General features: G+C 34.3%; 5 protein-coding genes and 1 long non-coding RNA gene across 8 annotated transcripts; 2 read left to right on the forward strand and 4 right to left on the reverse strand.

Moving 5' to 3' along the window:
* Nucleotides 1-9,895: 9,895 nt before the first annotated feature.
* On the reverse strand, nucleotides 9,896-13,344 carry LOC144355619 (uncharacterized). Its single transcript, XM_085501425.1, has 4 exons — nucleotides 12,631-13,344; nucleotides 12,081-12,132; nucleotides 11,033-11,164; nucleotides 9,896-10,651 (listed from the first exon to the last, which is right to left on the reverse strand). Exons 2-4 carry the CDS (start codon nucleotides 12,093-12,095, stop codon nucleotides 10,199-10,201), a joined length of 600 nt encoding a protein of 199 aa, XP_085357551.1. The 5' UTR covers nucleotides 12,096-12,132; nucleotides 12,631-13,344; the 3' UTR covers nucleotides 9,896-10,198.
* LOC146740906 (uncharacterized) lies at nucleotides 13,271-22,722 on the forward strand. 2 transcript variants are annotated; one of them, XM_085501426.1, is made up of 6 exons: nucleotides 13,271-13,376; nucleotides 16,880-16,974; nucleotides 19,438-19,666; nucleotides 20,436-20,585; nucleotides 21,057-21,277; nucleotides 21,519-22,722. In XM_085501426.1, exons 3-5 carry the CDS (start codon nucleotides 19,448-19,450, stop codon nucleotides 21,066-21,068), a joined length of 381 nt encoding a protein of 126 aa, XP_085357552.1. In that variant the 5' UTR covers nucleotides 13,271-13,376; nucleotides 16,880-16,974; nucleotides 19,438-19,447; the 3' UTR covers nucleotides 21,069-21,277; nucleotides 21,519-22,722. The 2 variants fall into 2 exon arrangements, with proteins under 2 accessions (XP_085357552.1, XP_085357553.1); XM_085501427.1 differs by lacking the exons at nucleotides 13,271-13,376; nucleotides 16,880-16,974 and adding an exon at nucleotides 17,030-17,317.
* On the reverse strand, nucleotides 13,479-16,907 carry LOC146740907 (uncharacterized). Its single transcript, XM_085501424.1, has 4 exons — nucleotides 16,791-16,907; nucleotides 15,969-16,011; nucleotides 15,343-15,480; nucleotides 13,479-14,932 (listed from the first exon to the last, which is right to left on the reverse strand). The coding sequence occupies exons 2-4, from the start codon at nucleotides 15,981-15,983 to the stop codon at nucleotides 14,480-14,482; spliced, it is 606 nt and encodes a 201-aa protein (XP_085357550.1). The 5' UTR covers nucleotides 15,984-16,011; nucleotides 16,791-16,907; the 3' UTR covers nucleotides 13,479-14,479.
* Nucleotides 22,723-26,544: 3,822 nt separating the features above from the next.
* LOC144355618 (uncharacterized) lies at nucleotides 26,545-34,097 on the reverse strand. The gene is made up of 4 exons (XR_014929924.1): nucleotides 34,012-34,097; nucleotides 33,242-33,452; nucleotides 29,420-30,826; nucleotides 26,545-27,346 (listed from the first exon to the last, which is right to left on the reverse strand). It is a non-coding gene; the product is annotated as an uncharacterized LOC144355618 (long non-coding RNA).
* A 2,629-nt stretch (nucleotides 34,098-36,726) lies between these two features.
* Nucleotides 36,727-40,264, reverse strand: LOC146740908 (uncharacterized). Of its 2 annotated transcripts, XM_085501429.1 has the most exons (5): nucleotides 40,184-40,264; nucleotides 39,710-39,939; nucleotides 39,103-39,165; nucleotides 38,083-38,217; nucleotides 36,727-37,502 (listed from the first exon to the last, which is right to left on the reverse strand). In XM_085501429.1, the coding sequence occupies exons 3-5, from the start codon at nucleotides 39,115-39,117 to the stop codon at nucleotides 37,050-37,052; spliced, it is 603 nt and encodes a 200-aa protein (XP_085357555.1). In that variant the 5' UTR covers nucleotides 39,118-39,165; nucleotides 39,710-39,939; nucleotides 40,184-40,264; the 3' UTR covers nucleotides 36,727-37,049. The 2 variants fall into 2 exon arrangements, with proteins under 2 accessions (XP_085357555.1, XP_085357556.1); XM_085501430.1 differs by lacking the exon at nucleotides 40,184-40,264 and having other exon boundaries at nucleotides 39,103-39,150; nucleotides 39,710-39,768.
* On the forward strand, nucleotides 39,893-60,004 carry LOC146740909 (uncharacterized). Its single transcript, XM_085501428.1, has 9 exons — nucleotides 39,893-39,995; nucleotides 40,320-40,448; nucleotides 44,661-44,889; nucleotides 50,656-50,805; nucleotides 52,004-52,138; nucleotides 53,114-53,260; nucleotides 54,406-54,540; nucleotides 55,448-55,597; nucleotides 56,582-60,004. The coding sequence occupies exons 3-9, from the start codon at nucleotides 44,668-44,670 to the stop codon at nucleotides 57,452-57,454; spliced, it is 1,812 nt and encodes a 603-aa protein (XP_085357554.1). The 5' UTR covers nucleotides 39,893-39,995; nucleotides 40,320-40,448; nucleotides 44,661-44,667; the 3' UTR covers nucleotides 57,455-60,004.
* The last annotated feature ends 12,085 nt before the right edge of the window (nucleotides 60,005-72,089 follow it).

Here is a 72,089-nt window from a genome sequence, read left to right on the forward strand (position 1 = left end):
GACAACTGCTTTTTCTGTATTTCCCTGTACAGTCATGTGAAGAACATTCTAAACATCTTTTTATCTAATAAATAAAATGGTATTTTGTTTATCAGGTCACCGAAGTAACTTAACGTTTAAGCGGCATGCTCGCAAAGGTGACATCACTCAAGCAAAATAATTTAGCTGTAAATTATGTTTTGTATTGCTACAATATGATAAAATTATTTTGTTATTGTTAGATTACAATTTTATCAGTCTTTTTAAAGTATACTATGTGCGTCGTATTAATAAAATGACACATTATGTAATATAATAATAAGTTATTAGATAGATATAAGGGAAATTCAAAAATCTATTTTGTGCTAAATTTAAACTTTGTAAAATGATTAATGTAATAATATGAGGTTATCACGAATATACCTCAAAGTACGCACGATCACAGTACAGCGGCAGTATCGACCGACGCGCAGCGGAGTTCGATGCGACGGCGAACTGTCTGAGTGCATACTTTAAGGTATTCTCGTAATAGCCTCATTATTATATATCTTTCCCTTCTAAGGATACATCATGGGAATGCCGGGATCTAAAAAAATTAGAGCAGAGTCAGCGAACTTTTTCACGTGGAGTCCGGTCAAATACTGGTGGTGCTCATGTTTGTTTTTGTTATTCGAGGACGCTTACGCGCGTAGCCATTCCATATTTGGAATCCGTATTTCCTAATATGGTGAAAATACCTCGCGAATTACCGCAAAATTACGGCACGCTGTAACTAATGCCGTTTAAAATAAAGTTACATGTTCGGCTGATTTCAATTCTTTAGCGTTTTGAACGACTGTGGCAATATGTGGGATTATTATTATCAATTATTAACATTATCAAAGACCCCTTAACCAACTACAGATTGTCAACGGTGATAAGACCACTGGAAAGACGGGATGTGTTAGTGGTACATTTGTAATACATTGTTTGTTTTTTGAACAAGCAAAATGTGTAACTAAGTGACGTCTCGATAACCCATGTATATAAACAGTTATGTGTGGACTCTGCTCGGAGGCTAACATAGATACATCATGGTAGTGCGACAATGACACAAAAATAGTGATTATATCCAAACACGGTACTTAGCATATCACACCGGTGCAGAACACAAGGTACCTTATCTTTAACAAATAACCTGATAAAATAACTAATATTTGTGTATAGTAAGAACGCTAGACACTGAGGTAATTGACCCTTGATCACCTATATATCTGAGTCGCAACTGCTCCACTGTCCCGCTTAAGATTTCTATGCACGCTGTATTTTCTGCCCCAAAGTTCAATTCGTGTAATGTTAGCACTGCCATGAACAGATAAGTGCAATGCACGTGGCTCCTTGAAAGGTTGAGTAAAATTTGCTATATTGGTTGTACAACCCGTCTTAGAATGGCTGATGGCATGTCAGGAAGGTGGAATTGATATTTATTACAAAGATGCCAAATGATCGAACGAGAGCAGAAAGGAAAAACAACTGGTAGAAAGCCAAGCTGTATCTTCAAAGGCGACGCCATTGGAAACTCGAGGTAAAATTACACACTTCATGAATAAAGACAATACAGTAATGGCAGGTGACGGCAGCGAAGCTGACTTCAAGGAGTTTATGATAAATACAATAACACGCATTGATCAAAATATGGAGAAGTTAGTATCAGTAAATATAACTATTAACAGCAGAGTGGATGCAGTTGAGAGTGATTTATCAAAGAACAAGGAGAATTTTGAGGAGCATCAACAAGAATTTGCGTTGTCGTTTGAGAATGTGAATAAGAGGGTCAATGAACTTAGGACACGTGTTACTGAAATGGAGAATGAAAATCAAGTTTTGAAAAAAAACAGCTACGTGAATCAAGCGAAAAAAAAAAGAATCAAGAAAGGTATTCACGTAAATATAACTTGCGGTTCCACGGTATACAGGAAGGTGACAACGAGAAGTGTGTTGAAGTTATTGAGAAAATACTAGTGGATAAATTTGGTATGCAAGCAGGTTTAGTGGAAAATGCCCACCAGGCAAATATTGGTGAAGTAGCCGAAACATAGAAATGGCGCTACCCTAGACAAGTATTGGTGAAGTTCTTCAGTCGTCTAAAGAAAGAAGAAATCGTACGAAAACAACGAATTGCGTTGAAGGATACAGGAATATATGTAAAACGGGATATGATTATTGAAGACTTTCAATTGAAGAAAACATTGAACGCTGTTATTAAACGTGCTTACGATGAGGGGAAACGACCTATTTTTCGAAGAGGTGTGTTGTACATTGATGGAAAGCAGTATTCGCCTAATAAAAGATGATGTGGTGTAAAGTTATAAATCTGACACTGGGTAAGAAAAAAAAGCTGTTGAATTTTATTGAGTTATATCTTTATATATGATTTATTTGTCAATTATGACTAAATAAGTGGTAATTACTATACAGTTTCTTTCCCTTGTTGGATGTATTATTAAATGTAAGTGACTCTAGATAAACTAGTTATAGCTATATATCCGACATGAGGTAAGAAAAAAAAACACTGTTGAGTTTTATTTAATTATGTATTTATATGGTTTATTTAGCAAATTGTTTATGGTCATTTTTTTTAGGGTTGGGCCAGACTGGCAATATAACTTTTTGCTTAATGACTAAGTCAGTGGTAATTAATTTACAGTTTCTTTCTCGTGTTGAATGTATCATCTGATTAAGTGTAAAAATTTTAAACTGGTATCATACTTCTAGTTGGGGTTGTTGATACAATAATATGGCACTGAGTGTGTTATTGGGATGTGAATTATGATTCACGGAGCTGCAGCATTATTGCATTATTACATATTTTGTTAGTCATATTTAAGCGCCAATAATATTTTCTTTCCTTTTCCTTTTTCTATTTTTTTGGTATAATTTATAATATAATTTGGTATAATTATAACTTCATTTAAAATGTTTAAAGTTTGAATGTTAGGGGGATGAGACATTCATATAGTAAACGAAAAGCTGTTTTTAGATTTTTTAGACAGCAAAGGGGTGACATTATTTTGGTTCAAGAAACTCATAGTTGTTCTAATTCGGAGAGTGTGTGGAAGAAGGAGTGGGGTGGCAGTGTCATTTATTCGCATGGAACACACAATAGATGTGGGGTAGCAATATTTTTAATAAGAATTTAAATGTTACTATTAGAAACAAGCTAGTGGATAATGATGGGAGGTATATTTTTGTTGAAGTGGAAATTAATGATCTGGTTTTAGTCATAGCAAATCTATATGTACCCAATAAGGAAAATGAACAAATTTAATTCTTAGCCACTGTAAAAGGTTTAATTAATTATTGTCGCATACGACTTATTTACCACTTCCGTGTCACTGAGAATGCTCTAGAACCGTACTGTGTCTGGGTGGAATATTCTAGATTTTTTTAAGGAAATGGTTGAATAGGTAATAGAACACTGTAGGAGGCAATAGCAGGTAATGGAACATTCTAGAAATTGGTAGTAAGTTCCAGACTCATTATGTATGCTGATGTAATGGTTTATTTGTATACAGTGGGGGTATATATAGGGGAGTTGTTCAGCACTGAGTTCAGATCGAAGATCTCGTTGAATTATATTGGAGTTTAAGTATCTAGTTATTGAAGTAGTGGAGTTTTACCGCGTTATTGTACTTGATGTTTGCAGATTATAATAATACCAATACCAGTTGAAACCTCATCTGTTGGCTCCGTGTTCGTATTTTATCATCGCCGCCAGGGAAGTCTTTTTGTTACTGTTGCCATTTTGGTATTTGAACCATCACACCTGTACTATACCAATTACGGTAATATTACGTTGCGTGTGACAATTATAACTTTCCAAACTGTAATTTAATAATTGGAGGTGATCTAAACATCCTTCTTGATCCAGTAATGGATAAAAGAGGTGATAGGCCAGAGCTGAGGAATACTTTCAGGCGTGACATGTATACATTTATTAACTCCTTATTGATGTTTATTGATGTTTACCGTAAACTAAACCCAGCACAGTATAGGTTTACTTGGCGAAGAGCTAATGCTGCGTCTCGTCTAGATTATTTTTTGACATCGCCATCTGTATTTAGAAATATTAGGAAGTTTGACATCATGCCTTGTACTAAATCTGACCATGATGCAATTTTAATAACGTATGAAATTGGTAAAAGGCAGGTTAGGGGACTAGGGTTTTGGAAATTTAATTGTGATTTATTAAACGGTGATATACGATGCATATTCTAAAATGATTAAAATACAGATTTCTAGTGTCGTGGGTGAAAACAAACATATGGATGATCAAGCCTTGTTTGAGTTTTTAAAATATAAAATTCGGGAGGCGACAGTTGAATTTTCAAAAAAGAAAGCACAAGAGAGACGAAATAAGGAACAGGAACTACAGAATTTGGAAGAACAAATAGATGAAAATTTAGATGGGATGTATTAGCCCAATACGAAATTAAAAAACAAAAATTAGATACTATTATTGATAATAATAATAGAGGTTCAATTGTAAGGTCAAGGGTTCAATGGTTTGAAAATGGAGAGAAAAGTACAAAATTCTTTTTGAATTTAGAGAAACATAATTATTCAAAAAAGACCATTGTTGATTTGAAAAAAAGGGAATGAATATTTGAAGAGTGAAAAAGACATCTATACTTCAGTAAAAAACAATTTGGAATTTAGTGAGAATGATAATTTATTTTTCGTAAAAGAAAATATTCCTATTTTATCAAATGAGATTGCACTACAGTGTGAGGGCCCACTTACTAAGGAGGAAGTTTTTGCTGTGCTTAAAAAAGCCCCTCAGAATAAGACTCCAGGTATTTATTTTTTTTGGAATATATTGGAGATGCATTAGTTGCTTCACTCAATCATGGTTATAGAGAAGGCATGATGTCAAACACACAAAAACAGGCAGCCATTACCTTATTGCCAAAGCCAGATAAAGACCAACTTCATCTAGGAAATTGGAAACCAGTTTCTTTATTAAATAGTGATTATAAGCTAGCAAGTAGGTGTATTGCAAAACGTCTTGAGAATATTTTGCCTAAAATTATCAACGAAGATCAATCAGCTTTTATTTCGGGGAGGAAAATTATGGATAATATAAGGCTTATTTCTGATGTTATCGATTATTGTGAGGAGTATAAGCACCCAGGAGCAGTCATGTTTGTGGACTTCTCTAAAGCTTACGATATTTTGGAATGGAACTTTATAAATAAGGCACTAAAATTGTTTATTTTGGTGATTCATTTATACGTTGGGTAAATGTATTTTATAATGGTATTAAGAGTTGTGTTGTAAACAATGGGTTTTCCACAGGTTGGTTTGGATTATCACGGGGTATACGACAAAGCTGTCCTTTATCGACTGCACTGTTTGTAATTGCTATCGAACTCCTTGTCATTTCTATGTGTGCCAGTAAAGAAATTGAAGGAGTACATTTGCCTTATGACAATGGAATTCGAATTTTAGGGTATGCAGATGATACCACGCTCTTTTGGGGGGGATCAGGTGTCAGTTAAGCACATTCTTATTTTGTTAAAGTACTTTCATAAGTGTTCCGGACTCGCAAAAAACACAGCTTTTATTAGTAGGTACTAAGAAAAGGCAATGGCGGGAAATAGACGAGATTTCTCCCACTGATGAGCCAATTAGATATTTAGGCATTTATCTGGGCCACAATAAAAGGTGTAATAGGAAATTAAATTTTGATGATAAGATAACTAAACTTTCAAATATTCTGTCAGTCTTGAAATCACGTAATTTAACTCTCAAAGGAAAGGTTATTTTAGTTAAGGTATTTGGTGCATCAAATCAATTCTATGACTGCTATTTCAACCCCAAGTAATGTTATTAATGAGGCTAGGTCCATGCTATTCAATTTCTTATGGAGGGGTAAAAAAACATCATATAAAGCGTAATAACCTAATTGGTAACTATGATCAAGGAGGCCTTCGTACGGTGGATATTGAAATTTTGAACAAAGCAATAAAACTTTCCTGGGCTGTTAAAATTATAGATACAGAATCAACTATAGCTGTATTCAGTCATTATTATTTTAGAAATTATGGTTGTTTGCGATATTTATTCCAGTGCAATTATGATTGTGGATAAATAAATGGTAGAATACCTCCCTTTTACATGGATATTATATGATATTGGAGTGAGATAAATAAACAAAAAGAACCAAGTTGTGTACATAAAATTATAACGCAAACAATTTGGAATAATATATTTTGATAAATGGGAGCTCTGTATACTGCAGTAAATGGCACATCAGTGGGGTAAAATACATCTGAAATTTGTTAGATAATAACGGTAAATTTCTTACGTGCCATCAGTTTACTGAAAAATATAATATTGCTGTGAATTTTATAACATATACAGGTATTATTTCGGCAATTCCATCAAAATGGAAAAATCTTTTGAAATCTAATGACCATGTGCATGTGACTGGACAAAATGTTCAAAATACAATTGATTATGGAAAGGGTAAAACAAAAAATTTCTATAAAATACTGATAAAAAGTAAATTTGAAACCCCAAGCTCAGAAACTAAATATGGGTCAATGATTTATCAGCAGGACACAGCAGGAAAATGGAAGGCAATTTGGGAGTTACCTTATAAGGTAACAGGTGAAGAAAAAATGAGAATTTTTCAGTTCAAAGTTTTGCACAGAATTGTAACAAAAAATTTATTCTTATACAAAAATAACTTAAGAACAGACAGTTTGTGTAAATATTGTCAAAATGAGGAAAATTTAGAACATTTGTTCTGGTATTGTTCAACTGCACAAAGATTTTGGAATTCGTTTGACGAGTTCTGGAAAAAAGATCTCTGATGATAACACAAATTTAATCACATGTTCAAATATTATCTTCGGAGTACTGGAAAACAAATTTTAAATTTGTTGTTACTAATTGGTAAATATGTCTTGTATTGTAGCAGGTTTACTGGTTATAGTCCAACAATAGCTTATTTTATGGGTAAAATCAGAAACCAAATTAACATTGAAAAATATGTTTTAACTGAAAAAAAAAGTTTGAAACGAAATGGAGGAAAGTGCTGCAAGTGATTGAAGGATATTTGTAAGTTAATTTTATAAGTTTACTTACCATGTAGTCATTGTAAATTAATGACATTCAACATTTTATAAAAGAAAGGAAATTCACCCCTCCCACATGCACACACTAACAACAACCCCCACAACCATTTTTTTATTTCCATTTTTCCCCCTTCTCTTTTCTAATATTGTTTAATTTTATGTTGTTAATTATCTTTTTGTATATCTTCTTGACATGCAAGATTATTTTGAAGTAATGTACTTTTTTAGGAAAATATTTGAATAAAAAAAAATGTTAGCGTCACGTGTGTAGATTTCTACGACATGATGACTAGTTATTTATTTCAAATACTTGCTTTTGCGAGTTGACGTCCTGTTCTATATTAAACGTGCTCTGAATTCATACTTTCCACACAGACCTTGCAGAGCAAAAATTTGAATAATAATGTTTCATTATATTTATGTCTTTCTGTAAACATATACTGCTTTACAACATACAACTTGGAGAGAATATGATTCCAAAATAATGAATGTCATTATTATATTGAACTGAACATATTTAATATAAATACTAAAAAAATTAAGCGCTACGCCAAAATTATGCGTGGATATTCTACCAGGAACATCATTTTGAACGAATTACGTTTCGCAAACTATTTCTGATTTATACTAGGAACGAACATCACACATTGTGGATTGCCCATGGTACGGTATTTTTTAACATTTAGATCCAAATGTGTATTTTTATGGATACAATATTAGGACAAGGTTTAATAAAACCATATCTGCATATTGCATGGACCAGATATTTTGCTTTGTCTGTTTTCAGTCAAACGTGGGTATTTGAAATGGTGCGATAATATACAATGTTTCTTTCATAATTTGTGGTGATTTTAAAGTGAATTTTCGGTAAGAATTACATTGACTGAAATGAACGTTTGGTTAGGCGCTCGCTTAGTTTCCGTTAAGATGGGCGTAAGTTACACTTGAATCTATTTGATGTAGTTATTTTAACAAAGAACAAACGACCGCAAACCCCTTGCAAATAGCATGTATATACATATCTTGAAAGTATAGCTGTCATAAGCTACATACATGTACTCAGTATGTATTTTACAGGTTTGCAGATTACCACAACGTCTTCATCAGCAATTTTGCCAATATTGTAACTAAAGTGTCATCGAGCAAATAATGTGACAGGGCAACCCATTTTCCACATCCATAATCTTTTACATGATGGGTCATTTATATCAGCGTTTCTTAACATTCAGTTTATGTCTGTTCTGTAATGATTGAATTTAGAAATTCCATATTTTCTAGGGTGCTAGTCAAAACCACTTGTAAAATACATATTTAAACTAGAAACTATTCGGTTCAGCAGATTTTATCAGTGCAAAATGATACAACTAAATTTATCTGCTGTAGTTATTTTATTATGTAACTCATATTTATTCCATTACAAAGGGCCATTCACCTGCACCGACCATCTAAGAAAGTCTAAGAAGGTAGAAATTCGACTTGCATGAATAGTTGTCAGATTCGTAGTTGCACTGTTGCAGTTATTCTTCTATACACATACACATCGCTATCTAAACTGTCGATTACATAAGCTAACGTTTCACGTGTAAGGTGGAATATCGCGAAATTTTAACATCACAAAATATATTGATTTGTATGAAGTGGCGATGATTTGTCATTACAAAGGTTTTTTCACATTCAGCGGCCACCTAGTGAAGTCTTGGTTGGTTCGACATATAACTAATATTTAAACTAATACACTTAGAAAGTGGAAATAATCACTGGACTAACATAACCAGTTGTCAGACGCGCAACTGTTCCACTGTTCCAGTTCATTCCCTCTACAGCGCAGTCTATAATATTGGTTCATGCGACAGGTGCGTGTGTCAAAGCTACTCAGCTATTACTTTATCTAACCATAGGTATATGATTGAATCAGGTGTAAATATTAAACGAGCAAATAAGCGATCAGTAAACGTACATCGGGTCTTGTTTCCAAAGATGTGAGGTAGTCTTGTGAATTGTGCTCTTCTTTTTAACAATAATTTTTTTTTGCCTAAATCTATCAGTTTTTATTTTGTACTTTATAAAGTAATGTAAATATAACGCTCGACATAAATACAACGTTTCACCGTAAAACGCAATTCTCAACCATTCATCGCAGAAGTAATTCTTGAAGCGACCATAACACGGAATTTGGTGTTGTTAGGCACGACGGAGAGTCTAGTTTCACAGTTATGTCAAAATTTCTGTATTCAGTGTTGTTGTAGGGCATGATTAAGATAGCAAGAATCCCTATTGATGCACAGAGCCGGCCGGGAACAGTTACTAGTGACGTTGAACAGTTTCAAAGGTTGACTTATAGTATTAGGAGCTGCTGGATTTGTTAGTCAGGCGACCAATTTAGTATGGTAGAAAGAGTGTACAGTCTTCTGTACAAGGTGAAATATGTGTTTTCGTGGTGTTTCTTAATAAATGCTTTCTCTAAATAATTGTGGTATTTCGAAATGTTTTAACAATTTCATCTGTTCGTTATGTGAGTCATAAATAGGTAAAAACTACAAATCATACTGAAATATTTACTTCTACATTTGTACATAGTCCATATTGTGCACAACTTGTGAATTCAAGTGCAAGTACAATATAGCAGCTTAAGATGATTACGTTTTAGTTTTAGTTTGTGATGTCACTTATATGTATCGTGTTCCTCTGTTATTAGCATGTTCGTCAGTTAATACACGTACTCTATTATTCTTAGAATAATGTAACATAATAATGCATCAAACAAGGACATGATAACAACGAGAACATACATGTTTGACTCGTATATCTTGACATTTAGTTGCGATGATATGTACAAGGTAAACAGAAAACAAATAAAAAACATTGTACAAGTAATTAAAAGTTACACGACCAACCAAATTACATTTTAGTAGTGTCTGAATGTCTTGGAATATATTGGCCTAGCACCAATCATATTAATACAAAATTAAACAAATACATCACTGTAAATAATTCGTAATGGGGACATACTATACTATAAAAAAGTTACTGTTAACGAAAAACACTTTGTTTAAGGTACCAAGAAATCATACATCATTCCATGAATTGGGTTGCTTCTACATAAATTTAAAACTGAAGGCACCTACAATTCCACCTACAATGCTAGCACCGACTGCAGTGAATGCAGAACGAACAAACTGTGAATGTGATTGGTTGACCATTTGGTGATCGATCACAGAAAGCAAGTGTGACATGAGTGCTTCGCCGTTTTGGTAAATGATAGGCTGATTTTTTATATCCATAAACACATCCCGTAAATCATCGTAGCTAATGTAAGTTGGCAAAATACTCAGAAATAATACAAGATAAATGCCTGCCAGCCCCCCTAAACACATCCCCATTACAATATGACGAATATTCATTCTATCAAGCACAGAGTATGCGATACATTTGTGGAACGGCATCCCATATGAATCCAGTCTGACAATAAATTTGTTACGTCTATTACCAGAGAAGAACATCACCAGCATATCCTTATTCGCACATTCAATTTCGGCATTCTTCAATACCTAAAAGTATGAAAAACTAATTACATGACTCACATCAGGCAATCCATGATGAAACTTCAATTGTCATTAATAATGTTCATTTTTTTCGCTCTTTTTGTCTGTCTGTGTGTGTGTGTGTGTGTGTGCGCGCGTGTGTGGTATCAACGTTATCCAAGTGACGAACCTCACTATTCTCATATTAATATTTAATCGAATTTTAATCAAGTTTGCGTAGCTTATGAACAGTTTAGTGTATACGTCTGCATATACGACTATGTGCTGCATTGGGCTATATTGAATTTGTTTACAAATACTAAGACCAAACAAATCCAACTTTGATATAGTGTGTGAAAATTTGAAATATATACTTTGTTACCATGGCGATTATGACAATTTGATTACATTTATGTTTGATTTTTTCACTATCTTCAAGGCTTCATCTAACATTTTGTGATTATCATTAGTCAGTTGATATTTACGACGAAGACAGTCTATATCAGCACAGGAGATAGTAGGTTTGCAATTCTCTTCAATCTGAAATACGAGCGTAGATAGTAGTTAGTTTATAAAAATAGTAAACCTGATAATTTAGGGCACATTTTGTATGCACTAACGAGAACAGAACTAAATGAATACGAACACACAATGAACACCAACAGTTTACTGCACACAAACATCACGTGACGAAATGTATCATGGTAATGGACAAAATTTACTCACCCCTTCACCCGAAAGTGCGTTTGAAAACGCATAAAAATTGCTCAGACCAAAACTTTGGCATGAGCAACTCAAATTTATGATTTGTTATTACCCATGAATCAGTGTGTCTGCTAAAATATATCCACAATATATCTGATATCTGCACTGGTTAGGACACACAAACAACATATCACCGAGGCGGACATGAAGATAACCTATTTTGACTGACGCAGTTAGATGTCTACGACATCACAGCACATAGGTACCATATCCATCATGATTCGTGCATGTTGTCCCATGGCAAAATAAAGTAATTACATAATTAACCCATGTTATAATTGTAGATGCTACTCTTATGGTTGCGTTATTTGCATTAGATTGCCAGTTAGGTAATTATGCAAGGTTATACACATGTGTAATGTGTTAATTTATTTTATAATGCACGTTCGCCTCATTTTTTCTATACCAGGATTCAAATCATTTTTAGGTGACTGCTGGCAATTCAATGTGCGAAGAAGGCTCACACTTATACAGACTGCACAGTGAAACAGGTATGTTTAAATGATTTAAGGGCACTGATCTATGTAGGGCGTTAACCCGCTGTGGTTATTACTTGATGTCAATTAGTATACTAATATATTACAGAAAAATCATTCCTGTGTAAATATGGTGTCCCACTGTTCGTCTCTTATCTACGTAGCTTAAACTATTCAAATATGTACAAACACTCAACAGTTACTTTGTTACTAACCTGAGTAAGCGCCATATTTATTCTTCTCAAACAGCAAGTAAAATGTGGTTTCCTGCAAACAAAATAATTACAGTAGAAACAGAAATAGGCAAGACAAATCAAGTTTACAAACAGCAATAATAATGAAATAAACTGAAAAAATCACAGTTAGGGAGAAAAACCTGCTCTGAGACCAAGATGTCTACGGCATTGATATTTACCGGTATTTATAAAAAGTATTCATAACAAACAGCTCATGATACATAACTATAACAATTCAGACATCATGAGTCAACCACCTATTTCAAATGTCATCCAAATGTGTAATTTTATTGTCTATAATTTTGGTATTTGTCTATCTCTATCCTTGAAAAACACAATACCACAATGGTAGTGGCTCAATGGGTAATACACTTGTCATTTAAGATGATATCAAACCCACATCTAATTGACAAGATTCCACTAAGCAGTAACAGTTCTGAAGGCTCCAAGCCGATTCTGCTCAAAAACAGGTGTTATAAAAGAAGGCCTATATATTGCAACTACTATACAAGGGAAAGGTTAAACTTACCTGTATTGATTCCGATGACAGACTCACAGTTGCCGCACTATTTGCTTCAATGTGTTCGCGATATTTTGTGTTTACATATAGTCTCGTTACTTAGGCTAGGTTAAACGTCTCGAAATATTAATGTCAGACCTGAGTATGCACACTGATTTCTACAAAGTGGTGACTGTTGTTTCCACGTCATAACCCTTTCATGTATTATAAGCGTTGCTACCTAACCCCTGCATACAAACTGAGACAACAGAGCGAACAGAAAGCAACGTTGAAAAACAGTGCCTCGTTATTTAGGTGAGTGTATTTATGAATAGTAATTTGCTTTACTTGAAATTGCTTTTCAATAAACGTCAATGAAATGAAAATTACTAAATATATACATATGCCATTCAGCGGGAATTGTATAGAAAACAAAAACGTAAAACGCTTTAATCAGTTCAACAAGTGGTCATGTGGACCTGAAAAATAATTTAGAAATTATTTTACTCCCTAAAACAAAGTAGTCATATTTCAACATTGTTCCATTGCATTTTGCTGTCTTCTTAGGCAGGGAAAATTGTTATTGACTGCTCAATTACAACAACCCTTGAACTGAGACCTGTGTATACACACGGATTTCTACGAAGTGGTGACTGTTGTTTTCTTGTCACATCCCTTCCCCGTAATATAACGCATTGCTAAGTAACTTCTATATACAAACTGCGACAACGGCGCAAACAGAAAGCAACATTGAAAAACAGTGCCTAGATATTTAGGTGAGTACAAGTGTGAATAGGAATTTGTTTTAATTAAAATCGCAATTGCTTTTCAAAAAAAACGTGTACCAATGATTAACTCAAAATGACTCAGAGCCGGAGTTTTTTTAGTGTGAAATTTATTATTTTATTTTATGTGACATCAAGGAGTAAATATGCATATTTCATGATTAAGGCAAAGAAAGTATGTTTATGCTCATTTTAAATTTGATACGATTAGAAATCCGTCCCATCCTTGTTTTCTAGTTTAATTGATGGGACCAACTATTTAGATTTATTTATTTAAACAACATGAAGTCGACATTTTGTGATATCAATTTAAAATGCATATAACATCACGGTTTACTAAAACAAGACAGTAATAATGTCTCAACAACATCTCCTGATGTGCTTGCATTGATTGTCAGGTTGAAAATAGCATACCGAAATGAATATGAATTTAAAAGTAAATCTTTCAAATGAGCATGGAATACAATGGTATTTTAGGCGTGTAGCCTGGACGAATCGTTTACGCAAACTTCGTTAGCCCGTGCTAAGTATCTGGAACGGGCCGTGAAACGGGACAGATTTAATCCGTACGTGGCGTTTCTTAGCCCGTGCTAAACGTTCACGCACGTTTTTCTTTTTTAACTCGGGTTAAGCTATTGGATCTCTTATCCCGTGCTAATAATCACGAAATAATTGATAAATAATGACATCGGCATCTCGGATTACGGTTGTTAAAAATATTCATATAATCATTCAATTCGTAATATTTGACTTATATTTAGCAAATATGCTGGTAATATTTATCGTTTGTAATTGCCACATGTCTATCATTTTGCCTGTTTTGAATATGGGAATATATTTGAATATAAAAAGCCAGTCTCAAATATATTAGCATCTGTAATTCAAAGATATTTTATCATGAGTCCAAAATGGCGACTTGATCAGCGAAATTACTCTTTGAGCCCGGGTTTAAGTTTTCAAATTTGTGGGGACAGAAATCTGGTGGTGTCTGAAAATAACAATCACAACTTACAATCGGAAATTGTATTGTTGAGTGAAGATCACATAATACATAATACATTAAATCAGATCATGTCGCGAACACTGACTTGATTCTAGAAAAACTTGAAAAGGAAAACACCAACGATTCCACCCACAGCGCTAGCACCGACTGCATTGAATGCACAACGGGCAAACAGTGCAACCGTTTGTTTTGCCATTCGGTGATCAATAATGGAAAGGAGATGTCGTATAGCAGCTTCGACATCTTCGGAACCAGTATGCTGATTTCGTACAGTAGTAAACGCATCCCGCAGATCATCGTAACGGACGTAAGTTGGTAGAGTATTCTGAAATACTCCAAGAGACAAGCCGACCAGAGCGCCTAAAAACATTCCTATTACAACGTGATGTGCATTCATTCTATCAAATACTGAACAGGCGATACATTTGTGGAATGGCTTCCCACTGGAATCCACCCAAGCGATAAACTTGTTACGTCTGTTACCAGAATAGAACATGATCAGCATATTCTTAGCAACACATTGGATTTCGGCATTCTTCAACACCTAAATGAGCACAAAACAGACAAAAAATAGTTAAGGGACACACTTGTGATGACTTTTAGTAATAATAATTTTAAATGGTGAACATTTATTTGTCCCTTTGCTAAACAATAAATCTATCATTTGAGTATTCTTGAGTTTAAAACACACATAATTTGCATATATGAACCACACAGGGTGGGGTGAGTTGAGGTTTCGAACTGTAAATGCAACTGAAACGATTTTTAATCGCGCAAAAATAAGTTCCATCATGCTGCATTTCAATATTTGTCTGGAGGGAATTATTTTACTGAAAAACAACATGCGTATAGTTGAATGCATCGCATCAATAATCAGTTAAACTTATCCGTTGGCTATACATTGGAGTTAGAATATAAACTTGGTTACCATGGCGATAATAGGTGCTCGATTACCTTTATGTTTGAATATTTCACCACTTTCAAAGCTTCGTCTAAGATTTTGCCATGGTCTACGGTCAGCTCATATCTACGACGAACACGTTCTACGTCACCATATGAGATTGTACGTTCACACTTTATTTCTTCATAAATCTAATTTAAATAATTAAAGTAGTTAAGTTTTAATTGTTCATACATCACACACTTTAAAACCTAATAATGAATGCTTACAAATTACTGCATATACCCCGTAGCAGTGATATTATTAAACATGTTAATTATCTATTTTAACCGAATTAAATTCAGAGAATACTTTTGGGAGTTTTGAATTGATGTCCTGTACCCTGACTTGAAACCATTAACCTGCCTTTTGATGCTGTCACACGAGAAATAACCTGTTCTGATGAAAATTCCATTACACGTGTACAATAGGGCACCCCCTCCAAGGACAATTGGTACCAGGTGCTTACATCACGGGTTGCATTATATCTCAATACGTCAACACTTATTTTGGTTAAAATAAGGGGGGAATAATAATCTAAAAATGAGGGTTTCCAAACCATCCAAATCACGCCAAATAACAAATCTAAACGAAATCTAACAAGTCTAAATATATATTTTATAATTACTGCACTACCAACCTGAGAAAATGCCATATCTATTCAATCAGCAATATTTGGTCACCTGCAAACAACATAACGATAAATTTAAAACATTTCAGCATACAAACAATATGTCGACGACGAAAGCCAGAAACACGGACATGGTGGCAGCCATGTTTGTTTTTATTATTAGAGGACTCTTACGCGCGAAATCATTAGATATTTTGAATTCGCATTTCTCTTATATGGTAGAATGAAAATACCCCGTAAATTATCGCAAAATTACGACACGATGTGACTTAATGCGTTAAGGTGACAGATGGATAATAATGCTTCTTATGATACAAGGGAAAGTTTAAAACCAATTTCCGTGACATTGAATAGCAACGTGTTACACACAGATGACATAATGTAGAGAGTCTACCATGATGGCCATTTATTGAGCACATAATTTTTCTCACTAAACACTCAACGACTGCCCCCTCTGCCAACCACCGGTGCCGCCGCCACAGATGGCGAAAATAACATTGAGTTTCGAACAGCTAAGCTCATATCTTAGATAATGAGGCAAACGAATGGTTACCAGCAATAGATAACAGTGTTGAATTCGATAAACAAAAAAGATTATGATTTTAGTACGAAAATACAAGAAACACAGACATTGACCATCTGATGTGTGGGTTTATATGTATATTCGTAATCGGTGTCCAGCTGATATAGTAGTTATTTTCAAACGCGTTACGCGGCATAATACACTAGTGCAGAACACGGTGTACATAACAATATCTTTAACATGTCCGTCCCTCGATATTTCATTATAATGTGTAAAGTAGCCAATGAAGTAATTACTCCTGAACTCACCTATATAGTTGACTAAATGTCAGACTCACACTTGCTCTACTGTACAGGCAAAGATTCCTATACCCACTGTATTTAATTTCTGTCTCGAGTCACATAGGTCGCACGCGGTAGGTTAAATTCCTGAAGTGTGACGTCCTGCGTGCAGATTTCTACGAAGTGATGACTATGGAGTGATGACTAATAGGTTGGTGGCTCTTTCTCTTTCACGCCCAGTTTCACATAAGGCGTTGTTCTGAACCCATACTATCCACGCAGACCACATTGCAGAGCGATCACGAATCAACAATCAAAAACGTTGTCTGGTTATTTAGATGAGTAAAAATGTGAATAGTATTTTGTTCAACCTTTCACTTCATTTATGTCTTCTATGACATCCAGCCAATGGTTACTGCTTTAGTAAACATACGGTGATTTGAGAATATACAATGTGAATACTGAAAACATCAAGCGTTAAACCAGAACTATGCATTGTTATTTCTACCAGAAACATTATTTTGAACACTTATGCATGTGTCGCTCTAGAAAAGGTAAGAATTGCTGTGTCTTCGTGCACTTTTATAAAGATTACTCAGCAATGAACTATTTTACATGGTGCGTTAATATTTAACGTTTGTTTCATAGTTTGTGATGAATATTTGTTGTTTATTTTACAGTACATTATTCTACAAAATTAAATTGACCCAAATGAGATTGGTTAGGTGCTCGCTTAGATAGTTATCTCACAGGGACTATGGTGTGATTCATTTCGGCTCGGGTTAGGCCAAATAAATACATGGTGCGTTAATAGTCAACATATGTTTCATAGTTTGTGATGAATATTTGTTGTTCATTTTACAGTACATTATTCTACAAAATTAAATTGACCCAAATGAGATTGGTTAGGTGATCGCTTAGATAGTTATCTCACAGGGACTATGGTGTGATTCATTTCGGCTCGGGTTAGGCCAAATAAATACATGGTGCGTTAATATTCAACGTTTTTTTAATAGTTTGTGATGAATATTTGTTGTTTATTTTACAGTACATTATTCTACAGAATTAAATTGACCCAAATGAGATTGGTTAGGTGCTCGCTTGAAATAGTTATCTCACATGAACTATGGTGTGATTTATTTCGGCTCGGGTTAGGCCAAATAAATCATCTCATAATACAATTTAAATAATTACAGTGAAACTAAGTTTACTAATACTATCTAGTGGTTTGATTGGCCTTCTAATGTGTGCTTGTAAGCTTGTAAAAGTAATGGTGAATGGGTCTCAGCTTTTTCTGGCTTGCATTTTTAAAGCTTGTGTTAAAATCATTTCCGTTCAGCTTCATTTTAAATTGGTGGTATTACCTGCCTTGCGGGGAAAGCCACGCCACCAATGACAAACGTGAGGTACGATGGGTCGTGAAATATCTTTCAGACCATGATTTAAGCGTTTTGTAATCAAACAATTGAAGACCTGTACTCTGACCTGAGACCAGTAACCTGCTTTTTGATGCTGCCACACGGGACATAACTTATTGTGGTGGAAATTCCCATTACACGTGTACAATAGGGAGCCTCTATGGACAATTTATACAAGGTGCTTACATCACGGTTGAAATAAGGGTCGAAATAATAATCTAAACATGAGGGTTTCTCTAACGAGCCAAATCACGCCATATAACATTAATATATGTTTTATATAATTGCACTTCCAACCTGAGCCAATGCCATAATCTATCCAATCAGCAAGTAACATGAGGTCACCTGCAAACAAAATAACAACAATTTTTTAGCATACAAACAAAATGTCGACGACGAACGTAACACGGACACTGGGACTGCATATGGTACCAAAGCCAGTACAAACTTACAAGTACCATCTTTAGAAAGCTCTTGTGTGTATTTAAAAAAAATCCCGGTCAGCTCAAATCAGTAATTTACCCAGTATTTGGAGAGGTCAATTTTAATAGTTAAAGCCACCTGTAAATTTAAATGTATTGACATAATTTAAAAAAAGAACCCTTACATATTTTAGAATAAAACATAAAATAGTTAACACTATCAATTATGGCACCACCTATGTTGTTCTAACAAATTCAGGGATTTTTGCTCGATCCTAATACAAAATAACTTAAAATAATGATTCAAGCACGGGGATGGACATTTATGAAACACAGTGTGAATATAGTATATACAAATAATTCACGTGAATCTCAAATATCCGTGTCTTGTATAGCTAAACGTTTTCTCATGATGTATTAAATATGCCTGAATACTTGCATGTGATTATTTGAAAATATCAATATTGAAGTCAATATAAGGTGTCTTTAATTCTAGTTTAACAACTGTTTAACAATAGTAATAATTGCGATTATCTTTACTATAATCTGCGTTTTTTTTAGCAAGGAAAACCGGAGATAGAAATGAAGAAACGCCAGTTTTAATAATTTTCGGGGATCATCAATTTTCATTTGCTTCGTCTGATTGGTATGAGGACTTAATGATCCATGAGATTCCTTTTTGATAATGTCGCACTGTGATATTGTCTGACTGATTATCTATTGTGACAATTCAACTGTTGCTTTTGCAGAGAAATAACACTCGCCGGGCATCTAGCTCCATTAAAATTATTTTGCATATTCCAAAATTGAACGTAATCTTTCCCTTTTTATCAGAGTTTCCTAAATGGATAGTACCAATTATATTGATGACTGGAAACGTTTACTGGAAGGACTTAATTTTAATGTCATCGACGAGATTGTGAATAACCTACTCGACAATGGATACGCAGTTACTGAATTACGTAATGTTATTGAGACAGAAGGGAATGACGTTATGAAGGCAGCCTTACGGAAAATCATCAGTAATGCCCTTGTACTGAAACATATAATAGGACGTGTAGAGGTAGCTTAATTAATACATTGATATAACAAAGTTAATGTAATTCTCATCTGTTCGCCTTTATGAATAATGATTGGCATTTTAAATATATGATACTCATCAACAACATTTTGAATAAATTTAAAATTACATATTATCATGTACAGATTCATAAAGCTTTCTTTTCCAAAATATGTTATTTGTTCATTGGTTCATGACAGTTAATACGAATAAATATCAATTAAGGTCAATTATTATTTAATGCTAATCACAGTCGTTTGATCTAAACATGATTCAAATCGTACTTTTGGTCATTCTTGTTTGGTTTATTTTATAATCACGTGTCCCATAGATGAATGTACATAATATGTATAAAAATTGCTTACATAGAACCCAAATTATTTTGTACAAACGTTGTGTAATTAGGCGTTGGTGTCACTATTAATCATGTTCCTAAAAAGGGAATCTATTTTGCAGTTAAAATAAATCTTGGCTTGTGAGCACACCTCTTACCCCAAACGAAACATTATTTTACAAAAACAGTTACTGATACTGATTTTGTTCATGTTACTCATAAGCATCATGTTGATAATTTGCTTATTGGGTTCTATATACTTTAGTAACTTTTGTGAAACTCGATACAAATGTTTATAATGTGTGATCTGTGTGCTGACACTTTGCACCCCCAAGACACCATCTCCATAATACAGATGCACACAGTCCACCCGACAGTCTTTTTAATTTTCGAAGAGGTTACAATATTTCTATATGTTCTTGTTCCACTGTTCCACAGTTATCTTATGTGAAAAAAGACTGCGATAAATCAATTAGTGTCAGTGATATTCAGCGAATAATACAATGTTATCAAAGTTGTATACATCCCGAAGATAGAAAATTGTTGCAGGCAGCTGTAACTTGTGTAGCCAAGGAAATTCCATCAAAAGTAAGTATATTGTCAAACGGCGAAAAAATATAATGACAGTAAAACAACATTACGTTCCCTTCCCAAACTAATAAAAGTGTATCGTTGTATTTTATTATGAATGCCGCTTTGTTGTCTCCAATTTATTAGAATAAAATACAAATTCGTGCAACTGACTCTCACCAATCATGCGACAGTAAATTGTATTTTAGACATTGCAGTGGTGAAGTGGTAAGAATTTGTATTCTCTCAGTGAATCTGGAGAACATTTTTTTTCTCGGGCATAACACAGAGACAGGTCATAATAGCACGTGGTGCTATTTTTGTTATATCAACCTTTGATTGATTGACTGTCGGTCATGTTTGTCCTGAAAAACTTTAAACATTTCATTAATAACGAGTTGATACAACTCATGGTAGATTGCAAGTGAAGATCAATTGGTTCCGTGATATCATTCAAAAATATTACGACTTCTCGTCTTTCTTATTCAGGGGATTCAATGAATGTTCCGGGGCATACTGGTCATGTTGTCATACTAAATATAAAACAGAATTACAGAATAAACAGAATAACAGTTTATGGTTTTGTTACTTGTGTGAGACGAAAATAATAAACTGGCTCCAAAACACACCATAACAAGCAAATACCTTTTAAGAAACATTGGTCGCCGTCGAAAGATCGAGAGGAGCGACACAACATTTTGAAGTCTGTGGTGAGTCTCCATTGTCGCGACTTCCGCTTGATTGCTGTATGCGCAGCATCTGTCTTTTTTCCACGAAAACCACGCATTTATGAAAAAGTAGTTTGTATTTTGTGTATGTATTGAAATACTCCAATAACGTAAATGGAATTTGTATCGTTGGCTCCCGCTGGAAGCATGATTTTTCGATTCGTCTCTGGTGGGCTGACTGAGATTACTGATTTCAGTTAAAATTTTCTTTTTTAATTTTCAGATCACCGATCATAATAATATGCAGCCAGCTGGTCCAATTACTTCTGTTGACACACGCAGTTTTGATGCCACTACTCCAAAAACTACTTCAAGAAGTGCTTATATATGTAACTCCAACACAAACATCAATGACAACGGTGGAAAAACAATAATATTCGCAATATATTTGTATATTTCAGTCACTGGTTCAAACGTTTATGTTTACAAGGAAAAGATGCCTGTCTCATATTTTTTCATCCGTTCATGTATACTCGAGTTGTAATAAAAACAAATGTCGTTTTTCTTTGGAGATCGGAAAGTCATTTCTTGTATGGTGGCAGTCATCATATCACGCATGCATGAGATATATCGGTCTCATCGAAACAAAGATGGCGACTTTGACTTTGACGCAGATCAACGAATATAAACTGAGACGTTACGAAGCCTTAATTAGATATTTTTAGAAGATTGGAAGGTATCGAAGGAGTCATCGGCGGTAATTATTGTATATTACGCCCAGGTCAATCTCCATTAGAAGAGCGCATTGGATTGTGGGAAAATCAACGTGTATCAACACAAATGTCGCAAATCAGCTGCGCGACGATCATCGCCCTTTAACATCGGTCTTGAAATCGTATCGTGCTAGGCCTGTGTCCTCGTCTAACACTAGTGTGCACATTGTTTGTAGGTTTGATCAGTATATCTTTCCTATAGTTGAACGTACATACGTAATGTTAGGAATAACAATATTAATGATCTAAACATAGATTCTCTAACTTGCCAAATCTCGCCAAATAACATTAAGTCTAAATATATATTTTATATAATTACTGCAATACCAACCTGAGCCAATGCCATAATCTATTCAATCCACAATACTTGGTCACTTGCAAACAATACAAAACAGTAAATTTAAAACATTTTAGATCGACTACGAAAGACTGAAACATGGACATTGCTATAGCACATTAGCGAGTATAAAATTACCAATGAAATTCACTTTGCAATTTTAAAGGTTAAAGCCACTTGTACATTTCAATTTATTGGCATGGTTATTTTATTAGAAACTTATAACCATTCTAGAATAACATGACTTGATGTAATTTGACAACTGATTGTTCTGTATTTTTCTGTACTGCTGATATACCTTTCAGTTTAACAGTCGTGTGAAGGATATTGTAAACACCCTTATATCTAATAAATAAAATGATATTCTGTTCACCAGGTTACCGAAGTATCTTACCGTTTAAGAAGCATGCTCGGCAAAATTGATATCACTCGTATATAATAGTACAAAATATGAACTAACTAAGCTGTGAATTATGTTTTGTACCGCTACTATATGATAACATCTTTTTGTTATTGTTTGATTACAATTTTATCGGTCTTTTATAAGTACAATGTGTTCGCCATATTAATAAAATTACATATTATGTAATATTACAATAATTTATTAGTTATATATAGGGGGAGGTTTAGACAATGATACTTCCATGATATTGAATGACATTGTGTCACACACAGAGAACATAACGTAGATTGATATTATCAGTGATCAGATATAATAGATAAAAATAGATGTGCTCACTATACCAAGCGTGTGCCACGTTTATCCTGTTGTTTTATGAAAGTGAATTCAAAAATCTACTTTGTACTAAATTTTAACTTTGTTAAATAAATTTGTTAATAAATTTAATAATATGAGGTTATTTCGAGGATACCTCAAAGTAAGCACGAACACAGTAAAGCGGCAGTATCGATTGATGACTGTACTCTCTGATTGCATACTTTGAGGTATCCTTGTAAAAATCTCATTATTAGTCCACGTTCGGATTCAGTCCGAAAACGGGAACTTATTTTTGATATTTGTACGTACATGCATCCGTGTGTCCATGCGTGCGTGCGTGCGTGCGTGAGTCCGGACCTGTATCTTAGACATGACAGGATAAATGACAATCAAACTTCAGACATACGTCATACATAATATTATACATATGCAGATCAATTTATGGGACCTTGATACACATCATTTTATTTTTCAGATCCAATTTAAAATGACCACTGGCGGCCATTTTATTTTAATGAATGCAGTTCTAGTGCCATATCTAATGGCAGCAACTTTTGGGCTAAAAATCAAGCACATCTAGCATTCCAGAACTTGATCTTGGCGATATTTCAGATCGGATTGAAACTTGCTGACTGGCGGCCATTTTGTCTTTGTGTGGAGTCCGGTCAAACCCTAGTGGCGGCTATGTTTCTTTTTATTATTAGAGGACGCTTACGCGTAGTCATTCAATGTTCGAATTCCTAATATGGTAAAAATACCCCGTAAAATACCGGAAAATTACGGCACGCTGTAACTTATGGCGTAACGGTGACAGATGTATAATAATAGGATTTAACATGAAAATTGTTTTGAGAAAACCTTTTTTTTCACTTGTGTGTCTTGCTGTTATGAAAGAAAATTTAAACATCTACTTGTGTGCCAATTTCAACTCGTCAATATATTACTTACACCACGGCTACAATTACAAAACTAATAGTGATTATATCCAAACACCTTACCCTTGTGCATAATACAATGTACACTATCTTTAACAGGTAACCCGATAAAATAAGTAATTTGTGTATAGTAAGAACGCTAGACACTGAGGTCATTGGTCTTGGACTCGCCTTTAAGTCTGACTCGCAACTACTCTACTGTCCCGCTTCAGATTTCTATACACGCCGTATTTTCTGCCCCAAAGTTAAATTCGTGTAATGTTAGCGTCACGTGTGCAGATTTCTACGACATGATGACTAATTGTTTCACATACGACTGGCTCTTGTGATTTGACGTTCTGTTCTATATTAAGCGTGCTCTGAATTCATACTTTTCACACAGACCTTGCAGAGTGAACATTTAAATAGTAATTCTATGAAATCCAGGCAATGTTTACGATATCTAAGCGCTAAGCCAAAATTATGCGTGGTTATTCCACAAAGAACATCATTTTAAACGAATTACGTTTCGCCCACTAGAACAATTTGCTGATTCATACTAGGAACGAACATCACACATGGTGGGTTGCCGTGGTACGGTATTTTTTAACATTTAGATCCAAATATGTATTTTTATGGATACAAAATCTAGGACAAGGTTTCATAAAATCACATCTACATATTGTATGGTCCAGATATTTTGCGTTGTCTGATTTCAGTCAAACTTGGGTATTTGAAATGGTGCGTTAATATACAATGTTTCTTTCATAATTTGTGATGAATATTTATGGTGATTTTACAGTGAATTTTCTGAAATAATTGACCCAAGTGAACTAAAGTTTGATTAGGCGCTCGCTTAGTTGCCGTAAAGATGGGCGAAAGGTACACTTGAATCTATTTGAATGTAGTTACTGTAACAAAGTACAGACGATCACGAACCCCTTGACAAACATAGACCTCTCAACAAACTATAGACTTTCAACAGCAAGATGGGGATTATGGTGTGGTGGAGCTGTATTAAGCCACATAAATCTACTCGGTATTAGTATGTATTTTGCTGTTTTGCAGATTACTACAACGTCTCCATTAGCAATTTTCCCAATATTGTAACTAATGTGTCATCGATCAAATCATGTGACAGAACAAGACATTTGCCACATCCATAATCTTTTAGCTTGTGGGTCATTTATATGGGCGTTTCCTTAATATTCAATTTATGTCTGTTCTGTGATGATTGAAATTAGAAATTCCATATTTTCTAGGATCCTAGTCAAAACCACTAGTAAAGCACATATTTAAACTAGAAACTAGCCAGATCAGCCGATTTCAGCAGTGCAAAAATGGTACAACTGAATCTGCTGTTATTGTATTATGTAACTCGTATTTTTCCATTACAAAAGTTATTCACGTTTAGCGACCACCTAGGATGGTAATATTATCCAGTTATTGTACACAGCGCTACCAATACTATCGATCGATTACCTAAGATAACGCGTAATTTTAACATCACAAAATAAATATTGATTTCTACGAAGTGACGACGACTTTTCATCACAAAGGGTTATTCACATTTAGCGGTCACCTAGTGAAGTCTGGGTTGGTTCGACATATAACTAATATTTCAACTAATATACGACATAAAAAATGGAAATAATTCCTGGACAAACATAACTAGTTGTCAGACTCGCAATTGCAGCACTGTTCCAGTTCATTCCCTCTATGTACAGCGCTGTCTATAATATTGGTTCATGCGACAGGTGCGTGTACCGAAGCTACATCATTATGGCTACTACTTTATCTAACCATATATGATTTAACTTGTGTAATTATTTAACAGTAAATGAGAGATAAGTAAACGTACATGTTCTGAATCACGTCGTGTTTCCAAATATGTGAGGTAGTTAGGTGAATTGTGTTCTTCGTTCTAATAATATTTTCTTTGCTGAAATCTACCCGTTTTTTTGTACTTTTTTGTACTGTACATATAACGCTCGACAGGAATACAATGTTTCGCCGTAAAACGCAATTCTCAACCAGTCATCGCAGAATTAGGTCTTGGAAGTCACCATAACTCGGAATTTGGTGTCGTTCGGCACGACGGAGTCAAGTAACAATGTCAAAATTTCTTTTAACATTATTAACAGTAAATGAGAGATAAGTAAACGTACATGTTCTAAATCACGTCGTGTTTCCAAATATGTGAGGTAGTTAGGTGAATTGTGTTCTTCGTTCTAACAATATTTTCTTTGCTGAAATCTACCCGTTTTTTTGTACTTTTTTCTACCGTACATATAACGCTCGACAGGAATACAATGTTTCGCCGTAAAACGCAATTCTCAACCAGTCATCGCAGAATTAGGTCTTGGAAGTCACCATAACTCGGAATTTGGTGTCGTTCGGCACGACGGAGTCAAGTAACAACGTCAAAATTTCTGTGTTAAGTGTTATTGTAGGGCATGTTAGCTAGTGTTACTGCTGACTTTGAATCGCAAGTCGGTCAGACACGAATATTGCCGTTGACCCCAACTCAAACAAGGGAATCGCAACAAGAAACGACACAAAACAAGTTGTTATCAGAACTAAATATTGTATTCGTATAAATGTAGATAGTGTGCTCACGAGGTATCACTGGATTGTACAGTATACAAGTTACATACAATAAAGTGCTATAATTTCAATATTGGTCAAATACAGCATACATACTATTACCGGCATTCACACTGCATTCAATTCGTTACAAACTAAGGTCAAGCATTCTGAACATTCCATGAATATATTATCTTAACACCAGACTACAGCTGGGTTTTACAACAACGAACTCCAATTCAATTCAATTCAATTAATTAAACAGTGGCTGCAGAAACACCACAATAATCGCTACAACAAATAGTACTATATTTAAACAGTGGCTTCGGAAACAGCACAATATCTCAGGTCAATAGAAATATACAATTATACGGAATGCTTGCCCATTAAAGTAGTTGATCAAATACAATATACTGTCATGCAAATACAGATCATAAGGATTCAATATAATTACAAATATGTACGCAAACACTTTAGCTCAATTCGTGAATACAGTCAGTTCCATAATAAACACCTTCGGCTACGGTAACGCGGAAATACACTAACGCCAGGACGGCTACGTAGAAATACGTACTTGAGACGGTGATGTCCACGCACCTTGCAATTCTCTGGTCATATGGTTGAGGTAGTCAGTCGGCGATGTTCACGCACCTTATGGTTCAGCTGTTTAGTTGCAGTAGTCAGTCGGCGAACACGCCCTTGAAGTAATTGCTGAACTCAGCAGAGAACGGCATCGCAGAACTGCAGCATTGATAACGTACGTTGGAAGGCGTCTACAGTGTTCTGTACAGGGTGGAAATCAATGTCAAAAATATGTGCTTTAAAACATGTCCATATTTTGTGCTATTATTTATTTATCCATTAATTACTGACAATGACTCAGTATCCCATACAATCACTTTAAGTTTAAATAGTATTGTTTTAGTTTTCCCAACGACAATTACTCAGCATATTAGTGAACAACGCGAATAGAAAGAAATACATGTTGTTGATGACGATCAGCCTATCACATGTAAAAAGAAGTGAAATGATGGTGTCTTAAGAGGCAGTGGAACAATGAGTCAACTTCGTCATGCTGAGAATCTAGTTAAACGATACTTAATGGGGAAACAAAACTCTGAAGACAGAATTTGATCTTGATCTTGTAATACTAATTTAAAATGGAGAACATTTATTTGTCCCTTATGTAAACAATAAATCCATCAATTGAGTATTCTTGAGTTTTTAAAATACTGAGATATTTTGTTTATTAACCTTGATATCTTACGTAGATTAGTAAAAATACACATAATTTGCATATATGAACCAAACAGGGAGGGTGTGTTGAGGTTTCGAACTGTACCAATGCAACTTGAAAGATGTTCAATCTCGCAAAAATAAGTTCTTTTAGTCAGTTTTTCAATTCGTGTTCCATCATGGTGTAGTTCAATATTTTTCTGGAGGGGCATACTGAAAAACAACATGCGTATAGTTGAATGCACAGCATAAATAATCAATTAAACTTCTCCATTGAAGTTAGAATATACACTTTCAATGCTTCGTCTAATTTTTTTTCATAGTGTACGGTCAGCTCATATCTACGACAAACACGGTCTACGTCACCATATGAATTAGTACGTTCACACTTTATTTCTTCTTCAATATAATTTAAATTATTAAAGTAGTTAAGTTTTAATTGTTCCTACATCATGAGACACACAAACTTGAAAAGCTATAATGATTGTATACAATTTACTGCAAATAAATGTACCCAGTAGCAGTGAAATTATTAAACATGTTAATTAACTATTTTAACAGAATTAAATTCAGAGAATGCTGATGGAAATTTCATGCCTGATAATTGTTTTTACTAATACCATCTTTGTTCAGATTAACATTGTATCACATGGCTGAATGATACGCACCTTATGACATCTTATATTTTGATGGATAAAGGTTTGCTGATGTAAAAGATGCCAAAAAATAATAACAAATGAAGTTTGATATGTTGAAAGAAGGTTAAAATAAAGACATGATAATATGTAAATAATGTACAAACGAAGGAACAATAATGCAGCAATCAAAATAAATATAACAATAAACAATAAGAAACGATGAAATAATCACCAAATAATTGAGGAATAATGACATCGGCATTTGAAATGTCACACAATAGACAAATGAAGTAAACTTGTCTCACTAATTACCAAATATTGATAGAATATTGTTGAAATAATCTAAAAAGATCAACAAATGATATAATAACGTTCAAATCATGAAATAATATGACAAAAATTCTAAATAATTATGTAATAAAGATATAACAATTCAGAAATGATTATGTAAACATGGTCAAACGATATAATAACGATAAAATTATAATAATATATTGTAATAATAAAATAAAAGTAAAAATATGATCGAGGATATAAGATGAAAAAACAAACAAAAAAACAATCATAACGAAATTTTAATCTCACGCCCATATGAATCATCATAAAATATTAATGGTGAGGTATATAATGTAAGCTTGTAAAAGTAATTTAAGAGTTTTGTAATCAAACAATAGATGCCCTGTGACCTGTAAACTGTACCCTGACTTTAAACCAGTATCCTGCCTTTTGATGCTGTCATACGAGAAATAACCTGTTGTGATGGATATTCCATCACACGTGTACAATAGGGCACCCCTTCGAAGGACAATTTGTACCAGATGCTTACATCACGGGTTGTATTTTATCTCAATACGTCAACACTTATTTTGGTTAAAATCAGGGGGGGGGTAATATTCTAAACATGAGAGTTTTCCTAGCCATCCAAATCACGCCAAATAACATTAAGTCTAAACATATATTGTATAATTACTGCACTACCAACCTGATCCAATGCCATAATCTATTCAATCCGCAATATGTGCTCACCTGCAAACAAAATAACAGTAAAACATTTTAGCATACAAACAATGTTGTCGACGACCAAAGTCAGAAACACGGACACTCGGACTGCATATGTTACCAAAGCCACATGTCAAAATAAATGTATTGATAAAATTATCTAAACAGAACCCGTAAATATTTTAGAATAAAATATAAAATAATTAACACCAGCAGAATAATTATGGCGCCACCTATGTTGTCCTAACAGGGCTTTTTTTTCTCTAACTTAATCCAAAAAATAATTATGATTCAAACACGAGGATGAACCTTTATCAAACACATTGTGAATGTAGAAATGATGCAGGTAAATTACAAGCACAAACATGAGAACCGATTTACCTGTAATGCTGATATACGTTTCATTTTAGTTGTTTTGTGAAGGGCATTGTTAACATTCTTATATATAATACATAAGGTAGACTTTCGTGGTTTTCTGTTGACCACGTGTCATACTCCTCTGATGTTATTATGAGGAAACTTCAAAGTATTCACGAAGACAGTACAGCGGGAGTATTGACTGCCACGCAGCAGAGGTCGATGCGACGGCGTACTGTCTGAGTGCATATTTTGAGGTATCCTCGTAAAAACTTCATTATTATACATCTTTTCCTCCCAAGGATACATTATGGGAAGGACGGATTCCAAAAAGTTTAGAACAGTTCCAAAAGGACTTAAAAAGATAGAGGCTTGCATAATTTCAATATTTTAAACGTGTGTATTGTTTTTTTTTCACAATACTACAAGAAAAATATGTTATCAAAGATCCCTTGGCCAAATATAGATTGTCAACAGTAATATGGCGAACGGAGAAATGTAGTGTCAATGGTTTACTTAATATTGTATTGGGTAAGGACAAGCAAAACATGTAACTTAAGACCATCCCAATAACCTGGCTTTGTTCGGACACCATGCTACACCATTGCAGTGCGACAATGTAAATAAAAACTGGTTGTTATTTTCAAACACGTTACTCAGCATATTGCATTCGTGCAGAGCACAATGTACATAACATCTTTAACATGTCCGTCCTTCGATACGAAACTAATATTTCATTATAATGAGAAAAGTAGCCACTGAAGTAATTACTCTTGAACTCACCTATACAGTTGACTAAATGTTAAACTCTCACGTGCTCTACTATGCAGGTAAAATTTTCTATACTCACTGCATTTAATTTCTATCTCGATTCACATAGGTCACGTCGCACGAGAAAGGTTAAATTCCTGAAGTGTAACGTCCTGCGTACAGATTTCTACGAAGTGATGACGAATAGGTTGGTAGCTCTTTCACTTTCATGCCCAGTTTCACATAAAACGTTGTTCTAAACCCATCTATTCACACAAACCACCTTGCAGAGCGATCACGAAGCAACAATAAAAAACGTTTTGATAAAAAAAAAATGTTTTCTGTGAAATCCAGCCAATGGTTACTGCGTTTATAAACATACACTGATTTGAGAATAGATTCATTACATAGAGATCACAAAGAACTGAAAAATCATTATAATTATAATGAGCTGCACATATACATTATGAATACTGAAAACATCAAGCGTTAAACCAGGACTATGCATGGTTATTTTTACCAGAAACATTATTTTAAACCAACACGTAATTAGGTATCGTTCTAAAAAAGGAAACAATTGCTGTGTGTTCATGCACTTTCGTAAAGATTACTCAGCAATAAACTAGCTGATTTTATTCATATTTATTTTATTTTATTCACCAACTTTAATGGTAGGTTGCTTTGGCGTGGCATTTTTTTCCAGTTAAATCCAAATATGTATTGTTTATGGAAACAAAAATTAGGCCAAGGTTTCATAAATCATATTGCATGGACCAAATAGTTTCTTTACATGCGTTGTCTATGCAACGTTTGTTTCATAATTTGTGATGAATATTTGTTGTTAATTTTACAGTGACTCAAATGAGTTTGGTTAGGCGCTCGCTTAGATAGGACATTTACCCTGCTTATCTCACGGGGATTAAGGTGTGGTTCATTTCGGCTCGGGTTAGGCCAAATAAATCATCTCAATATACAATTTAAATAATTATGTTTAAAACTATGTTTACAAATACTATCTAGTGGTTTGATTGGCCTTCTTTTTATGTGTTTTTGTCAAATTGGTTCCCTTATAAAACACCTTAAAATTTGAATGGTGAAGTATATAATATAATAATCACTGGACTAACATAAATAGTTGTCCGACTCGCAATACTACACTGTTCCAGTTCATTCCCAATATGTACAGCGCAGTCTATTGTAACCATAGTTATATGATTGAATCAAGTGTAAATATTCAACGAGCAAATAAGCGATCAGTAAACGTACATGTTCCTAATCGGGCATTGTTTCGAAAAATGTGAGGTAGTCAGGCGAATTGTCTTCTTCTATCTAACAATAATTTGTTTGCAGAAATCTATCCGTTTTGATTTTGTAATTTATAAAGTACTGTAAATATAACGCTGGACAGGAATACAATGTTTCGCCGTAAAATGCAATTCTCAACCAGTAATCGCAAAATTAGGTCATGAATTAACCATAACTCGAAATTTCGTGTTGTTAGGCACGACAGAGAGTCTAGTTTCACAGTCATGTGAAAATGTCAACATTTCTGTCAGTTATTATAATAATTATGACGTCACTATTTGTTAATGTATTGTTAGTATTTATGACGGGAGAAGTTAAATGTGTACGAAATTCTATTGTAAACATTTGATCGTTGTGAGCTATTTATCAGTATAATCACATTAGTATGCAAGAGGACATACATGGATTGTTCAGCAAGATGAATGACAGTATGACCAGAGACGGCGACACAAAATTTTGCATGAAGGGGTGAGATCTGACCCTCCAAAACGCACATTTACCGACACAAAGGATTTCAGCGTGATTTGTTTTGGAGAGGACGCCCTCAACATTTTTCTAGGGTGGGCGACCGCCCCTCTGCCGTCCCCCGGTGCCACCGGCACTGATGACGACAATAACATTGAGTTTGGAACAGTTAAGCTCATATTTTAGATAGTGAGGAAAACGAATGGTTACCAGCAATAAATAACAGTGTTGAATTCAAAAAAGATCGTAATTTTAATACGAAAATACGAGAAACTCAAACATTAACCATCTGATTTGTGGGTTCATATGTATATTCGTACTCAGAGTCTAGCTGAGATAGTGACTTCAGTACAATTTAAGACCAGACAACATTGATAAATACATATGGATGTCATCGTGGTTTTTGACATATTTTACCCGTCTTGATGGCGTCATAATATAAATTACAATTAATATAGTTATAATGTATAAACTGTGTCCCGTTTTTTCCCAAAACGACTTAAAAATATAGAGGCATAATTTCAAGGTTTTAAATGGGTGTCTGTATTGTTTTTTTTTCACAAGGCTACAAGAAACCGATATTATCAAAGACCCCTTGGCCAAATATAGATTGTCAACAGTAATATGGCGTACGGAAAAACGTAGTGTCAATGGTTTACTTGATATTGCATTGGTTTAGGACAAGCACAAGCATGTAACATAAGACCATCCCAATAACCTGGCTTTGTTCGAACACCATGCTACACTATGGCAGTGCGACAATGTAAAAACAACCGGTGCTTATTTCCGAACACTTTACTCACCATATTACACTCGTGTGGAACACTACGTACATAACAATATCTTTAACATGTTCGTCCCTGATAAAAATCTAATATTTCATTATAATGAGTAAAGTAGCCACTGAAGTAATTACTCTTGAACTCACCTATATAGTTGACTTAATGTCAGACTCGGCCTTGCTCTACTGTACAGGTAAAGATTTCTATACCCACTGTATTTAATTCCGGTCTCGAGTCACTTAGGTCACGTCACACGCAAAAGGAAGTGCGACCTCCTGCGTGCAGAATTCTACGAAATGATGACTAATAGGTTGGTGGCACTTTCACTTTCATGCCCAGTTTCACATACGTGGTCACCTGCAAACAAAATAACAGTAAATTTGAAATATTTTTTCATACAAACATGTCGCCGTCCATGGTTATACTGTCATTCATCTTTGAACAATCCGTGTATGTCCTCTTGCATAATAATTTGATTATATTGATAAATAGCTCACAAATGTGTTTTTTAACAATCAAATGTTCACAATACAAGTTCGTACACATATAATTCTTCCGTCATGAACACTAACAATACAAATAACAAATATAGATTGTCAATAGTAATATGGCGAACGGAGAAACGTAGTTTCAATGGTTTATTTGATATTACATTGGGTAAGAACAAACAAAAGCGTGTAACTTAAGACCATCCCAATAACCTTGCTTTGTTCGAAGGGCATGCTACACTATGGCAGTACGACAATGTAAAAACAACTGGTGGTTATTTCCAAACACTTTATTCAAAATATTACACTCGTGCAGAACACAATGTACATAACAACATCTTTAATATGGCCGTCCCTCGATCAAAAAACAACTAATATTTCATTATAATGAGAAAAGTAGCCACTGAGGTAATTACTCTTGAACTCACCTACATAGTTGACTAAATGTCAGACTCTCACGTGCTCTACTATACAGGTAAAGATTTCTATACCCACTGTATTTAATTTCTGTCTCGGGTCACATAGGTCACGTCGCACGAAAAAAGGTTAAATTCCTCTGAAGTGTGACGTCCTGCGTACAGATTTCTACGAAGTGATGACGAATAGGTTGGTGACTCTTTCACTTTCATGCCCAGTTTCACATAAAACGTTGTTCTAAACCCATCTATTCACACAAACCACCTTGCAGAGCGATCACGAAGCAACAATAAAAAAACGTTTTGATAAAAAAAAAATGTTTTCTGTGAAATCCAGCCAATGGTTACTGCGTTTATAAACATACACTGATTTGAGAATAGATTCATTACATAGAGATCACAAAGAACTGAAAAATCATTATAATTATAATGAGCTGCACATATACATTATGAATACTGAAAACATCAAGCGTTAAACCAGGACTATGCATGGTTATTTTTACCAGAAACATTATTTTAAACCAACACGTAATTAGGTATCGTTCTAAAAAAGGAAACAATTGCTGTGTGTTCATGCACTTTCGTAAAGATTACTCAGCAATTAACTCGCTGATTTTAATCATATTTATTTTATTTTATTCACCCACTTTAATGGTAGGTTGCTTTGGCGTGGCATTTTTTCCAGTTAAATCCAAATATGCATTGTTTATGGAAACAAAAATTAGGCCAAGGTTTCATAAATCATATTGCATGGACCAAATAGTTTCTTTACATGCGTTGTCTATGCAACGTTTGTCTCATAATTTGTGATGAATATTTGTTGTTAATTTTACAGTGACTCAAATGAGTTTGGTTAGGCGCTCGCTTAGATAGGACATTTACCCTGCTTATCTCACGGGGATTATGGTGTGGTTCATTTCGGCTCGGGTTAGGCCAAATAAATCATCTCAATATACAATTTAAATAATTACACTGAAACGATGTTTACTAACACTATCTAGTGGTTTGATTGACCTTCTTATGTGTTTTTGTCAAATTGGTTCCCTTATAAAACACCTTAAAATTTGAATGGTGAAGTATATAATCTAATAATCACTGGACTAACATAAATAGTTGTCCGACTCGCAATACTACACTGTTCCAGTTCGTTCCCACTGTGTACAGCGCAGTCTATTGTAACCATAGTTATATGATTGAATCAAGTGTAAATATGCAACGAGCAAATAAGCGATCAGTAAACGTACATGTTCCTAGTCGAGCATTGTTTAGAAAAATGCGAGGTAGTCAGGTGAATTGTCTTCTTCTATCTAAGAATAATTTGTTTGTAGAAATCTATCTGTTTTGATTTTGTAATTTATAAAGTACTGTAAATATAACGCTGGACAGGAATACAATGTTTCGCCGTAAAACGCAATTCTCAACCAGTCAGCGCAGAATTAGGTCATGAATTAACCATAACTCGAAATTTCGTGTTGTTAGGCACGACAGAGAGTCTAGTTTCACAGTCATGTGAAAATGTCAACATTTCTGTATGCAGTGTTGTTGTAGGGCATGATTCAGATAGCTAGAATTCCTCTTGATGCATAGAGCCGACCGGGAACAGTTACTGGTGACGTTGTATAGTTTCAAAGGTTGACTTATAGTATTAGGAGCTGCTGCACTTGTTAATCTGGCGAATAGTTTAGTATGGTAGAAAGCGTGTACAGTCTTCTGTACAGGGTGAAAATCAATGTTGAAAATGTGTGCTTTTGTGGTGTTTCTTAATAAATGATTTCTCGAAATAGTTGTACCTTAAAATAATATTCATGAGATCTGTCAGGTTATAATCTCGTTAAAGTTAGTACATTGTTCTTGTAGTGCGACTGCTTTAGTTCGTTCTTATATATTCCACAACCCATGTGTGACTGTACAAGCTATGCCACGGCACTAAGTGTTCGTCGATCTTGGAAGGGCAATGCAACATACCCGCTGTAAACTGTGGATGACTTTCCCAGTGTTTTTGACATTAAGAAATGTTGGCCAAGTCTATGGATCTACACATACCAGTACGGGGATCTTTTGAACTTCATGTTAAGTGGATCCTCTCAATCATATATAACAGTGTTGAACAAATCATATTTAGGTATTTCGAAGTATTTCGTTGTGTTTTAACAATAACATCTGCTAGTTATTTAAGTAATAAATAGGTGAAACTTAAAATCATACTGAAATATTCACTAATACATTCATACATAGTCCCTATTCTTCTTTTTTTCATTTTATGACAATTTCCAGCAAATGCGTGATATTCTTTTTAAAGTAATTTTTAAAACATTTCGAAATATCTTTGATTTGTTCAACATTGATATCAAAACAAACATACTTGTTTTGATGTAGCAAAGTTGTGGCTATCAGGCATTTCTATGTGAGAATGGTGTTGCTTCTTGACAAATATCACATATAATAGCAACTTTAATTACAAATGTGAGAACTACTCAGAATATCAATAGACATACTCTCTGATACAATTGATGCATGTGGTGCACAACTTGCGAATTCAAGTGCAAGTACAAAATAGCAGCTTAAGATGATTACGTTTTAGTTATAGTTTGTGATGTCACTTATACGTATCGTGTTCCTCTGTAAATTAGCATGTTCGTCAGTTAATACACGTACTCTATTATTCTTAGAATAATATGAGATAATATTACATCAAACAAGGACATGATAACAACGAGAACATACATGTTTGCCTCGTATATCTTGACCTTTATTTACGATATGTATATGATATGTACAACGTAAACAAGAAATACAACACATTGTAATTAAACGTTACACGATCAACCAATTATAAAATCTAAACAAAAATAATTACATTTTAGTAGCGTCTGAATGTCTTGAAATATATTGGCCTAGCACCAATCATATTAATACAAAATTAAACAAATAAATCACTGTAAATACTTCGTAATGAGGAAATACCATACTATACAGAAGTTACATTTAACGAAAAACACTTTGTTTAAGGTGCCAAGAAATCATACATCATTCCAAGAATTGGGTTGCTTCTACATAAATTTAAAACTGAAGGCACCTACAATTCCACCTACAATGCTAGCACCGACTGCAGTGAATGCGGAACGAACGAACTGTGAATGTGATTGGTTGACCATTTGGTGATCGATCACAGAAAGCAAGTGTGATATGAATGCTTCGCCGTTTTGGTAAATGATAGGCTGATTTTTTATATCCATACACACATCCCGTAAATCATCGTAGCTAATGTAAGTTGGCAAAATACTCAGAAATAATACCAGATAAATGCCTGCCAGCCCCCCTAAACACATCCCAATTACAATATGACGAATATTCATTCTATCAAGTACAGAGTATGTCATACATTTGTGGAATGGCATTCCATATGAATCCAGTCTGACAATAAACTTGTTACGTCTATTACCAGAGAAGAACATCACCAGCATATCCTTATTCGCACATTCAATTTCGGCATTCATCAATACCTAAAAGTATGAAAAACTAATGACATGACTCACATCAGGCAATCCATAATGAAACTCAAATTAACATTTAATAATGTTCATTTTGTTTTTCTTGCTTTTTGTCTGTCTGTCTGTGTGCGTATGAGCGGTATCAACGTTATGACGAACCTCACTATTCTCATAATTTATATTAATATTTAATCGAAGTCAAGTTTGCGTAACTTAGGGGAAGGGGAATGTATGGTACAACTTATATTATTATTAATATGAATAATAATATTAATTGTACCTTAATTACCCCCTTCACTAAACCTAAGCGTTGCAATCATTTATATTTTAAGTCATTAATCTTGAACTAAAACGCATTTCTATGTTGAATTGCGTTGTATTTGAGTTTAATTAAACTCCAATTAAAACGCAACTGCATATAGAAACGCGTTGTAATCGAAAGTATATTAAATTAATTCCACTATATTAAAATTTAACCCAATGTGACAACGATGGTAAGGCATTTATGCGTGCGTAAATCCAACTTTGATATAGTGTGTGAAAATTTAAAATATATACTTTGTTACCATGGTGATAATGACTAATTGATTACCTTTATGTTTGATTTTTTTACTATCTTCAAGGCTTCGTCTAACACTTTGTGATGACCATTCAGTTGATATTTATGACGAAGAAAGTATATATCAGAACAGGAGATAGAAGGTTCACACTTTACCTTATCATATGTCTGAAATAAGAGCGTAAATAGTTTATAACAGTGAACCTGATATTTTAGGGCACATTTTGTCTGCACTAAAACGATCAGAACATCATTCAATTATGAGAATTAAATGAACGCGAACACACAATAAACACTGACAGTTTACTGCACATACCTTATCACGTGACAAAATGTATCATGTTAATGGAAAAAATTTACTCATCACTTCACCCGAATGTGGGTATGAATACACATAAAAAGTGCTCAGACCAAAACTTTGGCATGACCAACTCTCATTTTTAATGGTGATTTGTATTACCCAGGAACCAGTATGACTGCTGAAATATATATACAACACTATATCTTCTATCAGCACTGGTTAGGACACACAGATACAATTGTATACATAGCTGTGTGGTGCACGTATCACCAAGGCGGACATTAACATAACTTATTTTGACTAGGCACATAGGTACCATACCCACCATGATACCTGTATGTTGTCACATGGCATTACCCCCAAACACAATAATTACATAATGAACCCATGTTATATTTGTAGATGCTATGGTTGGTTATACAAATGTGTATTGTGTTCATTTATTTTGTATTGCATGTTCGCCTATACCAGGACCAAAATCAAGCAATTAAATGTGTAAATAAGGCTCACACTTATGCAGACTGCGCAGTGAATCAGGCATGTTTAAATGATTTAAGGGCCACTAATCTATGTAGGGCGTTAATCTGCTGTGGTTATTACGTGATATATTACTTGATGCCAATAAGTATATATTACAGATAACCAATATATCATTCCTGTGTAAATATGGTGTCCCACTGTTCGTTTTTTTATCTATGTAGCTTAAACTGTTCAAATATGTACACACGATCAATAGTTACTGTGCTACTAACCTGAGTAAGCGCCATATTCTCCTCAAACAGCAAGTAAAATGTGCTTTCCTGCAAACAAAATAACTGTTGAAACAGAAATAGCCAAGAGAAATCAAGTTTACAAACAGTAATTATGAAATAAACTGAAAAAAATCACAGTTAGGAAGAAAAAATTGCTCTGAGATCAAGATGCCCACGGTACTGTTATTTGTAATACGTAATCCATAGCTATTTTCATTGGAATCACGTTTTGTTAAGTATTTATAAAAAAAAAGCTCATGACACATAACTATATAAATTCAGTCAACCATCTATTTCAAATGTCATCCCACTGTGCCATTTTATTGTCTATCTTTTGTGTTGAGGTAGCAGAAGCAGAAGAATACAGAAGTATGTGTCTATCCCTAACCTTAAAAACACAATAACACAATGATAGTGGCTCACGCGGTAATATAGTGGTCATTTAAGACCACAGATACAATGATATCAAATCCACGTCTAATTGACAAGATTCTATCATGCAGTAACAGTTCTGAAGGCTCCAAGCCGATTCTCAAAAACACGTGTTATAAAAGTAGGCCTATATATTTCAACTACTATACAAGGGAAAGGTTGAACTTAGACTTACCTGTATGGATGTCGATTACAGACTCACAGTTGCCGTAGTATTTGCTTTAATGTGTTCGCGATATTTTGTGTTTGCATATAGTCTCGTTACCTGGGATAGGTTACAATTCTCGGAATATCAATGTCAGACCTGAGTATGCACACTGATTTCTATGAAGTGGTGACTGTTGTTTCTACGTCATAACCCTCACACGTATTATAACGCGTTGCTACCTAACTCCTGACTACAAACTGAGACAGCAGAGTGAACAGAAAGCAACATTGAAAAACAGTGCGTCGTTATTTAGGTGAGTATATGCGTGAATAGTAATTTGCTTTACTGGAAATGGCTTTTGAAACAACATCAATGTTATGAAAATTACTAAATATATACATTATATACAGCGAGAATTTTATACAAAATAAAAACGAAAATTGCTATGTCAGTTCAACAAGTGGTCACGTAGACCTAAAAAATAATTTAGAACTAACTCACTAAAACAACGTAGTCGCATTTCATCATTGTTCAATTACATTTTGCTGCCTTCTTAGGAAGGGACAATTGTTATTGACCGCTCAATTAAAACAGCCCTTGAACTCATACCTGTGTATACACACTGATTTCTACGAAGTGGTGACTGTTGTCTTCATGTCACATCGCTTCCACGTAATACAACGCGTTGCTATGTAACTTCTATATACAAACTGAGACAACAGAGTGAACAGAAAGCAACATTGAAAAACAGTGCTTCGTTATTTAGGTGAGTATATGCGTGAATAGTAATTTGCTTTACTGGAAATGGCTTTTGAAACAACATCAATGTAATGAAAATTACCAAATATATACATTATATACAGCGAGAATTTTATACAGAATTAAAACGAAAATTGCTATGTCAGTTCAACAAGTGGTCACATAGACCTGAAAAATAATTTAGAACTAACTAACTAAAACAACGTAGTCGTATTTCATCATTGTTCAATTGCATTTTGCTGCCTTCTTAGGAAGGGACAATTGTTATTGACCGCTCAATTAAAACAGCCCTTGAACTCATACCTGTGTATACACACTGATTTCTACGAAGTGGTGACTGTTGTTTTCATGTCACATCGCTTCCACGTAATATAACGCGTTGCTATGTAACTTCTATATACAAACTGAGACAACAGCGCAAACAGAAAGCAACATTGAAGAACAGTGCCTAGATATTTATGTGAGTACAAGTGTGAATAGGAATTTTTTTACTTAAAATCTTAATTGCTTTTCAAAAATAACATCGATGAAAAGAAAACTAAATATATACATATGCCTTTCATCGATAATTAAATAAAAACCAAAATCGCTAAGCCAGTTAAACAAGTGCTTAGGTATACCTGAACAATAATTTAGAACTTTACGTCATTGTAGTACTTCAACCACAGAAAACAATGTTTTGCCATTGTTCATTGCATTTGGTACTTTTTGGTAGGGACAATTGTTATTAACCGCTTAATCGAAACAGGTGTAGAACATCAGAAACTATTTTTATATGAAATTCTGTGCGCTCTGGTGCTATATATATTGAATAATAGTAACAGGTGATAGAATATTTGTATATGTGGCCATATCATTCAAATACGTGAAAAGGTGGCAGAGCACTATTTTAATCGAAATCGGATAGTAAGACGTCACACTCAAGTCTTAACTGAGAATACTGAATACTGGATCTAGGGTGTAACATAAACATGCATGTGTGCAGATTTGCAGATTAGAACGTTCAATAAAAGCGAGCGCAATAATTACTCATAAGGCGTTTATCTAGACAAATCCGTCAGATAAAATTCTGCTTCTTTGGAGTGTTAATACATTGTTATACATTGTTAAACCTCTGGCTAAACAAGGCGGGCATGTGGAAGACATCAAGATAACATGTCTTGGGTGTTGTTTATAGTTGATCAATATAGTGTCTCTAACGTTTGAGAATTACCAAGGTGTTCGTGTGTGTAAGCTAGTTCCATTGCCCATCCAGTTCCCAATCTGTTTTTCATTACCTTGAGTTTAAAAAGATCACTTGTTTCCCAATGCATTAACTACGTAATTCACATACAGTAACATTACATCTAAAAAAATAGGTCCTACCCCGAATTTTTAGCATATGAACTTGTATAGCAATAAGCAATCTAGAAAGCACAAACCAATTCCTGAGACTATTTTTTTAGTAAACTTAAAACAATGGGAAAAGTAAACAAATGACAGTCCTTTCATCATAACAAGTGTTCCAACTGTAACCGCCACATCAAAATCCATATAAAGCGATGTGTTTCGCGTTTTTGTTGGCGAAATAGAACCACAAATTCCTGACACCTGAACTCCGTACTTATATGGCAGGACACCAGTAGGCATCAACGCAGCTACAACTAGCCTGCAAATGTGTGTGCCAGAAATATAAACATGTTGGCAACAGGTGGTCTGACCGTTTATTACAGTACTTTAAATCAGCCGAAACAACACCTAAATAAATACATTGTAGTCCCTCACCCTCGCCCATCAGACAATCGATGTAATGTAACTGATAATTCCTTTATCAAACATGACTTCAGCAGAATTCTTTATGTCACTTACGAGACAAAGACAAAGCTAGCATAATTCGTTAGTGACAAACTTTCAGACACCAAATGACATGGTTACCATGTGAAACCTCTGAATCGAGGCACCCCATTTGTTAAACAGTAATAATCAGACAATGTGTCCTGGTCATCAGCAAGCTCGAAGAGGAGTGTCGAGGAGAGTTTTCGCCAAGCCCTTGTCTTACCTGTTCAGAGTTAGTATATACCATGTTGCAGTTAGCCATATCCGGATTCCGCTTATCTACCATAAGATTTACTCAGTCCTCCAAAAGCGTTTTCCTCGCATGTTATACATTATTGCTGATTGCCTTGGTATAAATGCACTTCATTCCTGAATGCAATTATCATTATGATTAACTAGATAGTTTTCCAAGTGAGAATTACAGGTCCGTTCAATTGCATAGTTAGCCTCCTTCTGTAGCGAATCAGGAATTGGAGTAGTGTATTTCAGTTCAATCTTTGATATTTGACCATACCCAACTTGACCAACAGTTTGACTTAGATATTTATCAAAAGTCATATCAAAAGTCGATGCGGTATTTAAATAGGATGTTTAACTTAGACGATAATATTGGATAACGAAAATGATAACGAAAAGTGAGAGGAAGTATAGCGAACAACTGTTAAAACTAAAATAAAAATGTCGGAGAAAAAAAAAACCTATAAAGATTCACCCGACAAACCAATCGTTTTGAATTACGAGAAGAACGCAACATTAATATATCAGAAATGTTGATCTACGACCAAACATCGATAGTTTGTATGGTGACACTACTTTGTTGAAATTAAACAATGTGTTCATACATATATGGGATAGTATAATCCTAGGTAATTTGGCAATTACCTAGGATACACTCAGGTGTGAGATACGAGTGTTTTGGATAATCAATAACTGTGTAGAATAAATGATTCTGTTTCTAGTGACGCATCAACCAACCAATGATTACCTCAAAATGATATAAACTAAGAGCCGCAGTTCTTTTTAGTGTGAAAGTTATTGTTTTATTTTATGTAACAGCAATCGGGGGAAATATGTGCATTTCAAGATTACGGCAAAGAAAATATATTAATTTTAAATGTTGATACGATTAGAAAACCGTCCCATCCTTGTTTTCTAGTTTAACTGAAACTATTTAGATAGATTTATTTAAACACTCAACAGGAAGTCGACATTGTTTGATATCAATTTAAAATGCATATAATATCACGGCCAGTACTCGAAGTACGGTGTACAGGAGGAATCAGTGGTCAACACGAGCTAAGGAATTCCAAAACCTGTTAAGAATAAAACAAATCGTTACTCATTTTGACTATGAATACTCACTACAGTCGCTAGAAATGTATACATATTAGTTCGGCGGTTATAAAACAATACCAATGCAAATTCAGAAACTGCAGATTTCAGAATAACATAACAGGAATTCGAAGTAGCACGGTTACCCCTCCCCCCGAGAACAACATCACCTGATGTGCTTACATTGAATGTCAGGTTGACAATGGCATACCGAAATGAATATGAATGTAAAGGGTAAATCTTCCAAATGAACATGGAATACAATGGCATTTTAAGCGCTTAGCCTGGACGAATCGTTTACGCACACTTTGTTAGCCCGTGCTAGTATCTGGATCGGGCCTTGAAACGGGACAGATTTATTCTGTACATGGCGTTTTTCTTTTTAACACGGGTTAAGTTATTGGACCTCTTATCCCGTGCTAATTAACTGTGCATCCACGCTAATATTGACTAGTTTAAAATAGTAATGGCAACAGTAAATATACTTTATATAAATATGTTATTAAAATTATTGGTTGTTAAAAAAAGTATATTTCATTTTCGATTATTTTGTGTTACATTATCGGCTGAAAATTGGTTGCGAGTAGTTATCGGTATTAATTACAATATCGGTTAAATCATGTTACATTATCGGGTCCAGCAGCAGATACGATTGTTTTGAAGAAAAGAAAATATAACTGCATTACACCTGCTTTGATTACTCTTCACCGGCTTCCAGTGAAGAGTCGGATTTCATACTATGTTATTTTTATTGGTATACAAAGCCTTCTACGGCCAGTCTCCCAAGTATATTACCGAAATATTTCATCACATGTAACCTGTACAACCTGAGATCATCTTCAAACTTTGTTGCAATTCCAATGTCGCGTTTAGTAACATTTGTCGGTAACGTTTGCCGTGTGGGCACAAGATCATATATAAACAAATGGCCTACCAAATCAAGTGAATAAGTAGAAGAATGTTAATGAAAGTACATTAGTAGTTATATCATGCCCTTTTAATCAGTTTTTACTGCAAAAAAGGCAATGCAAGATAATAAACTATTATTATTATTATTATAATTGTTTTACAGTTTCCAGATGGATCGTACAGAGTATATTAACGAATGGAAACGTATACTGGCTGGACTGCCTTTTAATGATATAGACCAGATTGTGGCTAAATTTCTCGAGAACGGGTACACAGTTTTGGAAGTGAATGAACTGATTAGCAAACATGGAACTGATAATACGCATCTTATATTACAAAGAATTGGTTTTATTGACGGCCTTGTGCGGTCACATATAATAAGACGTATTGAGGTAAGTTATTACAATGAGAAAGTAAATAATATATTAGTATTTTGAATTATTATTAATAACCTATTTTGCAAAACTTGTATACATGTTATGAAGTAGGCGTTAATTCTAAAAAATGCAAAAATAAACATTACATAATTTTTTTTATTTGAACTCATCTATTACATATGTTAACTATGAATGGATGTTCTGTTCCATAAATTATATGCTAATCACTAGTTCATCCGGATTATTGTTTCTAATATCAACAGAACAATGATAATTATAATGCTAACTACCTATGTTTGTACTCCATTTGATTTGGATCGTGTTTTCGCCATGCCCCTGTTTATAATCACGATTCACATTCTGTACCCCGAATCCTAAAGAAGTCGAAGGTCAACGTACATTTGGACAGGGTCCAGTTTAGCGCTTAAATATCTTAAACATATTTTGCTCTGTATATTCTCTTTATCATGACGGTGTGAAAGTTATTAATGTTTTTTGTCTTTTCAAGTTTTAATTCTTCTGTGATTTGTTTGGCTGGGCCGAATTCAATGAAAATGGGCAGACAGGCAGGTCATATCCTGGCCCTGATTTTTGAATACTTGCGGGCATACCAGTTTTGTAATAACAATGTTCAAATGATCATGCTTTTTATTTTGGCTAAGTTGCAACCAACGGGAGACCATCGGTGCTGACATTGTTACACTGTATCAACATAGTTCCCAACGCAACTTTGAACTTTGAATGAACTGTACATGCTGAGTTCTATCAAAAATTCTAAAAAAAAAGTACAATCGCAAAACGGTCGGAAATAAAAAGTTTATCATCTTATTGAAATTGAAATTAAGGTTAAATTAAGTGAGGTGACTTCCGAAGACTGAATGCTCTTTGCAAACTGAGTTATAAACCAAAGAAACTTCACATATCCTACAATGATAACAGCCAAAAACGTATTGTTTTTTAGCGGCTTGTCGTTTTATTAGTAATATTCACGTGTTTCCATGTCGATGTTCTTTACTGTTTCCAGTCCTGAGTATATACAGACTTTGATAGGCTGAACACGTGACTTGTTTCGTGCTAGATTCGATGATGATGTATTTAAAACAAAGCTGGAAGGGTACAATGGTCTACTATGCTAGATATCTAATTGCGCACACGTGGTCAGAATAAAATGTAAAAAATATCACAGAAACAAGCAGAACACAGAATTGTATTGTACAAGTTTATGTTTGTGATCAAATAACACATGTCTTTAGTGAGACTCGTATATTTGTTCTGTAAAACGCTCAAATTAGTAGTTGGCGCTGATTATATTTAACACAATTTTTAGTCCCTTGTTTTGAATAAATTAATGAGTTACTGATCACAATTGAAACTATGCATAATATAAAATAATGAATTAAGGTAGAGATGCAGTTTACCTGACAGGTATTTTAATTAGAAACCAAGATGACCTACATTGTCCACAAAACTATATATTTTCGGAAAGCTTATTGTATGAATTTTAAAGTTTTGTTAGCATTTTATTTGTATAGACACTGTAGTTTGAAATATGCACAAAAATGTGCTTTTTTGGTCAAAAGTGATTTAAAAAAAAATAGCTTCTAAACCATGCTTCTGTTTCCTGTCAACATTGGTTTATGGGTACATCTGTTTACTATGAAGAAAGTGTCGTCTTGAAAACTGTCTACCAGTTGTCAATTTTGTAGGGCAGCAGCTCAAATTTCACTACTTCAAGTTTATGCATAAATTAACACCAAGGCTTGTTGTTTGTACGATTGCTGTAACACTATTCAACTAAAAACAATGCCCCGACGGCGTTTTGAAGATAAACACATTGTAAAGCATTTGTGAACATTTTAAAACAAAAGGCCAAAGCGTCTAGGAGCTATTTTTTTAAAGTTCTGGAATGTGCACTAAAAAGAAGCTGAGATAATTGCTAATTTGCATAACAACTCACTCAGTACGAAGTTTGCTGATGCACACAATTAAAATGGCTGTTACAGTTTCAAATTTAAATGTATTATCGTTTTGTAAAAAGATGAATACAGTGTATAATATGGAGATCCCGTCATTTCTTATTTTCACCATTTTTTTATTATTATTTATTTACAGCCTTGCTGAATCTTGCTAAGCATTCAAAAGAGATAATGTTTGCACCTGTTATCTATATTTTAAAATCGTTTTTTTGAGTATGTTCCACTATTCACAATTCTACAAAATTTCAACAGTCAATAGCCAAGACTTTTTGGATAATAAAAAGCAAAAAAAAAACAAATTCACTCCCAAGTGCCCACGAACCTGCATCTCTACCTTAAGGTTTTAATAAACGTGATCATTTGTTGAATATAAAAATTGCTTTACAATCATACTATTACCAATTTCAATGTCTTTTAATTGATTTTAAAAAGTGAGGCTTTAAGTGCATGTTTTTTTTGTGTCATAAAATGATAATACAAAAGTTGTGTTTGAAACCGTCTGACTGCTAAATATGCCAATTTTATTATATGGCGCTGAAATTCGGACACAAGGAATTGTTATAATAAAGTTAACAGCATTGAACATTGAACAAGTTTATAACCAAGCTTATCGTTTCAGTTTTGAAGTCAGCAGATTAGAATTTTAAGCTTGGTATGCAAATTAAATATTCGTTTAGGGGTAATCTGCTCTCATTGAATCAACTAAAATACTATAACTTCTTACACCCCCACATTCATGTGAGCAGTTTTTAGTAACAATCAATTAAAAACTGACATCAAATCAATATACAGAATCAAAGAGGTCGAACAATATAACATAATATTCAAAATAAACTTCATTGAAATCAATTTGTGTCTGGAACCCATTTACACAATGAAATACACTTGTATTTGGCTGAAAAAGAACCACAACTGGGTTACCGCAACTTGGATACCCCAGCTGTGGCCGATTTATTCAAAAATCCTGACTATTTGGGTAAAGTGAACAAATTACTTTTGTTATTAAAAAATCTTGAATACAAAGTAACAATAAAGTTTTCCTAAAATCCCTAACTCTTGAATAACAGTAGCAAATCAAGTTTGTTAAACAAATGACAAAATTAACGTCATTGAGTGTAGGGGTCCAATTATGGATTAGAGGGATGGACAATGAGTATTATTTCAACAATTCACCACACTAAGAAAACCTCTTACATTTCTGTGGTGTTCGCCTTGAAGAGGAGTGACGACACACCTTGCGCAACAAGAAGTGACATCACCCTACACACATTAGCACCGTTGATGGTGCACTATCGCTTGCGTTCCCGACACAAAGCATATTGCTTCGCAATACGTTATTTATGTTTATCAACAGGATACTGAAATGCTATTATGGTTAAAAACAAACCTTGTAGCCCTTATGTTATTGTGTTCTTTTCAGCAACAGATTTTTTAATTAGATACCTTGAGTGGACTTTTGACACATTTCCTATTTTTTAGAAAATATTTTTGGTAAATAATACATTCTTAAATATTGCCAGCTCAATAACATAAAGTAAAATAGTTGACCTCTGTTTATATTTATATACCCTATATATAAAATATATTTTTGATATGCAGTCCTTCACCCCCTTAGCTATTTTCGCCGATTTTTTGTCGCCGGGGCGATTCACGTCCCAGATTTTGGTTCTCCGGGCCTCTCTGATAAATACCCTATCTAACCGCTGGACTGAATAAGCTAAATTATGAAAAAATCATAGAAGATTGTGCGCAAATCGGTCGTTTTTGGCCTCAACGTTTTTTTGCTCGGAAACGCAAGGGCGACAAGACTCGATTTTCAAGAACGTAGGTCGCTCGGATCGGACTGTTTCTATCGTTTCTGTTGTGTGTCTAGAAACATGACAATTTTTTTTGTGAATATAGAACATGCTCTGTTCCAATAATGGATTTTGATATGAAAAACGAACAATTTTAATAGTTCCTTAGTTTAACGTCTCCCATATAAATAGTCATCTACTCTCTAAAATTTGACAATGGTATTAGCCCAAATTGACTTTCTGTTCAGCGCGTCGTTGATTGTAACAATGCTTACGCCACCGTTGAAAATAGCCCACTCGCGAATTTGACAACATTCACTTGAGCGTTTTAAATTTAATAGAAGCAAATAGATGGAAATGCCAGTCACGTCACTCGTGAAGATTGATGATTCGATTGCTGGCCGGGATTGATATAATTTCTATGCAATACGTCTACGATTCTCACTTTCGATGTGTAAAATACATATTGCTGCTGGGGACGGCGACGGCTGGCAGATTGTTTTGGTTCTGCGGCTCTCTCGGCAAGGGTAACTGATTTTTAGGTTTCTTTTTTTATATTCTGACGTTTACTCGGTCGTATTTTGTATATACCACTCAGACACTGACAACAAATAAGTAAACGGGCCGGGACATAGTCAACATGGGACTTTGAATGCCCCGGAGAAAGCATCATCTTACAACATTAATGAACGAAATTTACATTACAATCTCATGCTTCCGAACAATCTGATATTTATGCTGGATAACAAAGTATACAAGTAGTGTCTACGATATACTGCATAATGGAAATAACATACCTATTTAACCGTTGTTGATTCCTGTACAAAATTCCAAGAACACAAAAAAAAAAAAACTGACAACAATTTACAAAACAAAAACACTACACAGTCACTGTAGCCACACCAGTAAGAAAACGATACTGTGTAAGTCATTGCAAATGTAAATACAAAATAAATGTCAGTGATTACATTATTTATTAATTTGCAGCTTCCGTGGACAAGTTCACAGCCTCTAATAATGCAAAACTGTTAGTTGTAAACTAAACGTTAAATCTCATCAGGATTTCCACGTGAAGTTACACAGTTTTGCATAGTGTTTTCTAGATTGAAGTTCATTCATAGTTCAAAGTTGCATTGGGATTACGCTGATACAGTTAAAAATGTTGGCGCTGGTGATCTCAGGTGTGCAGCGTATCCAAAATAAAAAAAAACATTATCATATGAGCACTTCTATTACAAGACTGGTAGGAGGTAATACATTCCGGGCGAAAGTATTCAAAAATCAGTTTTTGGCTGTTGCTATGGCAGCGGTGAACGAGATTTGTTATTCAAATAGTGATTAATCAATTAATGTTTTTCAACGTAATACTGACATGCTATTAAGGTTACAAACAAAGCTTGTAACCCTTATGTTAATGTTTCAATTGCAGCAACAGATTCTTTAATCAGGTACCTTTTTGATAATATTTCCACCTTTTTATTTTTAAAAAATATATTTGGAAAATAATACATTCGTAAATACTGCCAGCTCAATAACATAAAGTAACATAGGTGACCTCTGTTAGATATTAACAAAAATATATTTTAGAGTTATTGAAACTAACCAGCTCAATTTGTTTAATATTCGATATGTATGTATTGAGACTGGCCGTCTGATGATATTTTAATTCTCTATTTTTAGCCAATTCTTTTGTCATATTACGTGATGAAAAAGTGAATATTCCACACTTCATGTCTTTCCGCTGGAATTATTGTGTTGTTTGCCTGCACTTTTCCTTTATATTCTTTTAATGCTGCTGGCAGCTGTAATTAAATTCAATTTTCATTGTTTGTAAACATAAACAAAATCTGTTGATGGTGAATATAGATGTGAATTTGAAGATTTATAAGGCATTATTAAATTATTAATGATTTCAATTTATTACTGATTGAATGACATGTTTTGCCATGACACATTAATTAGGCAGGAATTTTAGGAATTCTAATGTTCTCTCATTTTATTTTTTATAGGCAAACTCTCTGAAAATTGAATGCAAAGATAAAATTAGTGTCAGTGATATTGAGACTGTTATAAGAACAAGGCGAACGTATCTACATCCTGAAGATATAGAACTGTTACAGGCAGCAGAAACACGTGTAATTAAGGAGGTTCCATCGGAAGTGAGTATGATTTGATACAGATAGTAACACTGAGCTGTGAACTAAATAATCTTCCCCTGATTAGCCACTCCGCATAAAGATGAATCAGATACGCATGTTTGTATATAATACACATAGTTCTAAAAGAACATACAAAATAAAAATTAACCATATCAGACATTTGAATTAATTTTAGACAACTAAATTTTTTTTTATATTGCAAAATTTTCACTGCTTGATGAATAGGCCAGTCATGTTATTCTACTCAAAAAATGCTTTAGTCATACATTCTACATACATGGAAAATAACAAGGTCTTCAGTCAAAGCATCCAGGAGAAACAAATTCCCTAAATAGTTTCCCTTTTCGCAAAAATCCTAAATGATGGTAAAAACCACACGACTCGTAATAATTATTTAGTCTTTGTATGGTTTGAGGCCATACATACAAAACATACAAAATAAAAATCAACCATATCAGACATTTGAATTAATTTTAGACAACTAAAAAACAATTTTTGGTACGAGAGATAGCAAAAATTAATTCACAAAGAAACATCATTCTAAGCACAATACTCACAGGATTGTGCATGTGGAACAGAATTATGTAATTGTGGATTGTCCTATTGGCAGTCTGAGTTTAGAAAATTTATAGTGTTTTCGTAATTTAACTACTTTTCATCTATGAGATTTATTTAATCAACTCCTTGGTCTTTGAAGTTGTATGGAGTGTAAGAGGCACCAGGTTTTTCGAGCTGAAGGAAAGGCATAATTCACCCCAAAACACAGTTATGTTCCAAGCCATTATAGAAGTCGGATTATAATTATACCAAAATAGTCAAAATAATGGATTCCATTCAGGATAGGATAAGTTATCACCTACTTCTGATTGGCGTCAGTTACTAGACCGGCAGTCAATATCTTTAATAGTGTTGTATTTCATATGACATTCTTTTCCAATATAGCTCAAGTAGTATTTTTCTGAGCCATATCTATGGATGTCTATATGTTGAGTTTTATATACTGTGTGTAACTACATGCTGATTTATCGAGTTTTATTGAACGTGTTATTCAATTACATTATTGAAACACTGTTAACATTCGCTATGCTGTGAATTTCTGTTTTTATCATAACTAGTAATTTCTGCCCTCATCAGCAATCTCACTCAACTTTATTTGTATACAGTAAGAACAGCAATAACGTCATCATTTATTTTTCAGGAATTATCAAATGCAGAACTAATCTGTGAAAGTGACAGAATCTTTATTGTCTTCTTTTGTGGAAACAAAGGAAATAGCTACAGAGTGAAGCGGGGGGAAGGAACAGATAAATGTATAGTCGAGAAAGAGAACAAGGTAAAACGTAGTTCGAATGTCTCCAATAAAGGTTGGTTCAATGAAGTTAACAGCATTAAAAATTCAACAAGTTTGTAACCAAGCTCATCGTTTCAGTTTTGAAGTTAGAAGATTAGAATTGTAAGCTTGGTATGCAAATTAAATATTCGTTTAGTGGTAGTCTGCTCTTATTGAATCAACTGAAATATTATACTATTCAACCACATTCATGTGAGCTGTTTTTAGTAACAGTCAATTAAAAACTGACATCAATATACAGAATCACATATCAAAGAGGCCGAACAATACAACATAGTATTCAAATTCGACTTTATTTTAATTGATCAATTTATGTTTTTCAACGTAATACTGACATGCTATATTATGGTACCAAACAAAGCTTGTAACCCTTATGTTAATGTGTCAATTTAAGCAACACATTTTTTAATCAGGTACCTTTTTCATAATATTTTCAACTTCTTATTTTTAGAAAATATATGTGGTAAATAATACATCCCTAAATACTGCCAGCTCAATAACATAAAATAACATAGGTGACCTCTGTTAGATATTAACAAAAAAACTAACCAGCTCAATTTGTTTAATATTCGATATGTATGTATTGAGACTGGCCGCCTGACGATATTTCAATTCTCTATTTGTAGTCAATTCTTTTGTCATATTAGGTGATCAAAAAGTAAATATTCCACACTTTAGGTCTTTTCGCTGGAATTATTGTGTTGTTTGCCTGCACTTTTCCTTTATATTCTTTTTAATGCTGCTGGCAGCTGTAATTAAATTCATTTTTTCTGAGTTTCATTGTTAGTAAACAAAAACAGAATCTGATGATGGTGAATATACATGAAGATTTATAAGACATTATTAAATAATGAATGATTTCAATTCATTACTGATTGAATGATGTGTTTTGCCACAACACATTAATTAAGCAGGAATTTTAGTAATTCGAATGTTCTCTCATTTTATTTGTTATAGTTAAAGTGTCTGAATATTGAATGCGAAAATATAATTAGTGGCAGTGATATTCGCAATGTTATAATAAAGCACACGTATCTACACCCTGCAGATAAAGAACTGTTACACGCAGCAGAAACACGTGTAATTAAGGAGGTTCCAACGGAAGTGAGTATGATTTGATACAGATGTAACACTGAGCAGTGAACTCAATCACCCTCCCCTGATTAACCACTTGTACGAATATATTGCACATAGTTCTATAAGAACATACAAAATAAAAGTCAATCATATCAACTGTTTTCATGTCAAACATTTGATATAACTTTAGACAAGTACAAGGCATTCTCTTTTACAATTCATAACGTTCAAGGTAGCAATTTCCACTGCTTGGTGAATAAGACAGTCATGTGATTTTTACAAAAGATGCTCTAGTCATACCTAATACATACATGGAAAATAACAAGTTCTTCAGTAAAAACATCCAGGATGAACAAATTCCCTAAAATGTTTCCATTTTGGCAAAAATCCTGAAGGATGGCAAAAACCACAAGACTCGTAATAATTATTTTGTTTTTGTATGGTTAGAGGTCAGGGATGGTCTGAGATATAGCCAACAATTAATTCATTGCGACACAGACAAACATCATTTTAAACACAACAATCACAAGATTGTGCATGTGGTACAAAATTATTTAATTGTAGCTTGTCGTATTGACAGTCCGAGTTTAGAAAATTTTTAGTGGTTTTGTAATTAACTACTTTTCATCTAAGAGATTTATTTAATTACCTTATGGGTCTTTAAGGTTGCGTGGAAGGGTGTAGAGTGCTACTTTAATGATGTGTAAGAGGTACCAGGTTTTTTGAGCTGAAGAAAAGACATATGTCACTCGAAAACACAGCCTTATTCTAAAGCATTATATAAGGGAGATTATAATTACACTAAGATAGTCAAAGTACCAATTCATGAATTGTTTAATTCTATTCAGGAAAAGGACAGGTAATCATCTGATCGGCGTCAGTTACTGGAGTGGCAGCTTATATCTTTAATGTTGTTGTATTGCATATGACATTCTTTCCTAACATTGCTCAAGTAGTAAATTTTTCTTCGTTTTATGCATGGATGTCTAAATATGGAGTATATCTCTGTGTAACTACATGCTATTTTATCGAGTTTGATATGAATATGTTATTTCATTAAACTATTGAAATTCGATATGCAGAAAATTTCTGTTTTTACCATAACTAGTAATCTCACTCAACTTTATTTGTATACAATCAGAACAGCAATAACGTAATCATTTATTTTGCAGGCATTATCAAGTGCAGAAGTAATCTGTGAAAGTGACAGAATCTTTATTGTTTTCTGTTGCGGAAACAAAGACAATATCTACAGAGTGAAGCGGGGAGAAGGAAAAGATACATTTATAGTCGAGAGAGAGAACAAGGTAAAACGTAGTTCGAATATGTCTCCAATAAGGTTGATGCAATGAAGGTAACAGCATTGGGCATTGAACAAGTTTGTAACCTAGCATATCGTTTCAGTTTTAAAGTTAGCAGATTAGAATTGTAAGCTCGGTATGCAAATTAAATATTCGTTTAGGGGTAGTCTGCTCTTATTTAACTTCTTATACACCAACATTTATGTGAGCAATTTTTAGTGACAATCAATCAAACACTGACATCAAATCAATATACAGAATCACATGTAACATATGCCGAACAATACAACATAGTATTCAAAATAAGTTTCATTAAGCAACAGATTCTTTAATTCTGACAGATTTAACATTTTTGTGACAATATTTTCAACTTCCTATTTTTAGAAAATATTTTTGTTGAATAATACATTATTAAATACTGCCAGCTCAATAACATAAACTAAAATAGGTGTCCTCTGTTAGATATTAACACAAATATATATCGATATATTGTAACCAACCAGCTCAATTGTTTTGATATTCGATATGTTGGTATTGAGGGTTGCCTTCTTACGATATTTCAATTCTCTATTTTCAGCCAATTCTTTTGTCATGTTAGATGATGAAATTAGAAAGATTCCACAGTGTAGCTCTTTCCGCTAGAATTAATGTGTTGTTTGCCTGGACCTTTTCTTTAAATTCTTTTAATGCTGCTTGCAACTGTAATTTAATTCAATTTTCATTGTTTGTAAACAAAAATAGAATACGTTGATGGTGAATATAGATGTAAATTTGAAAATTTATAAGGCATTATTAAATTATGCATGATTTCGATTCATTAGTGATTGAATGATATGTTTCGTCACAACACATTCATTAGGTAGGAACATGACATTTTAGTATTTTTATTGTTCTCTCATTTTATTTGTTAAAGTTATACTATCTGAAAGTTAAATGCAAAGATTCAATTAAAGTCAGGGATGTTGAGAAGATCATACGGAAAATAGAAAAGGATTTACAACCTGAAGACAGGCAACTGTTGCAGGCAGTCGTAACATATGTAATTAAGAAGGTTCCATCAGAAGTGAGTATGATTTGATACCGACAGTAACACTGAGTTGTGAACTAAATAACCCTTCCCTGGTTAACAACTCCACATATCCATGAATCAGATACAAGTGTATGTATATAATGTACACTGTTCTAAAAGAACATACAAAATGAAAGTCAACCATATCAACTGTTTACATGTCAGACGATTTAAATTAACTTACTTATATAATAATATACTCATAATAATTATTTAGTTTCTGTATGGTTTGAGGCCAAGGATGGTACGAGAGATAGTCAACAATTAATTCACTGCGACACAGACAAACGTCAATTCAGTACAATAAACACAAGATTGTGCATGTGGAACAGATTATTTATTTGTAATTTACCCTATTGTCAGTCTGAGTTCAGAAAATTTCTGATGGTTTCGTAATTAACAACTTGAGGTTATATGGAATGGTGTAGAATGCTACTTTAATGGAGGCACGAGGTTTTTCGAGCTGAAGGAAAGACATATGTTGCCCCCAAACACTGTTATGTTCCAAAGCATTATAGAAGGGGGGTGATAATTATACCAAAATCAAAGTACCAATTCATAAATTGTTCCAATCCAATCATGGATAGGACAGGTAATCACATACTTCTGATTGGCGTCAGTTACTAGAGCTAGCCAATATCTTTAATAGTGTATTATATGTTTTATATGACATTCTTTCCCAACATTGCTCAAATAATAATTTTTTTTCGGCTTTATGCATGGATGTCTATATATTGAGTTACATACTGTGTGTAACTACATACTATTTTATCGAGTGTCTATTATTTATTATCGAGTGCCTATTAGATTTATATGAAAGTGTAACTCATATCATTACCCTATTGAAACACCTTTGACATTCGATATGCTGGGAATTTTGTTTTTACCATAACTAGTAATCCCGCCCTCAGCAGCAATCTCACTCAACTTTATGTGTGTGCAATCAGAACAGCAATAACATGATCATTTATTTTTCAGGCATTATCAAATGCAGAAGTAATGTGTGAAAATGACAGAATCTTTATTGTCTTCCAATGTGGAAACAAAGAAAATAACTACAGAGTGACGCGGGAAGAAGGAATACATAAATTCGTAGTTGAGAAAGGGAAAAAACATAGCTCAAATATGTCTCCATTGACGGCTGGTTTAATTGGTAGCGCTGCTGGAATTGTAGCAGGCGCTGCAGTGGGTGCTATACTTGGTGGGCCTGTTGGTTTAGCAATAGGAATGACGAAGGGAGCGACCGTTGGTGGTGCTATTGGAGGTGCTGCTGGTGCATGCATAGGAGCTACAGTTACACAAAAAGATGCCACAGGAAAAATAGGTATGGGTCTTTCTACAGGCGCGGTAGCTGGTGTAATTGCTGGTGGCATAGTAGCTGGGCCAGCTGGTTTAGCAGTAGGAGCAGTAGTAGGAGGCGACGCTGGATTAGCTGTGGCAAGTGCACTTGTACCTGAATCTGCTGTTGGGAGAATGTCCATTGGTACAGCAGCAGGTGTTATAGCTGGAGCGGCAATTGGTGGAATTGTAGCCGGTCCAATTGGTGCAACAGTTGGGGCCATGAAAGCAGGGGCATATGGTGCTGCTGTTGGTGGAGTGTTTGGACTTTCTTTAGGAGCTACAACATCAGTTGAATCTGAAACCATGACAATAGGCATTGGTATGACCACAGGCGTTGTGGGTGGCGCAGTAATAGGTGGTACCATAGGTGGGCCAATGGGAATGGCACTCGGAGCTAAAGAAGGTGCTGCAGTAGGAGCAGTAACAGGAGGTGTGATTGGTGGAATTTCAGGAACTGCCCAGAGTGCAATAAAAAGTCCGCAAACAAGCAGTAAAACGATTGAAGATTAATAATTTGTGATATTTTAATCTAATTCTAACAAACAATATAGATTGTAAACAGAATATAGTCATAAGAATAAATCACCAATGGTTATGGTATATTCAATTTGCATAATCAAAGAATGAACAAAACATTTTGTTTGGTTAAAAAATGTTATTTTAAAAATACAAAATGGAATTACTGAATACGTAACTTACATTGCTGGTTGATTGGATTTAGTATATTAAGTCCATTTCAAAATATTGGTTATTACCTCATGATATTTGTACACTATCATGGAATTAAGTTAGCCAGAAATGTGTGTGTATATTATTCATTTACATTAGTTGTAAATTGTTTCAAACCCTAGCAGTAGTGGCTTAAAACAAGTATCCCAGACTAAAGCAGATTTTCGACATTCCCTTCAATAAAACAATTTCCATTGTGATGATATGAATTCATTAATTACAAGTCACTGATTTATGGAAACCAAAATACTTCTCTGGTACAAGTCATTGTAAAAGACATGATTCCTAGTATTGTTAAAACAAATTAAGGTATCAAAAACCATTGTGTATGATATAATACCAAGTTCAACTGAGAATAGCCAAGGCATGATGAATTAAGCATGTTTAACCGAGTTTTAAGACGAAAATAAAATAACCCAAGACGACCAATGCAATGTGGATCACAAATTCATGACGCTTTGATTATATTTGAACTGTGATTTTTTTTACAATATCATTATATACACTTTTTTTAAAATTGTTTTATGAGGCCAGACTTTTATTATCCTTTGTTTCGCGAACCCGCCGAATGAACAGGAGCCGAAAATGAAATAAAAATAAAATATTATTTCAGCGTAATTTTCTTCATTATTTTACCGCCCGCCACATAACAAATCCAAGTTTCATTTATGTGGGAGTATCGAAGTCTCGCGCAGATGAGAAACAAGGTTATACATGGAATGAAATTTTATTTCATTTCATCTCTCCGAACAATGATCTCACTTACAATTTTGTGAGAAGCACACAAATCTAATGGAAAAAAAATAATTTTATTTGTTTTCCGCTCTTCTCAAAAAAATTGCCGTATAAAAACTCGAGAAACAAGTAATAAAAACAGTCTGGCCTAAAATAAAAAAAAATATATACAGGTCTGCGCAAAAGAACACTAAGAGGATAAAATCCAGTGAACATGAATTCACAGAAAAGGGTAAAACTATTTTGATCAGCAAAGATAATCACTAAGAATTACACAATCATCAATATTAATCTCATCTTTTCTATAGTAAAATATTTGTTTTTTGGTGATGTATTTCCATTTTAAATCGCTGTGAAAATGTTTTTAAAGTTAATTTCAAAAACTAAGATATGCCATGCGATTTTAAGTACGAGACTGTCATTTTTCTCATAGTAGAACTAATTTCTCAGTCAGCTTGCTTTATACCGCATGGAAATATCTCGAATAAATATTTAATTTATATATTATCAGAGGTACATTACTTGGGGTTTGCAACGCGCATAGTTCTGCATGGTGACATCACGCCAAGATCCCATTCAAGTCTCATCTCGTAGATAGCCAGACTTATGCTACGACCTTTTGACATGACATAGGCGGTTTGTAATAAAACAATAAAATATTACCACATTCTTAGTGAAAACATGTAATACATCGAAAATGTACAGAAATTATAGTTATCGTAATCCGTCATATCGTGAGCAGCTATTTTGATCCACCTGGACATTCCAGTATCCTAGTTACCTCGGGCATGCGCATTCGCATTTTTCTGAGCTGGAACGCTTATGCGAGAGCGAGATTGAAATGGGATCTTGGTATCATGTCACCGTAGTTGCAAACCCCAAGTAATGTACCTCTGATATTATATACAAATTATGAATTTAAATGGCTTGAATCAATAATTTAAAAATTTGGTAAAAATAACAATACATTGTATTATATATTTACAAATGATGTTTATTAATCACAAACAGTCTTTACTTGTACCATTTGTATATATTATTGTCTATCAGATAAAATGCGGTGGTTATTGTGCAGCATCCTGTTCAATCTATACAAACCTGTACAATTATTTGTTCATTTGAAATTTAAAATAGTGTTCGACGACCACCACCCTTTAATTGTGAACAAGAAAGTTAAACCTGTTACTTAACAGATTGTTGTTTAGAAAATTGAAATAAAAACACTAAATATATTTTATTGCAATGTTTATACAATAGAAAGCGTCGAGTTATAGCGCCATCAGACGGTTTCGATGCAAGGATAGGGAGTTGATTTTTAGTTAGCACATTTTATTCGCTGGTTCGTGATTATCGTTCTGATGAGCTGTCAAATGTTTACACATTTAAATGAACCCCCTTACACAGACATAATTTGATCGTTTTTACACAAGAGCGACAACTTGTCAATTCTAGCTTACAAAATCCTTCTAATTTTATTGACCTGAGTTGATATTCTCTATCAACCTCAAACTGGCTCAGCTGTTGTATCCTTTTTTTCAAATTAAGCATTATTGAATATTCTCATTTGAAATAAAGATATTGCATAATAAAAAAAAATGTTTTTATAATCTTCAATTATTCAATATTGATTGAAAAGGAAACTTAGGGCGTATTATTGTGTTAACAAATGACATGAAATAACAAGCAGCCTTAGATGGGAAAGCATTTTCCTCCTGGGATGAAAAACACTACTTGTCACTGACGGTAAAGAAATGCAAAGTAAAACACGTACTCTTGCACATCAAAAAATTAATTGTGAATATTTCTAATTTCAGATCAATTATTTTTTTCTAATAAACCACATATCAGAAATTAAAGAAAATAATGTAGCAATTGATAGCTTGCCCTTTTTGGTTGAAAGGAATGAAATTTGTATTACAGTTGTATTAACCAGATTTGAAGGAGAAACAATGTGTAACTCAGCACCAATCGCACCTTATATTATATTCAACCAATCAGTATTGATTAGACTCTCTCTTCTGTGACAACAATCAGAAAACAAAGGTAATATGTTGGCAGAGATCACTTTTTTATTTGCTAAGCGTATACACTATCTTGTATGTAATAGGGTGAAAAATACTATTATGTATAACACAATATTTATTAGCAGGACAAGTCTAGATATTTTGTGGTTTACCATGCAACTGGCATATTTTATTTCTGTATAAATCTACAATTCTGTTACTGTCATGCATTGTGCTTAATTAATACATTAAAGCGAAAGTTAAGTTGCATATCAGCTGGTATCTAGTGTCAGAAATAGACAAGAGATGAAGGCTCCAGCCAGGTCGTATTTTTTAAACTGGAAAAAACATACGAACAGAATGAAAAATAAAATCTATAAAAAATACCGGGTTGAAGAATATTAGTTGCTCTTTCAAATTTCGCCAAAGCCTTACCTATATTTTACCGATATCTGCAGAATAAATCAAGAAAACTACACAAATTGACTCCATTTAAGAATAATTAACGGTTGGCCCGATCGCACGGCACAGTTGGAGGCGTGGCCTGTTCAAAATTTGTCAAAAACCAATCATAAGGCTGGTTACGAACGACATCGAGGTTACGACGAGGTTAGCCTTGCTCAACTGGTTCGTAACCAGTCTTGTGATTCGTTCTTCGTCTCCAACTGTGCTAATTATAATACAAAGAACAAATGCAAATCTGTTAAAGAGGTCAGATATGAAAAGAAAATACTGAACTATGTAGGAGACCTCCACAACTAATTATAAATCAAAAGCCATTGCAAAGGATAATTACACTATTAAGACCAACAGGCAAATATGTTAAAGAGGTCAGATGTCAACAAACTTGTGAAATACATCTACATTTGTACATCTTATTATTTTATGCACTCTTTGCAATATTATGAAGATATATTTTCAAGTTGGGCTGAATAAGAATAAATGAGAAGGGTTGTACAAAAACTGTTTGTTTACATAATCATACCTACCAGAAAATCCGTGGAAATGATAAATTTCATTTCTTACTAGTTAGGCAGAGTAGCACGCTCACCGGAGGTGGGGAAGCTCCGAGAACTAAAATTGTTTTAACACAATTAACATACATGTTTAACTCAAATGCATCAGTGAATAACAGCAGAGCCTCAACATTCCATTGAAATGTAAAAAAACAAAAAAACAACGACCACCGCATCAGCTAGCCGGCCTCCAAAAAGCCGGTCACGCACCCAAGGCCTTCTTCATAGGCGATCAAACTCGTATTCCACTAGAGTAGGATAGGCGCACTGACTGCGTACTGCCCCCCCCCCCCCCCCGCTTAACCAAAATCGCTTCTGCCAAGAGGGCAGTATGGACTTGCAGGATGTCGCACATAGCGACTCTGCGCAGCCAAAATATCGGTAATTTTGCCCAATCAGCTATCGTTTCCTTTATCCAATCACCCATCGTATTTATTTATTTATCTACCTATCATAGATATGCAATCTGAAACTTTTCCCGCCTGAACGGATATTTTAGTGCCACCCGGACATATCTAGGAGGTAACAAATATGCCGGCGTAGAGTGCATGTTTTCCGCATCTCGATGGCGATTTTGATGTAATGTCTGAGATAATTGTCAATTAACCAAACATTGTAAATTTATGTATTTTTAAACCAAAAAGTCTGGAACCGATTATCTCAACAGCAGTGGTGTTACGGTGATCGTTGCGTCACGCATAAGTATCAATGATCCTTAATAAATGACAACTTCCTGAATTTAGTTTTGAAATGCCATTTACAAAAACATATTACTCATAGACAGCTGCTAAAACGTGTAAAAACACAATATTCTGCAATTGCTAACATCGCTGTATTGTACATACACACATACAAGCTGAAAATTGCATTCATTGTATCTAGCTGGGTTATTTACTTTGACCATAAACATGCCTGTCATTTATACAAGCACACACACATATATACATATATTTATATATATGTTCTATTTTTATAGAATAACAGAAATATTTAAAAAATAAGAGTTAGTCATTTAACATTGTACCACACTCAAGCAAAAGAAGAGACACTAGCCTTCCACTGTAAGTGTTTTATTTTTTGCTGTTTTTAAAATACCATTTGTTAACAAATAACAAAATTCAAAAACAAAGAACTGCAGACCTCACATTTTTATATTTTTGAGTGGGCCAGTCAAATTTCCACATACAAAAATACACATGATATTTCTATTTCTATTTAATTTATTTTATTTTTATAATATTTTCACTGAATTCTTTAAATTAAATTTACCATATTCAAATTAATTTGTTGGACACAATTTCATGTTTTACACTCCATATCCTTATATTTGAATCTGTTTCAAGACATTTTAGAAATTTATTTTAAAAGCATAACAATACAACGACTAGATGTGGTGTCACAGTTTGCTCACAATTCATATTGGAATATTTCTAGCAATAATTAATAAAGCTTGTTCAGAATACCATTTATTCCCGACATCATATTCAGTGGCTAGTTCTCATGATCTACAACAGTAATAAATAAACAGAAATCATTTTGATGCCATGTTTTTAGAAGACTCCGCCATTTCATATCAAATTTGGATTTGAACTATACAATTTCAAGCTGCTGTGTCTAAATAATGACTCTATAACCAATCAACACATATTCAATCATCTAACACAACAATTGCAGCCATGATTGAACAACCAAGAAAGCAAAAATATATCAGGCTGCATCCTGAAAACAACGAGATAGCACTTTAGAACAGTCATTACGAACATGAAATCCTCCACCCTCCCAAGACACCCAACAGCATTGATGGTTCCTAAACTAATTTACATGTATGTACAACAAGCTTAGCCAATAGATGCACTTGACTCATGAAACTGTTGACCAACGACTTATTCTAATTACTGTATGATGGTTGTGGTTGGACAGACTGGCAATGTTTAAGGGACAGTCCAGGAAACAGTATCAATTGAAACATAGATCGGTTGAACATTGATTAGAGCTTTCAAAGAAAATTATAAAAAATCAAACATAAGAATTGAAGATAAAATTAATTATATCTGATAGAACCTTGTGAAGCAGATTGGAATCTTAATTTCACACCACCTAGAATTGCTTTGAATCTGTAATATTATAGCTGTTATACGTAATAAGATAAATAGTACAAGAAATTCAAATCGGAAGAATAAAAATCAACTGCACTGCTTTATAAAATACATAGAAAATATTAACGGTGTTAACCGGTAATCAAGATCTAGGATTGGACAGAAATCATTCTTTACATAGGTGTTAGCATAATATGAGAGGACATAGTTGTCAGGGTGTTTTCAGTTTATAAGAAAACTGTTTTGCTCTTACACGTTTGTTATGCAGGGTATTACTTATATGCCCTGGTGGGATATAGGGATATTAATAATAGCCCCTGGTGACAATCAACTGTAATAATGTGTACCCTGGTAACATCTAGAGGCGTTACTTATATGCCCTAGTGATTTACAGAGGGAATAAATATATGCATGGCTGTTTTCATGGTACTAATTGTTTACTCTGGTGACTTACATGGGTACTATTTTGTACCCTGATACCTTCCAGGGCTACCAATTCCCTGATCTAATGACAAGGTTACTACTTTTATGTCCTGTGGCATATATTGTTGCACAATATATGTTCTTGGTACATTCCCCATACTAATTGTTTGCCGTGGTGTCTCAAAAAGGTACTAATTATATGCCATGGTGAGTATTCTAAATATTTGCTCTGATGCAAGGATATTAATTATATCCCCGGTAAAGTCCAAAAGTAATATCTAAGTACCCACCCATCCAAGCATCAATGATTTATGTATTTTGTCAGGTCACCAGTTAATAAAGACGATGTTCCTGCCTCAGACTGCCAGTCCCTGTCTGCGTGCTTTTGTCTAGGTACTCGGGAATAATTTGGTAGTAATGAAAGACTAATTCAGTCTACACAAAATGTAGGAGTAATTTAAAATGCTTGAAATGAAATGTGTCTTGCCAGACATGGCAATTGCATTGTTATCAATTTATTTCCTCCACTATAATGTGGGCTGTGTTTTTTTTTTGTTCAAATGGCAATGTGGGCTGGCAGTTTTCATGATTACACATTTTGATTTGACAATTTACGAACATCCCTACTCACATTTCAGACACACACGCACACCTATGAACACATATGCGATATAATTAGACTTTGCTCCGGTTTTCTTTGATGCCACACTCAACATGACGGTTGTCAATGTTCTAGCGTAGAGTAGGTTCATAAATAACAAGACTGACTTTATCAGATTTTGGTAAATTGTACAGTCCAATAAATGGATATTGATGATGAATTTTAGTTCTGCTACGAATAATATGCCTGGCTGGCTGAACTGATTTGACAGATTTGCACCCTGGACCAATAAACTAAGTGACTGATAATTATTCCATTTGAGGGCGCTATCACATTATCCTCAAATGTACACCATTTTGATTAAATCATTTGGATATTACTGTGTTGCCGCTTCATTTAAATAATTGCATACTGTAAGATACTAATTATATGTCCTGGTGACTTTCAGGGTACTATTATATGTCCTCGTGGCTTTCAAGATACAAATACATGTCCTGGTGGTTTTCAAGGTACTATAATATGTCCTGGTGGTTTTCAAAGTACTAATTATATGTCATGGTGTCTTTCAAGCTACTATTATATGTCCCGGCGGCTTTCAAGGTACTATTATATGCCCTGGTGGCTTTCAAGCTACTAATTATATGTCCTGGCGGTTTTCAAGGTACTATTATATGTCCTGGTGACTTTCAAACTACTAACTATATGTCCTGGTGGTTTTCAAGGTACTATTATATGTCATGGTGTCCTTCAAGCTACTAATTATATGTCCTGGCGGTTTTCAAGGTACTATTATATGTCCTGGTGACTTTCAAACTACTAACTATATGTCCTGGTGGTTTTCAAGGTACTATTATATGTCATGGTGTCCTTCAAGCTACTAATTATATGCCCTGGTGGCTTTCAAGCTACTAATTATATGTCCTGGCGGTTTTCAAGGTACTATCTATATGTCCTGGTGACTTTCAAACTACTAACTAAATGTCCTGGTGACTTTCAAACTACTACCTATATGTCATGGTGGTTTTCAAGATACTATTATATGTCCTGGTGACTTTCAAACTACTAACTATATGTCCTGGTGGTTTTTAAGATACTAATTATATATCCTGGTGGCTTTCAAGCTACTAATTATATGTCCTGGTGACTTTCAAGCTACTAATTATGTGTACTGGTGGTTTTCAAGCTACTAATTATATGTCCTTGGTTCTTTCAAGGTAATATTATATGTCCTGGTGGCTTTCAAGGTATTATTATATGTCCTGGTGACTTTCAAACTACTAATTATATGTCCTGGTGGTTTTCAAGGTACTATTATATGTCCTGGTGGCTTTCAGGCTACTAATTATATGTCCTGGTGTTTTTCAAGTTACTAATTATATGTCCTGGTGGTTTTCAAGGCACTATTATATGTCCTGGTGGCTTTCAAGCTACTAATTATATGTCCTTGTGTTTTTCAAGGTACTAATTATCTGTCCTGGTGTTTTTCAAGGTACTACTATATGTCATGGTGGCTTTCAAGGTACTATTATATGTTCTGGTGTTTTTCAAGGTACTAATTATATGTCCTGGTGGTCTCCAAAGTACTATTATATGTCCAGGTGTCTTTCAAGCTACTAATTATATGTCCTGGTGTTTTTCAAGGTACTATTATATGTCATGGTGGCTTTCAAGTTACTAATTATATGTCCTGGTGGCTTTCAAGGTACTATTATATGTCCTGGTGGTTTTCAAGCTACTAATTATATGTCCTGTTGGCTTTCAAGGTACTGTTATATGTCCTGGTGGTTATCAAGCTAGTAATTATATGTCCTGGTGGTTTTGTAGGTACTAATTATATGTTCTGGTGACTCTCAGGGTACTAATATATGTCCTGGTGGTTTTCAAGGTACTAATATATGTCCTGGTGGCTTTCAAGGTACTATTATATGTCCTGGTGGCTTTCAAGGTGCTAAATAAATGTCTTGGTGGTTTTCAAGATACTATTATATGTTCTGGTGGGTTTCAAGCTACTAACTATATGTCCTGGTGGTTTTCAAGTACTAATATATGTCCTGGCGGCTTTCAAGCTACTAATTATATATCCTGGTGGCTTTCAAGCTACTAATTATATGTCCTGGTGGTTTTCAAAGTACTATTATATGTCATGGTGTCCTTCAAGCTACTAATTATATGTCCTGGTGGTTTTCAAAGTAATAATATATGTCATGACGACTTTCAAGCTACTAATTATATGTCCTGGTGGTTTTCAAGGTACTATTATATGTCCTGGTGACTTTCAAGCTACTAATTATATGTCCTGGTGGTTTTCAAGGTACTATTATATGGCCTGGTGACTTTCAAACTACTAACTATATGTCCTGGTGGCTTTCAAGCTACTAATTATATGTCCTTGTGTTTTTCAAGGTACTAATTATCTGTCCTGGTGTTTTTCAAGGTACTACTATATGTCATGGTGGCTTTCAAGGTACTATTATATGTTCTGGTGTTTTTCAAGGTACTAATTATATGTCCTGGTGGTCTCCAAAGTACTATTATATGTCCAGGTGTCTTTCAAGCTACTAATTATATGTCCTGGTGTTTTTCAAGGTACTATTATATGTCATGGTGGCTTTCAAGTTACTAATTATATGTCCTGGTGGCTTTCAAGGTACTATTATATGTCCTGGTGGTTTTCAAGCTACTAATTATATGTCCTGTTGGCTTTCAAGGTACTGTTATATGTCCTGGTGGTTATCAAGCTAGTAATTATATGTCCTGGTGGTTTTGTAGGTACTAATTATATGTTCTGGTGACTCTCAGGGTACTAATATATGTCCTGGTGGTTTTCAAGGTACTAATATATGTCCTGGTGGCTTTCAAGGTACTATTATATGTCCTGGTGGCTTTCAAGGTGCTAAATAAATGTCTTGGTGGTTTTCAAGATACTATTATATGTTCTGGTGGGTTTCAAGCTACTAACTATATGTCCTGGTGGTTTTCAAGTACTAATATATGTCCTGGCGGCTTTCAAGCTACTAATTATATATCCTGGTGGCTTTCAAGCTACTAATTATATGTCCTGGTGGTTTTCAAAGTACTATTATATGTCATGGTGTCCTTCAAGCTACTAATTATATGTCCTGGTGGTTTTCAAAGTAATAATATATGTCATGACGACTTTCAAGCTACTAAATATATGTCCTGGTGGTTTTCAAGGTACTATTATATGTCCTGGTGACTTTCAAGCTACTAATTATATGTCCTGGTGGTTTTCAAGGTACTATTATATGGCCTGGTGACTTTCAAACTACTAACTATATGTCCTGGTGGCTTTCAAGCTACTAATTATATGTCCTTGTGTTTTTCAAGGTACTAATTATCTGTCCTGGTGTTTTTCAAGGTACTACTATATGTCATGGTGGCTTTCAAGATACTATTATATGTTCTGGTGTTTTTCAAGGTACTAATTATATGTCCTGGTGGTCTCCAAAGTACTATTATATGTCCAGGTGTCTTTCAAGCTACTAATTATATGTCCTGGTGTTTTTCAAGGTACTATTATATGTCATGGTGGCTTTCAAGTTACTAATTATATGTCCTGGTGGCTTTCAAGGTACTATTATATGTCCTGGTGGTTTTCAAGCTACTAATTATATGTCCTGTTGGCTTTCAAGGTACTGTTATATGTCCTGGTGGTTTTCAAGCTACTAATTATATGTCCTGGTGGTTTTGTAGGTACTAATTATATGTTCTGGTGACTCTCAGGGTACTAATATATGTCCTGGTGGTTTTCAAGGTACTAATAAATGTCCTGGTGGCTTTCAAGGTACTATTATATGTCCTGGTGGCTTTCAAGGTGCTAAATAAATGTCTTGGTGGTTTTCAAGATACTATTATATGTCATGGTGTCCTTCAAGCTACTAATTATATGTCCTGGTGGTTTTCAAAGTACTAATATATGTCATGACGACTTTCAAGCTACTAATTATATGTCCTGGTGGTTTTCAAAGTACTATTATATGTCATGGTGTCCTTCAAGCTACTAATTATATGTCCTGGTGGTTTTCAAAGTACTAATATATGTCATGACGACTTTCAAGCTACTAATTATATGTCCTGGTGGTTTTCAAGGTACTATTATATGTCCTGGTGACTTTCAAGCTACTAATTATATGTCCTGGTGGTTTTCAAGGTACTATTATATGGCCTGGTGACTTTCAAACTACTAACTATATGTCCTGGCGGCTTTCAAGGTACTATTATATGCCCTGGTGGTTTTCAAGCTACAAATTATATGTCCTGGTGGTTTTCAAAGGACTATTATATGTCCTGGTGACTTTCAAGCTACTAATTATATGTCCTGGTGGTTTTCAAGCTACTAATTATATGTCCTGGTGGTTTTCAAGCTACTAATTATATGTCCTGGTGGTTTTAAAAGGACTATTATATGTCATGGTGGCTTTCAAGCTACTAATTATATGTCCTGGTGACTTTCAAGGTACTATTATATGTCCTGGTGGTTTTCAAGCTACTAATTATATGTCCTGGTGGTTTTCAAAGTATTAATTATATGTCCTGGTGGCTTTCAAGCTACTAATTATATGTCCTGGTGTTTTTCAAGGTACTAATTATATGTCCTGGTGGCTTTCAAGCTACTAATTATATGTCCTGGTGGTTTTCAAGGTACTATTATATGTCCTGGTGGCTTTCAAGCTACTAATTATATGTCCTGGTGTTTTTCAAGGTACTAATTATATGTCCTGGTGGTTTTCACAGCACTATTATATGTCCTGGTGGCTTTCAAGCTACTAATTATATGTCCTGGTGTTTTTCAAGGTACTAATTATCTGTCCTGGTGGTTTTCAAGGCACTATTATATGTCCTGGTGGCTTTCAAGCTACTAATTATATGTTCTGGTGTTTTTCAAGGTACTAATTATCTGTCCTGGTGTTTTTCAAGGTACTACTATATGTCATGGTGGCTTTCAAGGTACTATTATATGTTCTGGTGTTTTTCAAGGTACTAATTATATGTCCTGGTGGTCTTCAAAGTACTATTATATGTCCAGGTGTCTTTCAAGCTACTAATTATATGTCCTGGTGTTTTTCAAGGTACTATTATATGTCATGGTGGCTTTCAAGTTACTAATTATATGTCCTGGTGGCTTTCAAGGTACTATTATATGTCCTGGTGGCTTTCAAGCTACTAATTATATGTCCTGGTGTTTTTCAAGGTACTATTATATGTCATGGTGGCTTTCAAGTTACTAATTATATGTCCTGGTGGCTTTCAAGGTACTATTATATGTCCTGGTGGCTTTCAAGCTACTAATTATATGTCCTGGTGTTTTTCAAGTTACTAATTATATGTCCTGGTGGTTTTCAAGGCACTATTATATGTCCTGGTGGCTTTCATGCTAATAATTATATGTCCTGGTGTTTTTCAAGGTACTAATTATCTGTCCTGGTGTTTTTCAAGGTACTACTATATGTCATAGTGGCTTTCAAGGTACTATTATATGTTCTGGTGTCTTTCAAGCTACTAATTATATGTCCTGGTGTTTTTCAAGGTACTATTATATGTCATGGTGGCTTTCAAGTTACTAATTATATGTCCTGGTGGCTTTCAAGGGACTATTATATGTCCTGGTGGTTTTCAAGCTACTAATTATATGTCCTGTTGGCTTTCAAGGTACTGTTATATGTCCTGGTGGTTTTCAAGCTACTAATTATATGTCCTGGTGGTTTTGTAGGTACTAATTATATGTTCTGGTGACTCTCAGGGTACTAATATATGTCCTTGTGGTTTTCAAGGTACTAATATATGTCCTGGTGGCTTTCAAGGTACTATTATATGTTCTGGTGGGTTTCAAGCTACTAACTCTATGTCCTGGTGGTTTTCAAGTACTAATATATGTCCTGGCGGCTTTCAAGCTTCTAATTATATATCCTGGTGGCTTTCAAGCTACTAATTATATGTCCTGGTGGTTTTCAAAGTACTATTATATGTCATGGTGTCCTTCAAGCTACTAATTATATGTCCTGGTGGTTTTCAAAGTACTAATATATGTCATGACGACTTTCAAGCTACTAATTATATGTCCTGGTGGTTTTCAAGGTACTATTATATGTCCTGGTGACTTTCAAGCTACTAATTATATGTCCTGGTGGTTTTCAAGGTACTATTATATGGCCTGGTGACTTTCAAACTACTAACTATATGTCCTGGCGGCTTTCAAGGTACTATTATATGCCCTGGTGGTTTTCAAGCTACAAATTATATGTCCTGGTGGTTTTCAAAGGACTATTATATGTCCTGGTGACTTTCAAGCTACTAATTATATGTCCTGGTGGTTTTCAAGCTACTAATTATATGTCCTGGTGGTTTTCAAGCTACTAATTATATGTCCTGGTGGTTTTAAAAGGACTATTATATGTCATGGTGGCTTTCAAGCTACTAATTATATGTCCTGGTGACTTTCAAGGTACTATTATATGTCCTGGTGGTTTTCAAGCTACTAATTATATGTCCTGGTGGTTTTCAAAGTATTAATTATATGTCCTGGTGGCTTTCAAGCTACTAATTATATGTCCTGGTGTTTTTCAAGGTACTAATTATATGTCCTGGTGGCTTTCAAGCTACTAATTATATGTCCTGGTGGTTTTCAAGGTACTATTATATGTCCTGGTGGCTTTCAAGCTACTAATTATATGTCCTGGTGTTTTTCAAGGTACTAATTATATGTCCTGGTGGTTTTCACAGCACTATTATATGTCCTGGTGGCTTTCAAGCTACTAATTATATGTCCTGGTGTTTTTCAAGGTACTAATTATCTGTCCTGGTGGTTTTCAAGGCACTATTATATGTCCTGGTGGCTTTCAAGCTACTAATTATATGTTCTGGTGTTTTTCAAGGTACTAATTATCTGTCCTGGTGTTTTTCAAGGTACTACTATATGTCATGGTGGCTTTCAAGGTACTATTATATGTTCTGGTGTTTTTCAAGGTACTAATTATATGTCCTGGTGGTCTTCAAAGTACTATTATATGTCCAGGTGTCTTTCAAGCTACTAATTATATGTCCTGGTGTTTTTCAAGGTACTATTATATGTCATGGTGGCTTTCAAGTTACTAATTATATGTCCTGGTGGCTTTCAAGGTACTATTATATGTCCTGGTGGCTTTCAAGCTACTAATTATATGTCCTGGTGTTTTTCAAGGTACTATTATATGTCATGGTGGCTTTCAAGTTACTAATTATATGTCCTGGTGGCTTTCAAGGTACTATTATATGTCCTGGTGGCTTTCAAGCTACTAATTATATGTCCTGGTGTTTTTCAAGTTACTAATTATATGTCCTGGTGGTTTTCAAGGCACTATTATATGTCCTGGTGGCTTTCATGCTAATAATTATATGTCCTGGTGTTTTTCAAGGTACTAATTATCTGTCCTGGTGTTTTTCAAGGTACTACTATATGTCATAGTGGCTTTCAAGGTACTATTATATGTTCTGGTGTCTTTCAAGCTACTAATTATATGTCCTGGTGTTTTTCAAGGTACTATT

The sequence above is a fragment of the Saccoglossus kowalevskii genome, chromosome 7, assembly GCF_978046115.1.
Source record: "Saccoglossus kowalevskii chromosome 7, keSacKowa6.1, whole genome shotgun sequence".
NCBI lineage: Eukaryota > Metazoa > Hemichordata > Enteropneusta > Harrimaniidae > Saccoglossus > Saccoglossus kowalevskii.

Excerpts from the sequence above, each read along its gene's own strand:
- LOC144355619 (XM_085501425.1), bottom strand. Across the intron at positions 10,652-11,032 it reads TGAAAAAATCAAACATAAAT|GTATTGAAGAATGCCGAAAT; the intron begins GTAATCAAATTG and ends TCATACTTTTAG.
- LOC146740906 (XM_085501426.1), top strand. The coding sequence starts at position 19,448 with ATGGATAGTACCAATTATATTGATGACTGGAAACGTTTACTGGAAGGA. Across the intron at positions 19,667-20,435 it reads ATATAATAGGACGTGTAGAG|TTATCTTATGTGAAAAAAGA; the intron begins GTAGCTTAATTA and ends ACTGTTCCACAG.
- LOC146740909 (XM_085501428.1), top strand. The coding sequence starts at position 44,668 with ATGGATCGTACAGAGTATATTAACGAATGGAAACGTATACTGGCTGGA. Across the intron at positions 44,890-50,655 it reads ATATAATAAGACGTATTGAG|GCAAACTCTCTGAAAATTGA; the intron begins GTAAGTTATTAC and ends TATTTTTTATAG. Across the intron at positions 52,139-53,113 it reads TAGTCGAGAAAGAGAACAAG|TTAAAGTGTCTGAATATTGA; the intron begins GTAAAACGTAGT and ends TATTTGTTATAG.
- LOC146740907 (XM_085501424.1), bottom strand. Across the intron at positions 14,933-15,342 it reads TGAAATATTCAAACATAAAG|GTGTTGAAGAATGCCGAAAT; the intron begins GTAATCGAGCAC and ends GTGCTCATTTAG.
- LOC146740908 (XM_085501429.1), bottom strand. Across the intron at positions 37,503-38,082 it reads TAAAAAAATCAAACATAAAG|GTATTGATGAATGCCGAAAT; the intron begins GTAATCAATTAG and ends TCATACTTTTAG.